The sequence below is a fragment of the Manis pentadactyla genome, chromosome 1 (genome assembly GCF_030020395.1).
Source record: "Manis pentadactyla isolate mManPen7 chromosome 1, mManPen7.hap1, whole genome shotgun sequence".
In the NCBI taxonomy this organism is placed as follows: Eukaryota; Metazoa; Chordata; class Mammalia; order Pholidota; family Manidae; genus Manis; species Manis pentadactyla.
The window spans coordinates 178,945,036-179,017,124 of record NC_080019.1 but is presented as its reverse complement, the minus strand read 5'-3'; the positions used below and the strand labels follow the sequence as shown (position 1 = coordinate 179,017,124).

At 40.5% G+C, this 72,089-nt stretch overlaps 1 protein-coding gene across 1 annotated transcript; it reads left to right on the top strand.

Annotated features, from left to right (window-relative positions):
- Window positions 1-28,178: 28,178 nt before the first annotated feature.
- ROPN1 (rhophilin associated tail protein 1) lies at window positions 28,179-68,284 on the top strand. The gene is made up of 6 exons (XM_036905553.2): window positions 28,179-28,337; window positions 48,210-48,334; window positions 51,950-52,067; window positions 53,371-53,532; window positions 66,937-67,112; window positions 67,605-68,284. The coding sequence occupies exons 2-6, from the start codon at window positions 48,222-48,224 to the stop codon at window positions 67,669-67,671; spliced, it is 636 nt and encodes a 211-aa protein (XP_036761448.2). The 5' UTR covers window positions 28,179-28,337; window positions 48,210-48,221; the 3' UTR covers window positions 67,672-68,284.
- Window positions 68,285-72,089: the final 3,805 nt, after the last annotated feature.

The following is a 72,089-nucleotide window of genomic DNA, read 5'->3' as shown; positions in this document are numbered from 1 at the left end:
AGAGAAATTAAAGAGCCAAGTAAAAGCCTCAAGTCTCCTGCATTTGGCTCATAGTTTTCCAGCAATCCCTGCCTGTCCTCATCCCTAGGCTTCTGCTCAAAGGTACACAAACTGCTGGTTACTTACCCACAATCCACTCTCCATGCCTCCTTACTGAGAGAACTACATTAATTCTCAGGAGGGCAATGCATCCAGCTAAAATTCTCACCTTCCCTAACTCCTTTGCAGGTGGGGGTGGCCATGTAAACTGTTTCTTGTCATGAGACATGCCTCAGAGAAAAGCAGAGGGAGCTGGGGAAAGCATGTGCCCTCTTCCTATGGGACCTGCCTTTCCCTCCTACACACCCTGGTCCTTTCTCTCTTCTCCTTTTCTTCCTTTCTTTCTTTCTTTCCTCGCTGGTCCACAAACAGGAGGCTTGAGGCGGAGCAGCCGTCTTGGGGGCAGAACATCCTCAGCCACAAGCTAAGCGTGGTGGAGCAGAGAAGACAAGGAGTCTGGAATACTAACGGTGCCTCAGAGCTGCTGTATCACCTTGGACTTACTGTTACGTGAGAATAATATGTTCTCCATTTAGTTAAGGCCCTATGGTCAGGTTGGTGTAATGTGTACCTACTGCAACTGTCACACACATACTCTTCCTTTTACCTGGAAAGTCACTCTCTCCCCACCCCATAACCAATTTTGAAGTCCGTTGCTTCTTTCAAAGCCCAGCTTAAATCCACCTCCTTCTAGCAGGCATTCTATAATATCGCAAAATTGATCTTCCTCTCTCCCATAGTCACATAGAGCACAATTAAAATCATTAAGGCAGCATGCATGTATCAAGCCTGCTTCATGTCATAAATATTTATGTGTTTATTCACACATACCCCTGGTAGACAGAGAGCCATGAAGAGCGAGGCTTCTATTTCACTCATTTTGAATGCCCTGCAGCACTCGGCATGCTGCCCGGAGCAGTCACTCAGTACAGGGTCGTGGGATTTCTTTGACTGGAGGAATGCTCCTCCCTTCCCAAGAGTACATTATAGATCACAGGAAGATACCTGGCTTCTTGGTGGATAGGGAGGGAAAGTCACCAAATGGGAAAATAGACCGTAGAAATCCTAGTCGAGTTTTGACGATGTTTTGACAGTTTTGAAACTCGGCGGCCTATTTCTGACTCATGGTCCAGATGTATAAACTATGGTCAAAAAAAGAGACAGAAAGAAGACAATATTTAAAGTTCAAGACTGAACTTACATACCATCAAAATAGTATGCTGGTTTCACCAAACTCAACCTCAAATCTGCTGAACCAGAATCTATCCACAGCAATTAATCCAACCTATTGCATTATAATTCCAGTTACATTACTATTGCTTATTTATTTCTTTTGTTTGACTAAAATTTTTTGAGCACCTACTATGTGCCCAACCTAGTGTGACCAGTCATCCCAGTTTGCCTATGATTGAGGGGTTTCCTGAGGTGCCAGAGATTTTAGTGCTAAAACCAGAGTCTCAGGCAAACCAAGATGGCTGGTTAGCATCCTTTAACTAACTATATTTTCAAGTCTTTCATGTTAGATTGTATCGCAGAATAATCAAGTCCATCCAACATTTCCAGGTGCTAACATGACAAATCTCTCAGCACAGCTGGCCGACCACGTGGAGGGAAGATGAAGGACTTTGGAACAGGAGAGTAAGCAGAGGTTCAGTTCATGAATATGGTCATTGTTCTACTGGCTGTGACTTCCAACCAACTTTAATCACAACCTGAGCCAGTTGTCTGTTGTTCTTGGAACAGCAGGCACAGTCTATCTTCTGGTTCTCAGCCCTCTTTGTGACACTGATTTTGACCTGTTGGGTGGAACAGTGCCTTCTTTGGAAAAGGCTGGGAGATGTCAACTTTTCCTGGGGGAATGTGGAGTAATCTGACTGTGACATCTGCTGATGTAGCCATCACAGCTAGCTGGTGCCTGACTTTTTCTCCAACATTGCTCCATATGCATTCCTCTTACAGCTGGATATTGGGTTAAAGTGAAAAAACCTCCCATTCTTGGGTCAAGGGCACACGGATGAATTATCAACCCTTCTCCCAGACAGATAATATGTGCTCCTGAGCTTAATAATCTAATGGTTCTATCCCATGACAGTGGCCACCAACTCAACAAAGGCTGAAGGTCCAGGTTTCTCCATTCCAAGAATCAGTGGAATACTTCTTACTCTGTGGTGAATTTTTTCTCTTCAATCCCCAGTCTTGATTTCTTCTAGGCTTTGGTAACCACCAATTGGTTTTCTATGACTGACTAGACATTATGCTAGGCAGTGTTATATCTTCTATCTTATTTAAACTGCATAAAAACTCAAAGTAGATACTATTATTCCCACATCCAGATGAAGAAATGGAGGCACAGAAAGGTTAGGGAACTTTCCCTGGGTCACATATTATTAATGGACAGAGTAGAACTTGAATGCAACTCTATCAGACTCTTCTGAGAGTTGGTTTGATGCTCTAAAAGGGAACAGATCTTCTATGCTTGAAGATAATAAGAGAGCTCAAGAGGAGCAGCAATTCTGTCTGTTGACTTCTGAGTATTCCTTAGGGAAGGGGTGGGCATGATAGGAAACACTGCAAATCAGGCTGAAAGCCTAGACAAAAGTCTTGGTCCACTGCCCTGCACTAGATCAAACGTTAATGTATAACTATATGTGTGTTTGCCTTTGAAGCAATAAGGAATTAATTTGAAAACTGCCTTAGAAGGTTTTTTTAAGGGTATTTTTTTCAACAAACAAAGCTAAACTGCTTAATTTCATTTCCATGGAATTTTTATGGCAAAGATGCTTCAAGAGGCCTAGAATTACCCTTTAGAAAAACACAGACAAGAGAAGTTAGGGAGTCCTATCTTTGTTAAACCTTTTAGGCAACTCTATCATGGAGTTAGAGCACCGAGGGTCTCAGAGCCTGAGCACACCACAGCCCGTGCCATCCACTGGCACAGAGTGGGACAGTGCAGGCTCCCAGAGCAGGCATTCACAGGTGAGGAAAGCAAACCCGGGTGCCATGTGTTCCCAGCGTCTTGCACACTCCCTGATTTGTGGAAGGTGCTCAATAATTTTATTGAATAAATGAATAAGTGAACAAATAAACTCAGTGATTTTTTTCAGAAGGTCACACAGCAGGGACAAAAATCCAGTGTCCTAAATCTTAACTCCATCCTTGATCTATTTACATCATCCTCTGGGTGAGCCCAGCCAACTTTAAAGTGGATATTTGGATATCAGAATAAATTAGGCACTGTGCCTGACTTAAGCAATATCAAAAATTTAATTAGAGATGTGGAAAAGATGGAATTGATGAAGAGTTCCTATTATCCAGATACCAGGACCATTCAGTGTGGTTGGTTTGATTTCTAATGAGCATCTGCTCCATCTCACCAATCCCCTTACACTTTTACACAATGCACAGTTCACATTACAAAGTCAACAATTCGTTATCATCTGTGTGGTCATTCACCCTTTTGTTGTCTCTCCCTGGTAATTGTTTCATCTGGCTTTCCCCACCACATTTCTTGGCCACCTGCTCCCTCCCAGCCCTGTCAGTCAGGTTGTACTCAGGGAATGCAAAGGTGCAGAAAGCATTCCAGAGTCATTATAACTTATTAAGTGTTTATCTCCTGCCTTGGGTTATCCCCATGCCCTGAATGATACACAGCACAGGCTGGTTGAACACTCATCCATGGATTGGGGAGCATTCTAAGATTTATACTCAGCTCTCCATTGTCTGTGCTAATAGAAAGAATAAGGGGTATGGATTTACAGCAGATACTTTTTAAAAATCAAGGTTAATTTACACCCATTTTAACTGCACATGTTAACGAATATTTACAGTTTTATGTACCTGTGCAACCATCACCATAATCAAGACAAAACACATTTCCAAGATCCCAGAAAATTCCCTTGTGCCCCATCTCAGTCAACCTTGCCCTACCTTGGGTCCCAGGCAACCACCAATCTGCTCTGTCACTACAGATTAGATCTGTCTTTTCTAGGATTTCATATAAATGGAATGATAGACTATGTATTCACAAAAGTTATTTTTACTTGACTTTGGAATAGCTTCTCTGATTTCTTCCCAGCAATGTCTGGTTTAGGCTGATATTAAAATGAGTTCATGTTCCCTACACCCACACTGATCTGACAGGATGGATAGAGCTAGGACTTGGAAGCAACCTGAAAGGTAGAAGCAAAGGCTGATGAGAATAATTATTGGTAATGAAAAGAATGTTGGCTCTTCCCACCAATGGTAAAGTATGACAAAGAGTTTGTGCCCACTTTGTGCCCTGAACCATTTTTCAATGTCGCTCAACACAGCTTCTCTTGAACCTAATCGCCTAGGGATTTTGTGTGCTTTGCCTTGAATGGGCACTTTATTTGCAAACTCCGGACTTCAGCCAGCCCCTCTCAGCCACAGAGCCATTGCACCCTCTGGTGTAAACGCGGGGATCTGTCACCCACGTAGCAGGGGGAAATCCCACCTACACAGCCCTCGGCCCACTGCAGTCCTCCCCTGCCAGCAGGTTGCCTCAGCTCCGCTAAGCAAGAAAAGCCAAGGGCAGGGGAGTGTCAGGTTCTCCCCAGCTGCCTTTAGGATCATGGGTCAGACGCTGAGCCTATGAATGCATGAACACAGACGACTCCCAAGAGATCAACCATTGGCGAGGAGACAGGAGAGAGAAGGGAAACCCCAGAGAAGACAGAGCAAGCTAGACATGGAAGAGGAAGAAGTGAGGGGCAGAGGCACAGCCCGAAAAACAAAGCAGGAAGAAACAGAGGAAGAGATTTTTTTCCATCTAAGAAAACCTAAAAATTCACTCCTCTGTCAAAAATAAATAGATTCAGACCCAGGCTGTGAGACTCCTTCAAAATGAATTTTTAACATGGAAATGCTGATTAAATCCCCTAAACAACCTCTACACCCCCAGGTGCTGTTGGACCCGCTTAATCCCTTTAAAATTCCAATAATTTCAACTAAGGTATTTAAAGTCTCATAAATCTGCACTAGCTTAAAATAGGGAAATATAAATCCTGTTCAGGAGCTATGGGTAGGGACAGAGATGGGCATCCCAATGCCATTTTAAACCACAGCACAGGTTTTCATCAAATGGTTCCAAGAAAAGCTGAAATGGAAAATGCTCAAGTTGCTGAGTTATGGTTCTCAATTTGTTCTTTTTCCTTTTTTTTTTTCAGGGGGTGGGATAGAATAGAGATGGAGGGTCGATGGGCTATTCAGTTGGAGAGAGAGAGAGAAATTGCAAAGACCTATCTCACTTAGTCTTTTTTTTTTTACACAAAATTAATTTAAAAGCAAACACAACAGTTTTTATAAACTACTGCCAGAAGTTACTAGAAAACAGCACTGTTTCTAATATGGCAACCACAAAAATGTCTTGTTTTATTAGGTGATTAATTCATGCCAGAAAGTGAAAATTATGGATACCATCCTACTAATAAGAGCTACCTTTTCTTTTGCATTCCTACTCTAGGCCAGGCGCCTCCTGTGTGAAAAAATTTAGGTACATTATCTGACTTCATGCTTACAGAAGCCCCATGAGAATTATTATTCTTTATGTTTTACAGATGAGGAAACTGAGGTTCAGATTAAGTAACTCTCCCAAAGTCATACAGCTAGTAAATGATGGAGCAAAAATTCAAACCCAAAGTTTGCTTTGGAAGTCCTGATCTTATCCAGGATGCCAGCTACCTTCTGTGATGCAAAGGACTCAGCCCACAGACCACCCGGATGAATCCCAAATTTAAGAGAATTTATGTTTTCATCTTTCTTGCCCTTGGCCTGGTCCAATGACCTTTTCAAACCCCAAAGTCTTAGAAAAGTCTGCCACATAAACTGAATCTTTATTCAAAGTTCAGGCCATGTACAAAAAATAAGAGTCCCTTGCTCATGTTGCTTGCTTCATATCCCAATTTTCCTGCACTGATGTCCTACCAAGTGATCTGGGAAACCTCTGAATTTGATTCTCCTCATCTATTAAATAAGGATGTATAAGACCTACCTTGAGGGCTGTTGTGAGGATAAATGTGTGGGAACACAGTCAGGAGACTGCAGAGGCCAGGCAATTGTTGGCTCTTATGGTGCCTTAAATACCATTCTCTCCACAGAGGAGAAGGGAGAAGATATTTCAACAACAGGAGAGAGGCGGGAACTCATTTCAAAAACACTCACGATTGAAAGACCTGCATTGGAAGAGGGAAAATACACATCTCTGTATTATCACTTCCCAAAATATTTTCCATGGGGTATTAATAGATGTTTCTTCAAAAGTTCTATGGTCAGAAAGACTTGGAGAACACCAGATGTGTGATGCCTAAGAGAATCTCAGTGCACTTTCTTACCAAAGGTCCTGAGAAGTGCTACCATAGAATAGCCTCTGTTTAATTCAGCAAATCCAAATACATGACCATAAGAACTTGAGCTGTGGCTTTCCATCCACTGAGCATCTCCCAGAACACCAGGGAACACCGTTTAGGAGAAACCACTCTCAAAAAAAGATAGCTTCTCTCACCCACCATCAGTACACTGTCTGATCTACTCTCTTCCCATTCTGACCAATGTTCCTTCACTTAACAATTTACATTGCCATGAGGAGACTCCCCAGTGTGTATGAGCATGTTTTTACAATGCTACACAGAGGACAGGACATGCCATACAACCAAAATTCTCTGGCTATAGGCCCCACTACCTCGGATGAGAACAGAGCAATAAGAGGAGAAAGGGAGATCCTTCCTTGGAGCCCCTCTTGGGTGGCAGGAGCTTTCTCTCTTCATTCATTAAAAGAGGTTTGCTGGTTGCTCTAAAAAAAAAAAAGGAGGAGAAAGAGAGATGTGTCTCTCATTTAGAGCTCCCCAGAAATGTTTTCCCCAGCTTTCCAGAAGTGTTTAGTGATGCTGATTTATACTGGAGAATTGTCTTAGCTCGCGGTCCTCCAGAAGCCGACCTTGAAACAAGGATTTGAGAGCAAGTAGTTTATTTGGGAGTTAATCCAAAGAAATACCAGCAAGAGAGTGAGGAAATGAGTCAGGGAGGGGAAGACAGCCAATAAAAAATGAATTATTAAGCCAACTGCACAGTGGACAACTATAGCTTAATCCTGTTGGGAAACAGTGTAAAACACACACCTCAGAATTATTTCACCCAAGGGATGAAGTTGCTGGGATATTTATACATCATCGTCCATCACTCATTTGTTGAAGGATGCTTGGGGCAGGCGGGGGGTGGGGGTCAGGGGGGGAAATCAGTTAATCTTTCAGAACTTCTAAACTTCCATGTACATTGGGCCTTGTGACCTTCCAGGGCTCCAGATAAAGTCCTCAAGCACCAAGATGCAGATAAATGGCAGTTGAAAGATGTCTGAAGCACCCTGAAATAGTAAGGCCTGAGGAATATAGGTCTGCTTCAGTGTCTCTCATACTTGCTCCAAATCTCCAGATTGGAAAATTAAGTTGGAAGGAAATTCAGTATATCCCTATTCCCTGAGCAACTGCTCCAGGTATTTTTGAGGTGCAGGGCTGTGCTGAATATGAACTTGAGTTTATAGTCCCAGGCCAACAAGATAACACCGCCTTCTCTTCCCCCAGATGCAGTGGCTGCCAGATTTTCCGGCTCCACATCAGTAATATTTCTTGTTACAAGTAGTGATTCTCAACAGCTGAAGGTGAGGGGGAAACCACATTCCCCCAGACGTGGTACATGAGAATCCAGGGGAGCACAGAGCCTGTGTTTAAAATACTTATTTACAACTGCCTCACTCCCTCACCATGCCAAGTTCCTGGAGGCCAGGTCATTCAGAGAAGTGGTGACAGGGATTTAGGATGAACTAGTTCCTGATCAGACAAACTAAGTCAATGTGCCTCTGAAACAAACAACCATTTCAGCAAAAGGCATTGCCTTTTTTCTAACCATTTAAGAAAAGATACAGTGAGGCATCAAAGGAAGATGTTTTCACTGTGAGTTAAAGATAGTTTGAGTGTTTCAGAAAGTTGACAAAAGACCAGAGTTTGGGGGAAGCAGCAAGAATGTTGTAATTAACTAAACTTGTGGTGGTTCAACCTGAGACCATCATTCAATGCCCAGTTAAGTTGGAGGTCAGAGGTTCCCTGTTTTGCTTCAAAGGATTACTACCTTCTTTTCCCTTTTCCCCAAATCTCACCTGCTACCCTTCCTCTTTCTCCTCTTTCCCTGAACTCATCTCTATTATAAAATGTTTACAAATGTGGATAAATTGAGCAATAATGGCAATAATTTGTACCAAAGAGAACCCAATTACTTTGTCTCCACAGTGTTCCAAATTAGAAGACCTGAATTATACTTATGGTCTGAACCTCTGTTTTGTGAGGTTATGGAGAATAAGTTGAAGAGAAGGAAAGGTAGCATTTTATGAAGGGTTGGGAGATGATTCCTCCAGGTAAGTTGTGTTTCTTTTACATCATATGATTCTTTGGCCTTTAATAAAAGTCATCATTGGTACTTTCAATTTTTTATACAGGCTCCTAAGAATTTTAACTCAAGGTACCTTCTCTTCTGGTTGACATCCTTGTTGCTGGACACACCTTCAGGGAAGGTGACAACAATACCACTTCGGCTCATTCTGACCTCACCAAGCTGGAACTTCCCAGTGTCGGAACTGCTTTCAAGACAATGACCTGCACACCATTCATGCTGCTAGAGATATTTATGGGGTGGGAGGATGGCCTTCAGATATTGACTGTCTAAGGACATCCTTTGCCTGTGGAAAGAAGAACTCAAGCCACCTTCACTTCCTCTCAGTCCCTCACCTCTGTACTCCGAGAAGAGGTCACGTCAAAGTGATGGAGAGATCCTAGCACACTGAGTGGGCACCACTCCGTAAAGGATGGGGTCTTTGTCTCTGCCACACTCCTTTCTTCCTCTTCTCTTTCTATTGCTGAAGAGAGCATTTGGCTCCTGGTTTTCTTTTATGCTGCAATATGATCACCTCTTTGAGGTTATGACCCATGAAGAAGGTCCACAAACTTGGGTTTATGTTTAGAGGAAGAAGAGGCAGAGGTAAGCCTCTGGTCTAGACCACGTGCTCTAGGCTACCTAACAAAGAGAGAGGCACTTTGCTTCCAAACACAAGCTCAGTGAAGAGCTACCTTCCTTTGTCATTGTTCCCTGTATAAACATTTTCCTTAGGGACTTTATGGAGAAGAGAAAAGATTATGTCCCTTGTTTGAGGATAAGATTTGGGCATTTCCTGAGGTCTCCTGGCCAACTTCTCCCTCCTGCCCCCATGTTTACTAGAAACATTTTCAAACATACAGAAAAATTGTGAGAATAAAACAATGTACTTACTTGTATACCCTCCTTCTAATTCACCAATTAACATTTTGCCACATTTGCCTTATGTGTGTGGTGTATGTGTATGTGTATGTGTATGTTTTGGGGTTATTGTTTTTTTTCTTAACCATTTGAAAGTAAGTCATAGATATCATGACACTTTATCCCAAAATAATTCAGAATGCATCTCCTAGGAATAAGGACATTGTCCTATATAACCACAATACCATTATTACACCTAAGAAAATTAATAATAATTCCATAATATCAAATATCCCCAGTTGCAAGAATGTCATTTATAGCCTTTTATTACTGTGGTACATAGACACAACATAAAGTTCACCATATTAACTATTTTTACGTGAGCAGTTCAGTGGCATTAAGTATATTCACGTTGTGCAGCTATCACCACTATCCATCTCTAGACCTCTTTCATCTTTCCAAATTGAAACATTGTACCCATTAAACAATTAAATTCCCATTTCATCCCCACACTCAGAATGGCAATCACCATTCTGCTTTCTGTTTCTATTAATTTGACTACTCATATATGTGGAATCATACAATATTTGTCCTTTTGTGTCTGGCTTATTGTCTTCACTTAGCATAAATGTCTTCAAGGTTCTTTCATCAAGGATATGTCAAGATTTCCTATCTTTTTAAGGCTGAATAATATTCCATTGTATGTATATATCAGATTTTGCTTACCCATTCATCCACTGATGACCACTTGAAGTATTTTCACCTTTTGGCTATTGTGAATAATGCAACTACAAACAGGGATGTACAAATATCTGTTCAGACCCCTTCTTTCAATTCTTTGGGGCATATACCTAGAAAGGGGATTGCTGAATCATATGGTAATTCTCTTTTTAATTTTTTGAAGAAGCACTATACTGTTTTCCACAGTAGGAGCCCCATTTTCCATTTGTACCAGAGTGCCCAGGAATTCCAATTTCTCCACATCCTCACTAACATTTATTTTCTGTTTTTTTTAACAACAGCCATCCAAATTGGTGTGATATCACTGTGGTTTTGACTTTCATTTCCCTAATGACTAGTGATGCTGAACATCTTTTCATGAGCATTTATTAACTATTTGTATAACTTCTTTAGAGAAATGTCTATTGAGCTCTTCTGCCCATTTTTTATCTAGTTGTGTTTTTTTGATGTTGATTTGTAGGAATCTTTAAATATTCTGGATACCAATCCTTTATCAGATATATGATTTGCAAATATATTTTCCCATCCCATCAGTTGCCTTTTCAGCCTATCAATTTGTGTCCTTTGATTCATAATTTTTAACTTCAATGTAGTCCAATTTATCTATTTTTTTCTTTTGCCATTTGTGCTTTTGGTGGCTACTAGAAAATTTTAAATTACATGTGGTTCACATTATATTTCTGCTAGACAGTGCTGGCCTGCAAGCTTAATTAAAATCACTTTTTGCAAGAATACTTCATAAGTGATGCTACATTCATAATGTATCCCAGCAGGAGGTATATAATATCACACTAGTAGGAATGCTGAGTTTGATCACCTGGTTAAGGTGACAACTGCCAGATACCCAGATTGTAAAGTACATTTTTCTCTTTGCAAATTATAAATACTTTGTGAGGTGATACTTCAACACAAAAATACCTTTTTAAAGATCATCAGACCAATTAGCCCTCCCAGAGAAACCAACCCTCAGAGCAGCACTCAGGAAAACAACCAGAGGCAGAGCCTACCTGCAGGGCCCCCCCACGGAGGGCAGTTCAGATGGTACCCTCGACTCTTTGGTGGCTGCAGCAGGCAGGAAACATGCCGTGCCTGCCCTCGCCCACCCCACCCTTGCACTCACCTCTGATTCTCCTTTCTAATGGTTGTAAGTAGCATTCACATGGCCCAGTCATTTCCATTGAAACTGTATCTAAAGCTTACCCAGGTCTCATTTCCAGTCTAGTTACTGGCAAAACTCCTCTACTGAATTTTTTTTAAGTTCCCAAGGGAAGTCTTTCATGCACCGCCAGAGCCTCTCTCTTGTTTCTCATCTCTGTCCCTACTTCTTTTTTCTGTGACCATACTGGTATCTGTGCCAAGGTTGGTAGCTCTTGGAGATCCCAGAGCTGCAGCCCCATGGGGCAAATGGCCCTATACTCCCCAGAGTCTTCCCTGGTTAAAACCATACTGAATCTATGTGAGGTGGAGAAAAGGGTCTTCTTTTCCTCCATAGGGCACTTCTCCCCCTGGTGCCAAGGTAGCACTTCTGTTTGTGCTCCTCTGCTCAGAATGCCAGTTGTGAAATCATGCCCTTCAGTTTTCTGCTTGAGCTGCTAGAGCCTGACTTACCATAAATATCCAGGATAGACACATTGCTCTCTCCTGATCCCCCTTTCCCCCACATACCTGAACAAAACACCTTCCCTCTTCCTTTAGCCAAATCAGCTCCTGGCACCCATCCCACTTTACCTCAGAGGGATTTGAATCTCATTTAGGCCCCAGATGGGACAACTAGTCATAGTCTACGTTATAGCACTTAAGTAGGTAAGAATTACTCAGTGGAATTTTTTAACTTTCTTCTATTTGTTGATGTGCCCATGAGCTCAGATGACTGATGATGTAATCAAGGAATTAGAGGAATGTCTTAAAGTTTATTCCCATTATGGATAAAAAGAGTTATTACTGATCCTTCCAGGAAAAAACTCATGGACTCAAAGATCTCAGAGATCAAAGGAGAAAGTTAAAATTATCACAAGTGGTATAAAATCTAAAACTATACAATTTCTAGAATAAAACATAGAAAAATTTCAACCTTATGGTAAGCAAAAATTTCTTAGTATACAAATAACATGAATAACAAAAAATTGATAAATTGGACCTAACCAAAATGTCGCTCTTTGAAAGATGCTGTTTAAAAAATGAAAGTCATGTCACAGAATGGAAGAATTCTTTGCAATACAAAAATCTGACAAAGGACTTATATCTAATATATATAAAGAACTCTTAAAGCTCAAAAATAAAAATACAAGCAATGCAATCTTAAAATGGGCAAAACATTTGAATTGACAGTTCACCAAAGACAAATGAATGGCCAATAAGCACATTAGAAAAGCTCAATATCGTTAGTTGGAGTTGAGCACTAGCCATTATGCTAATTAAAACCACTCTGAAACACCATTACACACCTACTAGAATAACAAAAAATTAAAAAGGCTTACCACATTGGCAACTGCTCGCAAGCATGAGGATCAACTGGAACACTCCAACAATGTTGTTGAGAATGTAAGATGGTATAGCCACTTTGCAAAAGAGTGTGCCAGTTATTTTTAAGTGTTAAACTTATACCTGTCATTAGGTCCAGTCATTGAACTCCTATTTATTCAAAAGAATTAAAGCAAACACAAAAGTTCATACATAATATTCATAGCAGCTTTAATCATAATAGCCCAAAACAGAAAACAACTAGAATGTTCCTCCAAAAGTGAATAGACAAAATGTTGTATGTTCATACAATGAAATACTATTCAACCATAAAAAAGAATAAATTATTGATACACTGACAAGGCAAATGCATCTCAAAATAATTATGCTAAATGAAAAAAGCTAGGTGCAAAAGAGCATGCACTATAAAGTTGTATTCATGCAGAATTCAATAGTGACAGAAAGCAGATCAGTGGTTCCATGAGGCTGGGAGCAGAGGGAAAGATGGACTACAAACATGGAAAAGGAAAATTTGGGGTACAATGGAAAATGCTTCATGTGTTGATTGTGGTAGTGGTTTCCCAAAGGTGTGCATCAGTCAAAACTCATCAATTTAAAATATTTCATAAAATTAGTTAATTTGCACAATGGCAAAGAAAGAGTTAATGAAAAGAGAACTGGAAACTGAGAGCCCCTCCTATCTCCAGGAAGTTCAGGAAAGACCTCTTTCCTTGGGTTGTAGGGTAAGTGGGAGGCTGGAAACAGAGCAGACTGAGAGCCAGATAGCTCTAATCAGAAGAAGAGAGATCTCCCCTGCCCATAAAGATTACTCAACAGTGATCCCTCTGGGCCCCCATGAGCCCTGCACCATCTTGCCTGGAAGACTTTCCCCTTCCCAGCCACATCTCTCACTTCTTGTAAGAGTCTCCTTCACCAAGAATTATTTCTTATTTATCCCTACCCATTGTGCATTCACAGCATGGTTTCCACTAAGTCATTCTGTACTTCTTTTCACAGCTAGTTGTTGCCCACAGCTATATGCACCTTCTGGGTTAGATATCACCAAGCATTGGCAAGGAGATGGGGAAATAGCACCCTCATCCATGCTGGTGCAGCCTTCTGAAGGATAACCAAGTATCTTAAAATCCAGCAAGCCAACCTCTGGGTATACACCCAAGGAAATCCTTCCTAGGGAACACAAGGAGATGTATCTAAGGAAGTTCACTGACATGCTGTTGTGGGCAACCAAGGTGTCCATCTCTAAAGAATGGACATCATATATGTGATATCATATATGCATATCTCAACTTGATATATATATTTATAAATAGAATAATGAACTAGATTTCCACACAGCAATCTGGATCGATCTCAAGCACAGACTTGAGAGAAAAAAGTAAAAACAGAATGAGATATGTAGCACAATTCCATTTATGTATTATACACACACACACACACACACACACACACATGAAACAGCCATGTAAATTTTTGTAAGGGTGTTCATATACCTAAATAAACACCTGTCAGATGGATTGAAAGGATTGTATTAAATATATTATAGTGGATGCCTATGGGAGGAGGGCAGTGGAATTGGGAATGCTGGATGAAGGGAAAAAACAATAAAATATAAAATTTTCTTACAGAGAGAAGGTCCTTCCATGGAAAAATGATGATACTCCATGAACTGAGAATGGGATTAACTCAAGCATGTACATCTGAATTTCAAAGATAGAAAACAAAAACAATTATAGATAGGTGATACATATATACACACTTACATAGTTTTTATGTTTGTCTGTTTTTCACATTCAGATGAATTAACTAACTGTTTCCTGGCATATTGTATTAATTTCCTATTGATGCTATAACAAAGCACCACACAATTTTTGCCTACAACAACACAGATTTTTTGCCAGACACTTCTGTAGGTAAGAAGTCCAACATGGGTCTCCCTGAGCAAAACCTAAGCATCAGGAGGGCTGCACTCCTTTCTGGAGGCTCTGGGTGGACTCCATTTCCGTGCCTTTCCCCCTCCTGGAGACCACTCAGTCTCCACTCAGGGCCCCCTTCCTCATCTTCGCAGCCAACAAGGACAGGTCTAGTTCTTCTCACATCTCCTCCGACTGGTCTTCCCTTCTGCCTCCCTCTTCCCCTTTTAAGGACCCTTGTAATTACATTGGTCCCACCCGGATGATCCAGGATAACCCCCCTATGTTAAAATCAGTTCCTTCCTTCCCCTTGGCCATGTATGGTAATATAGGCACAGGTTGCGGAATTCATACACGAACATTTTGGGGTCATTATTCTACCCACCATACCTGGGTATATGGTAAAGAGTGACAAACACAAAACCACATATTCTTTCTTATTGTGAATCAGTTAATCAGCCAATAACAAAAAACATGTTGAGTCCCACTATGTGACAGATCCCTGTGATAAGAGCTGAGGTTACCACAGGGGTCAAGGATTGGGGAGTTGGTAATTTTTCCCTCCCTTTCAGACAAAATTCTCATTCTGAGTTATTTTAACTATAAGATAAATGACAAGTAATCTGATTAAACTGTTCTCATTACATGAAATGATTGGCCTATGAGAACATTCTAGAAGAGACATCTGCATTCCTTTTTAAAGAACCACCATAACCCAGTGTACCTTAGCCTTTAATGGGCATACAAATCACCTGGGAATCTTGTCAAATGCAATTTTGATCTAGTAATTCTGGTGTGGGGCCTGACTCTGCTTTTCTGACAAGCTCTAGCTGTCGCAAATGCCGCCTGTCCTGGATCCCTGCTGGAGGAGCACGGCCCTAACTCAAAGTCTGAGTCCTAAGCAGCGCTCAGTCTGACCCTGCCACCAGTCCATTATAGGAAGGCTTTGCCTCCTTCTAAGAGGTTATGGTGTTCAATCAGTTTGCCAAAACAACACACTTTGTCACTGGGACAAAACACCTGTAACCGGGAGGACACTCTGCCTACTGGTGATAGTTTCCTACCAGGACAGTTTCTGACTAATACCCACATTCATTCCCACATAGAGAGTGTATTTTTTATAATCCTTCCTATAATAATGTGTCTCCTGTCTCCTAGGCAAGGACTCCTAGTCTAGCGTCCAAGGCTTACATCCCCCGGACAGTGACTCGGTGGCCCAGAACCTGGATTCATACCTATTGTTGGCAATCTGTAAGGTTTGAGCTATTTGAGGATTCCCCTACTAGACAAGGTAATAAAGGCTAGTAAGGCTCAACCTCATCTCTTGAATGGGTATGGGGTTTTACATACAAACTTCTTTATGGGGTGAAGGGTTGAGATGAGCAGATGGGCAGAGCAAAAGCAACAGAATCTCTATAGGTAATTCAGATCATCTTTATATAAGGACCTCTGGCCAGTGAAACACCTTAGTGAAGCACAGGGACCAATGGGAGGACTCATTCCGGCATCAAGGTGGATTGATTACATAATTTGTAAGGTAAAAGAAGGCAAGTTCATATATATATATATATATATATATATATATATATATATATATATACCACATGCTGTTCCTGATTAGTGAGTTTGGGCAAAGCCACTTCATAGTGTACTTCTGAACACTGATGTACTTGGGTGTAGTCTGACCTATGACTTCCCCAAATCAGGAAAAGAAATGAAGAGGGAAATGAAGTAGAACATAACCACAGTTTCATACCTTCCTTCTACTTGTAAGGTTCCATACCTTCTATTTGCAAGATAACTAGGTAAATCTTCCCTCCATGGCAGAGTGCTGTTACACTGTTTCCCTTAAGGCCTCCTTAAGGAGCCTCTATTTTATGTTGTCTACAACCTCCTTCCCACCTTTTCCTGGGTGGATGGTTGCTAAAAACTCTCTTACATGGCCTACCATTGCTGGAGTCCCTGGCTCAAACAGCAAAGACCCAAACTTGGTGCTTCTCCAATAGAGATATGGCAGAAGGCACGGATCTCTGCAATACAAAAAGGAGACCTACACTGGCTACACCAGGACTTAAGGCTACCCATTCATCCAGCATTGAAGCTAGGTATTCTCTAGGAGGGCTGCTCCATTGCAGGGCAAATTAAATTAGGGGTCACTGTTCTCTCCCTCCCTAAGCATTCATCCAAATTGAGAATTTTACACCTGGCAGCAGCTTTTAAGACACATCGAACATCCATCACTGCATGGATAAAGAAAAGGAAGTCTAAGTAAGGGAAGTGAATAGGTCAAGATCAAATGGGCTGTTCATGACACAGAGTCTATACTCAAACCCAGCTCACAGAGGTCAGGTGACTTGCTCAAGGTCATATGTCTAGTTGATAGCAACGCTGGAACTAGAACACACCTCTAACGCCAAGACTTTTTCCCACTACAGCTTCCCTCTACCATAGCTAAAGCACCCAGGGAAAAGAGCACCTCACTATGGACTCACTAATACCTTGAAGATGTTCACCTCAAGGGCCGAAAGTCAAGGTATGGCTGAGGGAAAGGGTTAAGGGAGCTACTGATGAGGTCTGGACATTCATCTCACAGTCATATCAGCCTCCCCACCTAATTCTATTTTTATGGCAAAAACCTTTTAATTCTTTTCCTACCTAATCCCTCTTTCTGGCCTTGTGCGATGGCTGTCTTGCTAATTCAAGTTCCTTTCCTGTGGGGTAAATCTTCACTCTTCGTCCTAGCACTGGGTCTTTCTCTTGGATTTTGTCTCATCTGCCTGGGAGGCCAGCTAACCTTCCCACCCGTCTGTTCACATCTCACTCAGTTCCTCCTACCTCTCCACTTTACACCACTTGCATACTGCCCCCTTCCTCTCTCCCTTCCACTTCTCGTGGAATAGTGGCTCCTGGATTTTTTGCCCCCAGCAGAACTAGATGGCTTTTCTCCCTCTGCTTAAGGGGGAAGAGCCGTGAAAGCCCCAAATGCCATCTTTTATCTCATTTCCTATTTCCAGCACGTATCCTATTTATAGCTCTGCCTCCTTCTTAGCAGATTGACACAGCACTCTGCTTGGTTCCCAGAATAAATTCAACTCAAGAATGAGAGGCAAGTCCAGGCTCCCAGGATTCTTCTGCAGTCAAGCATTTGTTAGGAGTTTTTCTACCAGCATTTGAGAGGTGTATCTGCTGGCAGCTGTGCTTCTCTGAGCCCATTGTCTGCTGTCCTGGAAACTCCTTCCACGTAGGATTTTCTTCCTGTAGATTTCCCTTTCTGATCATGTCTGGACCAAGCTTATATTAAAGGTGGTTTTTATTCTCCTAGAGTACATTGACTATTCAAAAAATGATACTTAAGAAATACTTGTTAGGTAGATGAATGTTGGTATATCAGTTATAGGTATTAACTGAGTTTGTAGGAAGCCAATTTGGAGTCATAGCTGATCCACAATGTGAACAATAGATATAAAAATTCACATTTTAAAAATAAAATCCATTTCGTATTATCTAATATCTCTGATGTTCCCATCACCAAATCATTATAAACCCTGAATGGAGGAGCAACATTTACAGAGCACCTTCCACTATTAGGAATTGTGCTTTCTTAAATGATTTCACTTACTCTATAACCTCTGAAATAAGTATTATTATTCCCATTTGACAGGTAACAAAACTGAGATTCAGGTCAGAGAGTAGTTGCCCTAGGTAACAGAAAGAATAAGTGGATCTGACCCAAGTCTAGATGTCTTTGAAGCTCACTTTAGAAATCAAAAGAGGACTTGGGACCTTTGAACACAGCATCTGAGGTAGTGCATGCTGATGGCCTCTGGTTCAGTCTGTGTTCCCTTGCCTATTTCTTTCCTATTTGGCACATTGTAGGTGCCCAAAGAAATATGTGTTGAATTAAATTGTAAATGTACCATTTAGACTCAGTTTCTTATCATGACTATTATTCTAACTTTCCAGGCTTGATGTAGACACTTCAGAAGAAACCCAGCAACCAACCTCAGAAAGTTATCCAATGGGGACGCATGAGCCAATGTTCTCTCTTTTCCTCAAGGAAAACAGACATGGGATGAAGCAGGATTAGGTTAGAACTAAGGGAAACACTGGAAGACACCAGGCCAGGCCACTGAGAAGGCATACTTTGTATGCAGATCCTCCTCTCTTTGGGATGAGTCCAGTTCCTGCCTGCTGGGGAGGCGCTGCTTCTGACGGTCTGCAGAGGCACCAGGAGCTGTTCTTCTGCGTTTGCGGTAACAGTAAGAAAAGGCTGCTGCAGAAACCACTCTGTGCAATGGCATCCTCTTTACAGTAATGCGGAGTTGTTAGTTCCCTTGATTGCTCTCTGATGTGTAGCTTTAATTGTATTCTTGCTTTTATGCAGAGAACAGAATCTGTTCCCAAGAGAATAGCTGGGAAAACCCACTGCTGGACTTGAATACAAATAGGACCCTGTGGAAACTGCTGCTTCATAGTGGGCACAGGGAAAAGGGGGTGGGCAGCTACTTTTGAAGGTTTGGGGTTTATGCATAGAGGGATCACCAGCAATGTTGTTCAAAGCAAACTGCCTAGAAATTGCACAGGAAATTCCCTATGCCCAGGAAATTGTCTTCAGTGGAGGGTTTATGTGACACTGAAAAGCTGCCATTTCCCCAAAAAGCTGTCCCTCACCCATACAGGAGCTTCCATGAACTAATACCATTGTTGACATAATTATCTGTTGCTTTCCTTGATTTTTATGCATATTTCTATGCAATTGAGTTCATCCTGTATATAAATTTTGCAATCTGTCCTTTTCAGTTAAAACAGTAGCTTATAAACCTTGGAGTAGGGCAGGGAGAGGTTGGTAAGATCCAGCCATTTTGCCACTGAGGGTGACATCAGGCAGAAACAGCAGCAACAAGCAGCACTGCTGGGTCAGCTCCTGGGAGCTCGATAGTCCTGGCCCACCAGTGGTATGGTTCACCCATTTAAGGGGCAGTAGGCAGTGATTAGCTCCAGGATTAGGATTACAGGAATTTTTTAAAGGCCTTCTTTCATTTTATTTTCTAAATTTCATAATAAACCAGTTTCACTTTTATAGTCAGAAAAATTATTTTAAATGTTTCCTCTTTCTGCTGCCAGGGAAGTAGCAAGGCATTAGAATCAGAACTGACAGAATTGACTGCAGAAAGGCAAGCCATCCAGGCTCATCTCACAGTACATGAGGTGCCTAATCTGTGAAATGGGACAATCACATCGGCACCTCCCAGAGTAGAGACCATAACACTATCTATATCCTATAGAGAAGGTGACATCACCCCAGACAAGATGAAGAGATACACAGCCCCTATCTGGGAGGTAGCTGAGCTCATGACCCACAGATGCTCAGCCCTCCAAAGACACTCAAGCCTCTGAGAAGAACATTAATTCACCTTATTTAGGATGAAAACCTCCCAACTTAGGCATCATTGAGAACAGACTGGAACTCGGTATCTTTAGACCCTGAAAGAAGGAGTCAAGCTACCTTCTTTTCCCGTTGCTAATCTGCAGGACTAACTTATTCAGTAGGCATAAGAGACACAGTGCCTAGGAATCAAAGTACTTTTGGAAGTCCGCAAAAGTGCCTTAATATATAATGTTAATGTTTTTGTCATTATGCCAACACAGTTGTAAAATATGTTTTCATATTTTTAATGGAGGAAGGGCCCATGAGGGCAAAACATACCTAAGACCCATTTAAGTCATAATGTGGCCTCTGCTCAGCCCGGGTCAGCTTCATATTTTCCAAGCCCTACTGTGAAATCATCCAAGTGGATTGTGGATCAAAATGCCTACCAACCCTGTCTGTTCATCTTCTTCATCCTTCTTGCACAGAGGAAACAGAACTTGGGTGTGGATTTTTGGCATGAGAATAACCAGAGCCATGAGATCACACTGAGACCCCGCAGCAGAATTCGGCAGATGGAGACGTATTTAGCAGAGAACAGAAGAAATAGCTTTTTTAATTGCCCGCACAAACAACCATTACAACACAGGAAGGATAAGAAGCAATAACTCTAGGAAATGACTTGGCATTTCCCCCTTTTCTTGACTGATGACCCCTCATTCTTTAATATAAGGTTTCTGTGAAATGTGGACATCCTTTTTAATAACTGTGGTCCTTCTTTTCAAATTAGAATTATAAATAAATAAATGCAATTTGCAAACCATTTGATTACATCCCTGTACTTTCCCAAGATTCCCAAAGGAGGCACTTACACCAATTTTTGCATCATTAAATATTTAAATAAAACTTCGAGGTGAATTGTGAGACAAAAAGGCATTTATGAAGCACATGTTTGGGTACAACACAGCACCAAACTTCAGACTTAGGGAGCAAGTAGAACATTTGGTCTCTACAGACCAGCAATAGAATAACCCAGCAAAGAGTTTTGAAAAGAGAGAATATTGGTTTCAAGGGAGGAAGCCAGTACAGAAACCTCAACTTTACTTTGTGTCCCTTATTCAGCAGCCACAAATCCACAGAATGCCACCAGGAACAGGGAAGCAAGCAGAACAAAGCCGCTGAGCAGCCAGCCTCAGGTCAGAAAACCCATGCCTCAGTCAATTTTAAAACATTGTGGAAAAGTTACTGAGTTCAAGTCACCCCAAAAACCTCTGGTCCAAAAGAGAATATGTAATTTAAATTCAGAACATTTTGTTTCTAAAATCAGATGAATTTTCATTTAATCTTAAACTAAGACAAATACATTTTATCACAGTTGACATTAGTAAACATTCATGGAGCAAAGCACTACATCAAGAGAGTACACAAGGCATCAAATAGCCCTAACCTGCAGGAGTTTACAATGCATTTGGAAACGTGGAAAGTACTAGGTGTAAATGGATCACAACTATTTACATACACAGTATCATGGTGTCTAGCCCGAAGGACATGGGAATGGCCTCGAATGTATGTTCCATGTGGAGCCACGGGAAAGGCACATCCTCATGTGACACATGTGTCACTGAGGATCCAGCAGGAAGCAGAAGGCACACTCAAAGGATTTAACCAAAGAGAGTTTAAGGAAATACTGACTGAGACATGGGTGGAGTTAAGCCAACTGAACACAGCGGTGAACTCGGGGACTAGCACAGATGGGAAGCCCTCAGCAAATACTCAACCTCTGGTCACCTGCTGATGTCTCCCAGGCCAAACACCCAGAAACGGGAGGCACAGGCCTGGGGCACAGATCAGGAAGAGAAGAGTGGAGAGTGAACTATGGGGACAAATGGAGGCTAGCCCAGCACACAGGTTGAACACCTTGCTATGGGCTTTAAGCATAAAAATGGAAGGAGGGAAGGCATCTTGGGCAAAGGTAGACATGCATATATACAGGAAATGGGAAATAATTTTTCTCCAGCCAGGAGGTAATGTGTACAATGTACATTTTCTTAAGAAGAGTCAGACTGTGACATTTAGGAAGCTTGGCAGAAGAGAGACAGAACAGGGTTTCTCGGTCTCAGCACTATTTCTGGATCATTCTTTGTTTTGGGGACTGTCCTGTGCATTGCAGGATATTTCGCTGCATGCCTGGCCTCTACACAATAGATGCATCCCACTCCCAGTTGTGATAACTCAGCGTTTCAGACATTGCCAAATGTCCTCTGGGGGGCACAAAATTGCTCCCAATTGAGAACCACTGGGGGAGGAAAGGAAAGAGACCTTAAGCAGAAACCTGTTGAAACACAGTACAGATGGGAGATGCCCAGGGCTCAGACCAGAGTGGAACAGGGAGACGGACAAGAAAAGAATGACTGACACAGACCCTGCAAATGAGCAGCAGGCAGGCTGTGCGAGGAGGGGCAGAGGGAGTGGTGGAGCTTGATATCTGGGTCTGTAGGCTGCATAAAAAGGAGAATGTTCTCTCCACTGACAGGTCTAGAATGTCTGAGGCTGGCCTTGGGGAAAGAGGATGTGTCTTTTGTGATCTTGTTTGAAGGAAGCCTAGGATGTTTAGACAAGGGACTGAGTTAAGGAGGGAGGTGGGGCTAGAGGTTTAGATGTGAGTCATCCATACAGACAGACAGACCCCTATACTTCTATGGAGAGAAGTTTTCATGCAGGGAAGGTGGAGAAAACCAAGGGCTCAAGTTCTTTTTTTTTTTTTTTTTTTCGGTGGGGTGGGGAGAAGGTGAGAGCTTGGGGAATAGCGTGCATGTTTAGAAGAAGAACAATGTGAGGTGGAAATAGAAGGCCCTGGAGCAGGAGAACCAGGCAGTTTTCTGAGGGGGCAGTAGGCTGAACCCTCGCTCCTGCCCCACTTGCCAGTCCATGTGCCCAAGGGGCTATGTCTGTTATGGGAGACCACCTTATTCTAATGTATACAAAGGGGTCATGTAGGCCAGAGGCAGCCCTGCAGAGAATCAAAACCACCACAGAAGCCAAGAACGTCAAGAAGGGAGGAGCCTTGTCTGTCCCCCACCCTACTGTGGTTAATGATCCTTTTTTTAAAAAAAATCACACAAATCTTTAAAGTAGACTTTGCTTAGGTGGACATTTTGACTTATGTGGAATAAACAGTTTGTTCTTTATAAGTGAGTGGTTATAGGAGTTCTGCTCCCCTAGAGCTCCGAAGACGAGGTTACACAGAGGTAGCAGGAGGAGGAGGGGATCCCGAACCACAACGGGTAGCTTGTCTGTCTCTGTGGTTCTTTCTAAAAAAAGATGATAGATCTTCTTGTTTTCTTCCCTCACAAAGATGCATTTTGAGATAGGCAATTTGAGAATTCTAAGATGGCCCCCAAGATTCTGGAAACTTTGTGTATATGCACTGTATGATCTCATCTCTTTGAGTGCAGGTGGGACCTCTCAATGTGATGGGATGTCACTTCCATGACTAACATTATGCGGCCAAAGGGAATTTTCAGATGTAATTAATGTCCCTAATTGGTTGACTCTGAGTTCATCAAAAAGGAGACTGTCCTGGGTGGGCCCAACATAAGCAGGCAAGTACTTAGACCAGACAGGCAACAGCAGACGCCCTCTGCTGGCCAGAAGAAAGCAAACACCATGTTGCAAACTGCTATGCGAGAGCCGCATCGCTGGGACGGGAGGGTGGCTTGGAACTGAGAGCAATCCCTGGCCAACAGCCAGCAAGAAAACAGGAACCTCAACCCTACACAGCAAGGAACTGAATTCTGCCCACAACCAGTGAGCACAGGAAAGGACGCCAAGCCTCGTACAAGATTGCAGTCCCAGCTGACTTCTAGATTTTAGCCTGGAGAGACCCTTAGTGGAGGATCCTGCCCATGGACACTAAGATGATAAATAGTGCTGTTTTTAGCTGCCAAGTTTGTGATAATTTCTTATGCAGTAAAATAAAACTAATGCATATTCGAAGAGAGATTGTGTTCACAGGGTGAATTGGCTCCTGAGGGAACTGACGACCGCACCACCCAGCTGAGCCCCAGAAGTGTGCAGGGTCTGGGCCCCAGCTGTAGTGGGACTGTCGGCTCCTCCATCACAGCCTCACCATGACCAAGCAGCCCCTAGGATGGGGTCATGTCCCATTTCTTCCTCTGAAATGGCAAATGAGATTTGGGAAAGCAAATCACAATATAAGTCGCACAGGATAGGTAGAAGTTACTTTCTGAGCTGTGATGGTGGTGGAACTAAGACTGGTCAGGATTCCTAATCCTGGTGTCATACCTGTCCTTACCTGACCAAATGCAGCTTTAGCCCCTAAGATACTGAGCTAGTAAAGCTGAATGGACATGGAAGTATCACTTCTCAGGAGGGCCTCGTGGAAGCAGGAAGGAGGAGGAAGGAAGGTGGATAGGGAGAGAAAAAAGGAGAATTTTATTCAGTAAACAAATGTTTATGATGCCCATTATGTGTGCAGCCCTGTCCTAGATCCCAGCAATACACACTAAAGAAAATACAAGCCCGTGCGTGCCAGTGTGAGAATATAGACAAATTAATATAACCAATTTTTTAAAATACATAGTATGTAGGGATAGTAAAGCAAAGGAGGAGTTGGAAGGGAAGCTGATGTTCAATTTCAAATAGAGGGGTCAGTGAAGTCTCTCTCAAAACGTAACTTGAACATAGATCGGAAGGAGTTGAGGACTGAGTCATGTGGCTATCAGAGGAAATCATGTTACAGGCAAAAAGGAAATGTAAGTGCAAAGGTCCTGGGGCAGGAAGAGGACCTTGCCTTTCTAGAGAATAGCAAGACAGCCAATATGACTGGAGGAAAGTGAGGAAGGAGGAAAGAGAAAAATGGTAAGTTCAGAGACTTTAAGGGCCTTGCAGATCACTTTGTCTTTTACTCTGAGCAAAGTGGGAGCCCTGAAGATTCTGAACAGAGGAGTGACATAATCAGTCAGGTTTTAGAGGACTGCTCTGGTAGCTGTATTGAGAATAGACTTTAGGAGGGCAAGTGCAGAAACAGAGATGAGTTAGGATGCCGTTGCAGGGCTCCAGGTGAGAGATGAGGTTCACTCAAACCAGGGTAGTAGAGGTGGAGGTGGACAGAAGTGCTCAGATTCTGGATCCCTTTTGAGGACAGAGCCAGCAGTATTTGCTCTGATTGGATGTAAGTAAGGTGTGAGGGGAAAAGCAGTCGGGGTAATGCCAAGGTTTTTACCATGAGCAACTGAAAGGATGCAGTTGCCATTTGCTGATCTGGGGATGCCTAGAGAAGCTGGTTAGAAAAGGAGTATCAGGAGCTCAGTTTGGGGCATGTGAAGTTTGAGAAGCCTATGGGACACCCAAAGGTGCTATCAAGTAAATAGATGGATATTCTAGTGTGGCGTTTGGGGAAGGACTGGGGCTGGAGATCTAAAACATGAGACCAGATGAGCTAAAAAGGGGGAGTGAATGTAGACAGAGGAAAGTCCAGTGGTAAATCCTGTGACAACACGAACGTTAAAGTACCAGGGAGAAAAGGAAGGACAAGTGTCTCAGGGCAGGTGACTCTAACAAAATACCGGACTGGGCGACTTAAGCAACAGAAAATATTTTTCTCACAATTCTGGAAGCTGGGAAATCCAAGATCAAAATGCTGGCAGGCCTGATTTCTGTGAGGGCCCTCAGCAAGGTCTTGCTGTACCCTCACACAGCAGAGAAAGCGAGCTCTGATCTCTCCCTCTTCTAAGGGCACAAATCCCATGGTGGAGACTCTGGCCACATGATCTCATCCAAATCTAATCAACTCCCAAAGGCCCTACCTCCAAATATGATCACACTGGGATTTAAGGCTTCAACATATACATTTGGGAGGGACACAAACATTCAGAACACAGCAACCAGAAAAAAAGACTGAGGAGGAGGAGCCAGTGAGGAAGGAGAAAACCCAAAGGCATGTCCTGTCCTGGAAGCCAAGGACAGAGTTTCAAGGCTGAGAGACTGATCAGCAGGGCCGAAGGTTGCAGAATGGTTGAGTTGAGTCTCAGAGATAACCTTTGATTTAGCACCATATCAGTCCGGATCTTGACAAAGAGGAGTTTCAGTGGAGTGATGAGAATCAAAGCCTGATTCAAGTGGATTCAACAGAGCCTGGGAGGAGAGAAACTAGAGGTGGCAGGCACAAGCAACCCTTTTTAAAGAGTTAAAGAGCTTTGCAGTAAAGGGCAGCAGAGAAGTGGGGTAAAGTTGGAGAGAAATATGATAGGAAAAATCAGAGCATGTTTGTATGTTTATGGGAATGAGAGGAAAATGAAGGGATGAAAACATAGTATCAATTCTTAATTACACACAAAAATAGAAATAGTGGGACCAACTGGATGAATTAAAAAGATTTTGTGTAACATGTAAAACATATAAGAATATACAGAAGCTCTGAACATAACAAACACCCACAAAACCACCATACACACCAAGAGCTGGACCACTGCCAGTCACATCTATCCCTGTGGCCCTGCTTTTCCCAGCCCTCTGCCTCTCAGAAGAAAGCAACTTTCCTGAATTTTGTGGTTACCACTTCCTTGTAAAGTCATATTCCCTTCACTATGTTCTGTTGTATTTATTGACTGATAGGTCAAGGATAACCTCACCTCTGGCCCTCAACCCGGCCTCCTGCAGACAGACATCAGACCACTTCAGGCTGATAGTATCAGGCGATTCCTATCTTGCTGTTAACCTGCCACATTCTTCATCTTCCATCTCCAGCCAGTTACTGCTTGGCCAGAAACACCCCATCTTCTATCTGAAGATCATTATCATTCATTTATCTCTCTCTCTTTTACTCCTCCTGAAAACAAGGAGAGACCAGCACACTTGCTCGCTCACGCACACACAGAACAGACCTCAGTGGCCATAGCATTCTTTTTCTCCTGGAAGATACACCTATAGCCCTCAAATCTCCAGCCTCCCCAAGCCCCCCAGTCCTAAGGGTCACCTTCCTGGGCAAGTTACCTATACCAATAGCTGGTGGCCCCTCCACAGAGAGCTCAGGAAGGCAGGTGATAGCCAGTGGTTAGGTATCTTTTATTCCCAAACCGCCTGTGGGGAAGTGGCCATCCCCAGATCAGCCAGAATTCTCCAGGTATGCAAGGATCTGCGAAACTTTGACAAATACCAAAAGACTGGGCCCTTTACAATGGATGACAGCAGGCTCTGAATAACCCTATGCATACTTAAACCAAAACCCACTTGCTCACTGATGCTTGAAATTGCTCTAAGGAGAGACAACAGCTTTCATTTTACAGCGACAGCAACTTCTGAAGGCCCTGGACAAACTAAATCGTTGATTTAGACTAGCATACTCTACTGTATAAATGTACTGAAAGGCTGGATGATGCAATGAGTGAGAAGAAATGGGTGTGAAAAGTCACAAGGGGTGTAGCAAAGAAAGATGAGGCTTTTCTTGCCTCCCTTGTAGTTTAAAAAAGAAAAATCTTGAAATCAGAAGACCTGAAGTGAAATTTGGCCCTACTTCCAGCTGTTTGACCATAGTGTAAGTTCTGAGCCTATTTCTTATTTCTAAAAGGAGGGTAATACCTACCTCCAGGGTTAATGTGAGACTTTGATTCCATTCTACATAGTGAATGTTGTTCTTTCCCTGTTGCCTTGGGTATCTCGGTTTCTGTCCCAATCCACATGAACTCAGTCCCCCTTTCTTAGCATTATAAAGATTAGGAGTGAGAAATCTGAACCACGTAAGGTGGGTTCAAATACTAACTCTACCACTTGCTGTGTTCTTGGGCAAGTTACTTGACCCCTCTGTGCTGTTTCCTCAGCAGTAAAAAGGAGATAATAGTACTTGCCTCGTGGGGCGGCTGTAAGGATTAAGTGAGTTAATATATATCATGCGTTTAGGAATCTTTCTGGCATGAAGCAAGCACAGCAAGGGGCGCTGACACTGTTACTCCAAGGGCTCCCCTCACCTGCCCACTTTCCACCAGTCGAAAGGCCATTTTAAGTTTCTCCACTTCCGCTCGCTAATACACAAAAGCCCACTGTACACTGCCACACGTTCCGCCAGGTTTTTGGCGCCCCCAACCCCATCCTTAAACAACCAGGCCATCTGGCGCTCCCCGGACACGCAAACCCTGCAGCAGCTCTGTCTCTCCCAGCGCCTCCCTGCGGGCACTTTGGGAACCCAGCCTCGGCAGGAGGGCGCGGCCCAACGCGGCGGGGCGGGGCGCGGGGGAGGGCGGCTCTGTGACGTCAGGCCCCGCCCCTCCGCCGCGGTTGCCGGGTAGCGCGGCCGGCGTCCGCGTTGCCAGGCGAAGGAGAAGCGCTAACAAAGCCAAGTCGCGCGCCACTTAGTCTGTCCCTCCTGGCCGACCGAGGCCCGTCCCGCCCTTCCCACCAGGTTCTGCTCCTTTCTTCCAGCTGAGGGTGCGAGGCCCTGGATCTCCCCCCGCACCTCCCGCCTGAGGCCAGGCGCGAGGTGTCACCTGGTGAGCAAGCTTCAGGTAGCAAACCCGGGGGGCAAGTGCAGGGAGGGCAGCATCACACGGCTGCGCAGGTCTGAGGGGAGAGTCGTGGATGGGCCACCTGGCTTCTGAACTCCATGTTCACAGAGCAAGAGGAGGGGGCTGTGATCTTTAAAAGAATAAGATCATGGGTGATTATTGTACTCTGCCCAAACTATGTGTATTTTGCACCTATTTTATGATTCCTTACACAGAGGACAGTGATTTGGAAACACAACAGAACCTGGGATCAGAGGCCCCCCACCGGCTAGCCAAACCTCTGCCTTTTCATCTCTCATCCCTACTGGGGGATTGTCATGAGGACAAATGGGCATGACTAGCACTTTATAAACTGCTGTCAGTCATTCATTTTCCTAATTGAGGATTCTTAATGAACTAATTAGGATTTTCTAATTAATTAAATCATTTTCCTAATCATCTGAGCTCTGACTGTATTTCAGGCATCTGGCTAGGCACTGGGGATTCTCTAATGAGCAAAAACTGACTGTCCCCACCCTCAACTTAACATTCTGTTGGGGGAGGCAGGTGTTAATCAAAAAAAATCACACAATACTGTAAAATCAGATCTGAGAAAAGTGCTGCCAAGGAGAGGTGGGTAAGTGGTGATCTGAGAAGATGTAATGGAACAGAGAGATCAGGGAAAGCTGAGCTGAGATCTGAAGAACCTGTGAAAAGGTGGGGCATACAATCCAAGCAAGGGTAATCACATGCCCAAAACCCACCACCTCCGATTCCAAACCCAAGCAAGTACATACAGTTGCCTGGTCCTTGGTTTCAAGAGCTATTTATGGAAACTGCCTCTGAGATTCTGGTGTCTGGAGTGTTTCATTCATGTAACTGGGGCCTTTCATTTATATAATGAAACACTATTTAGCCCACACTAATAAAACCAAATGAGAAATTCCAGAAATAAATATTCCATGTTTGATAAGATCTATATTCTTCAGCACTCAGTACATAGGTGCTTCTACACTGGGAGGCACGGAGGTTTCAATCTGTTGAATTTTAGGAGTTGTGCAGAGCTGGAGTGGATAACTGAGGGGGACCTACCATACTGAGAGCTTTAAGAATGGAAAAGAACTTTACAAAACACTGGAATCATGGAGTATTAGGATCAAATGAACCTTCCCCCACTTCTTTCATCTGATGTGAACAAATGGACCATATTCCTCAAAGGCAGAAAAAAATTGGGCTTTGCTGCCTCTCCAACCTAAGGAGTCTATGATTCTAAGTTCCTGTGACTCAGAAGTACTTGGAACTCCTGAGAGTAAATGAGAAACATGAGAGAAGAATATGACCTTCCCCTCCTTTGGTGTTTTCCATTTCGACTATGATGCCATCTACCCAGTCATCCAAGCTTGAAAAATGGGGAATCACCGTAAACTCTTCTCTCCTCTCCTCCCCCTCCCCCAGTGGTTGCCAAGTCCTGGAGCTCCTGTGTCTCCCATCTCTCCCCATTGCAACCACTTTTCAAGGCAATGAGAGTTGTGGCCAAAGGTGCTACCATACTCTCCTAATCAGGCTCTTTTCCTGAAGCTTCACTCCACTCACTTCATCCCATTCACACGGCTGTCAGTCAATGCATGTTTCAGAATCCAACAAGTGAAAGAAATGATATAATAAATTTAACAAAGAAAGTCAATATAAAGAACTTTTAACCATAATGGGATTGGAGTAATTGAAGATTGACTAGTAAGATATAAAAAGAGATCTAAACTTTACAGAAATCACAGATAGAAGGAGCAACCATTACCCTTGAGATAGATCACCCAAGAAAGAGCTGACCTCCCAAAAGCTTGGGGCAAAGGGTGCAGCCACAGCTCATTGGATGGCAGAGAAATCGTTGAGATGCCAGGCAGGCAGAAATCCACAGACTGGGATGCCAAAGAAGACCTCATGAAAAAGTAACCTCCTGGCAGCACTCTGCTACAAAGTTTCCCAGGAGAGGTGCCAGGGGAAGCTGCTAGCCAGGGGCACTGCTGGCTGCCATACACTGCAGCAGTTGGGCACTCAGAGCTGACACGCTGCAGGAGCCAGATGCTGGAGAATCTGCGCGCTGCAGGATTCCCGGCACCTCAGAAGCTGCAGGCTCCTGGAGCCTAGCAAGTGGAGCATACCGAACCTACTGGAGAACCCCTTTCCTCCTTCAATATCCCTTCATTGTCCTCTACTGACAAAGTTTAACATCATGCCAGCTGACAATGGAGAACTATTTAAAGGACCTAGTTCCATATTTGCAGCATGAACTTGGAGCTGAGAGGCAATAAATTGATCATTGGCACATTAAGCTAACAGAAAAATATGATTGTGTGACTCCAGTGCTTAAATTCTCTAGTGGGTCCCTGTTGCCTTCAAGATAAAGTTCAAAAGCCTTAGAACAGCATTGCAGGCCTTTTATATTCTGGTCCTGGGCTATAATTCCAAGCTTAGGCCCAACTGCTCCCCCTTTGTCCACTGTAACCCTCCATAATTACTCTAAGTCCCCTGAATCCATCATGTTCTCTGATACAGCCACACCTTTGTCTAAATTATCCTAACCACAAAAGAAAAAAAGAAAGGAAAGAGAAAAAAAATCCCTCCTTGCTTTCATGAGTAAACAGATGCTTATTAATTACCTACTTTATACCCGGCACTGTTCTGAGGGCTGGGAATACAGCAGCAATGAACAAGCCAGGCTTCCCCAAGTCTGTTCAAATTTCACCACTCTTTGAGAAGTATTTTCTGAGCTCTTTCTCCAACCTCCATATGAGTTAGATGCCTCATTTAGGAGATTCTGTTCTCCTATATCTAGTGCAGACTTCTTGACACGTATCATACCCCATTTTAATCACTGATTTTCCTATCAGTCTCTTCCACTAGCCTAACAGCTCTCTGAGGGCAGGATGTGTGATTCATTTATTTCTGTATCCCAGTATTCAGCATTATTCCTGATACATAAGGCTTTATTGGATTAATCATTTGCCCAGGACTACCTCATTAGTCAAAGATAATCTGAGGCCCAGAATCCTGGTCTCCTGTCTCATAGTCAGGAGTAGCGCTATCCCAGAGCTTGCTCTGCCCTGTAGGTGCTGAGCCAGAGCTATGAAAGACAGCAGCCCTGGGTTTTGTGTTGGAATAGACAAGTGCAATGTTGAATATCATTAGGAATGGTAATGGAAACAGGAAAGGAACAGAGCCCTGATTTTATATTGAAAACTATGGTGCATTCATCCCCCAGGGCTCTTATATAATTGAGTCCTTTGAATCACAGGAATGCTATAATGAAATCAGAAGTAGGGAGGACAAGTGAAAAGATGGAAATGATGTGGGGGTATTCTGACACTTCATTCTGAAAAAATGAAGACTAATAAACTTATGAAAGACAAGGTTGAGGTGACCACAGGTTTGTCCCCCTGACCCCAAAATCAGGGGACACTTTGCACTTCACCACAGTTAATGTTACAGTCTGTCCCTGGGCTTATGGACCATGATAAGGAAAACATTTGAAATATGAGCATGGCTAAGATAAATCAAGCTTCCAAGAGGTAGTACCAGCATGATATATAAGCAATTTTGGGAAATTTGCTAATAACATAGCCAAAAACTACTGCTCAAAAAAAAAAGCACAAGGTCAGATAGGACTTCTTTTAACAATATTGTTGTTGGCATCCAAATGCTGCATTGGCTTGACCCAGGATAGAAAAAGATCCAGACCTCTGTGAAATTAAGTTGGTGAGACAAAGCTAACATGAATAAGACAAATTTTAAAGAGCTTGAAAGTCAGACAGGGTATCATTTTAATGGTGAATGAAATGAAGATTCACTAAAGGTTTTTGAGAATGACAATAATATGAGTGGATAAGACATGTTATCTAGGAAACCAAGTCTCAGTTTCCTGCTATGGAAAAATGATTGTAATATTAGAACTTACCTACCCCCAGCTTGTTATAAAGATTCAATGAAATAATGAATGTGCAGTGACTATTTTGAAACCTGCCTTATGCTGGGCATCCTTCCATTCTTTGCAACTGTATAGAATATGGTTAAAGAGACAATTACCATATTTTCAGGACAAAAAATTAGTACATACTCTGACAAATAATTTTTGCTCCACTTAAAAGTGCTGAAAATATATATACTTTTCATAATGCAAATGAAAATCCAAGATATTTCAATGATTTAGGGGGACAGTTTTTAGGACATAACATTTGTGACTGGGGTTGTCCTAGAGAAAATCCATGAAGTGTAATCACATTAGAGAGAGAGGGAAGTAGTCGACTGTGGAAAGAGCAATGACATAGACCTGGGTCCTTGATTCAACTCCAATATAAACTGCTACCTTGTGCCAATCATTTCACCTCTCTGTACATCAATTCTCTCATAGGTAAATTGAAAATATTGCTGCATTGTAAGTCAAAGTAAACTCCTTCCACTTTTTGAAAAGGTAATCTTTTTTATTTTCCTAACTGACAAATTAAAAGGAAAAAACCCATAAGGGACTGAAGTGAGGACTGAAAGAGAAGGATAAATTAAAAATGACCATGATATCTCAGACAAGGCAACTGAAAGAATAAGAGAAGTTTGTTTTGGATGCTTTTAAGGGAAAGGGGAACTATACAGTAGGCAGCTGGTGTATATGCTATAGCATGGTGATAGCTTACAGCTGGAGATTTGGGAGACATTAACACAGAGCCCAGGTTAAAGCTGAAGATGGGACTCTACTTTCAACTACAATATAATAGGTTGCAGCAGCTCAGGATTCCTATTGCAACAACTTTTTTAAAATGTAGAAAAAAAATATTTTAAAAAACATTTTAAGACAACAAGATCTTTAGAAACAATGAGGACTAGATTAATTAAAATTTCTGGATTAATTAAAATTAATTAAAGTCTCTTCCAAGGTAAGCTGATGATGGTCAAAAGGCAATTTTTTTCACAGGGGATATATGCCAACTTTGGAGATAGACTAAGGATTGTGTTAGGCCCTTGCAGAGAAACTGGGCAAAATAGAAACCCACAAGGCTTTGGGTAGACAAACATCACTGGCATGACAGGTTAAAAATTTGAGGCACTTCAAACACACTTTAATTTTTACACAATGGCTGACATACAATTTAAAAAATACTAGGCATGCAAAGAAGCATGAAAATGTGTCTAATAATCAAGCAGAAAAATAGGTATTAGAGATCCATGGGTAGAGTCAGCCATTGGGGTTATCAGATATTGACTCTAAACTATAAATATTACATTCAGGAAAAATCAGGGGGAAAATGCTTAAGTGGATGAAAATGGAGAATTTCAACACAGAAATTGCATCTATATAAACACCAAATATTCTGGAACACAAAATATAATCTCTGTGATTAATAATTCATTGAATGGGTTTAATAGCAGCCTGGACAGCAAAAAATACAGTTAGTGAACTCAAAGACATGTCTAGAAAACATCCAAACTGAATCAAAGGTAGTAAAAAACAGTGTATGGCCCAAATAGATATGGTTAGAGTTCCAGAAGGTAGGGAGAGAGAGAATACATCCTAGAAGGCAATTTTCTGGATTAATTAAAACTAATTAAAATCTCTTCCAAGGTAAGCTGATGATGGTCAAAAGGCAATTTTTTTCACAGGGGACATATGTCAACTTTGGAGATAGACTAAGGATTGTGTTAGGCAATATTTAGAGAGGTAATGCTCAAGACCTCTTCAAAACAGATGAAAGACATAAACCCGCAGATCCAAGAATCTCATCAAACCCCAAGCAAGATACATGAAAGAATATTACACCTGGGCATATCATAATTAATTAAACTACTGAGAATCAAAGATAATGAGAAAAATCATAAAACAGCCAGAAGGGGAAATTCAGAGAGGTAATAAGTTTTACATTATCTCCAAAGGAGCAACAAAAAGACATTTGGCTTATTCTTTAGCAAACTATGGAGATCAAAAGACAATGGGATTTCCAAAATATATAAAGAACTTACATGCCTCAACACCCAAAAAGCAAATAACCCAATTAACAATTGGGCAGAGGATATGAAGAGACAGTTCTCCAAAGAAGAAATTCAGATGGTCAACGACACATGAAAAGATGCTCCACATCACTAATCATCAGGGAAATACAAATTAAAACCACAATGAAATATCACCTCACACCAGTAAGAATGGCCAGTATCAAAAAGACTAAGAACAACAAGTGCTGGCAAGGATGTGGAGAAAGGGGAACCCTCCTACACAGCTGGTGGGAATGTAAGCTAGTTCAGCCATTGTGGAAAGCAATACGGAGGTTCCTCAAAAAACTAAAAATAGAAATACCATTTGACCCAGGAATCCCACTTCTTGGAATTTACCCAAAGAATACAACTTCTCAGATTCAAAAAGACATATGCACCCCTGTTTATCACAGCACTTTTTATAACAGTCAAGCTATGGAAGCAACCTAAGTGTCCATCAGTAGAAGAATGGATAAAGAAGAGGTGGTACATATACACAATGGAATACTATTCAGCCATAAGAAAGAAACAAATCCTACCATTTGCAACAATGTGGATGGAGCTGGAGGACATTATGCTCAGTGAAATAAGCCAGGTGGAGAAAGACAAATGCCAAATGATTTCCCTCATTTGTAGAGTATAACAATGAAGCAAAATTGAAGGAACAAAATGGCAGCAGACTCAGAGACTCCAAAAAGGAACTAGTGGTTACCAAAGGGGAGGATTGTGGGAGGAAGGAAGAAGGGGATTGAGGGGTATTATGTTTAGTACACATGGTGTGGGGGATCATGGGGAAAACAGTGTAGCACAAAGAGGGCAAACAATGAATCTGTGGCATCTTATTACACTGATGGGCAGTGACTGCATTGGGGTATGGGTGGGAACTCGATAATATGGGTAAATATAGTAACCATATTGTTTTTTCATGTGAAACCTTCATAAGAGTGTATATACCTTAATAAAAATTTTAAAAAGGGCAATGGGATTTCATACTTAAAGTGCTAAAAGGAAAAAGTTGCTAACCTAGAAATTGTATAATCAGTAAATATGTCCTTAAAAAAAGAAGTCAAAATAAGTTCATTTCAGACAAACCAAAAATGATAGACTTCTTCCTCAGCAAACCTACACAATAGAAAACAGAGTTCTTCAGACTGAAAGAAAATGATCCCAGAGAGAAGCAGGGTATTGAACACATGGGCTTAAATAAATGGATAAAATAATTGAATATTGACTATTTAAAAGTAATAATTTCATATGTCAACAATAATAAAATATATATAGAAATAAAATAAATGATAATAGTACAAAGGATGGGAGAAGGATATAAATTAAATTGTTACAAGGTGATTTCATTATTCACAAAGTAAAAGTATTAGGGTAGACAATAAATTAAGGATACACATTGTTTTAGAATAAACAGTAAAGGAATAATAAAAGAATATATAACTAAAAAAGCTAGTAGAGGAGAAAAATTAAAATCCTAAAATATATTTGATTGCTTTAAAAGGGCAAGAAAAAATAGACAAATAACAAAACAAAATGGTGAAAATAATTATATCAGTAATTTTATTAATGTAAATTGACTAAATGATCAAATTGATAAAATTTTCAGAGTATTTTTTAAGCTGTTTACAAAATACACGCTTTGAACAAAAGGACACCAAAAAATTGAAAGGAAAAGTTTGGGAAAATGTGTATCGTACAAATATTAGACAGAAAAAAGCTGGCAGACAGTTGACTTTAAGACAAGTAAAACTATACATAAAGAAGGGCATTTCATAATGATAAAAAGATCAATAGAAAGTTTGAAATATTAATATGTATTCAACTAATAAAAGAACTTGAAAATTTATCAAGCAAAAATTGACAGAACTAAAAGAAAAAGTAGACAAAACCACTCCATAGATGCAGATTTTAACATGCCTTTCTCAGCAACTGAGAGAAAAAGCAGACAAAGGAGTAAAGAATACAGAAGATTTGAAATACATGATCAAATGTATTAACACAATAGACTATTATACCCAACAACTGCAGGATATTCTTTTCAGGTTCATATGGAATATTTACCAAAATTTATAAAAACAAATAAGCTATTTGACCAAAAAAAAGTACAGCATACCTCAGAGATATTGCAGGTTTGGTTCCAGATAACCACAATAAAGCCAATATTGCAATAAAGTGAGTCAAATGAATTTTTTCATTTCCCAGTGCGTATAAAACTTATGTAGACTATTAAGTGTGCAATGGCATTATGTCTTAAAAAAACAAGGTATATATCTTAATATTTTATTGCTAAAAAATGCTAACAATTATCTGAGCTTTCAGAAAGATGTAATCCTTCTGCTCTTGGAGAGTCCTGCCTTGATGTTGATGGCTACAGACTGATCAAGGTGGTGGTAACTGAAGGCTGGAGTAGCTGTGGCAATTTCTTAAAGTAAGACAAAAGTGAAGGTTGCTGCGTCAATTGACTCTTCCTTCCACAAATGATTTCCCTGTAGCATACAATGCTATTTGATAGCATTTTACCCACAGTAGGGCTTCTTTCAGACTTGGAGTCAATCCTCCCAGACTCTGCCACTAGTTTATTAACCAAGGATATGCATGGATATGCATATGTAATATTCTAAATCCTTTGTTGTCATTTCAACAATCTTCACAACATCTTCACCAAGAGTAGATTCCACGTCAAGAAACTACTTTCTTTGCTCATCCATAAAAGGCAACTCCTCATCCATTCAAGTTTTATCAAGAGATTGGAGCAATTCAGCCACGTCTTTGGGCTCCCTTTCTATTTCTAGTTTTCTTGTTATTTTTACCATATCTGCAGTTATTTCCTTCACTGAAGTCTTGAACTCCCCTCAAAGTCATCCATGATGGTGGAATCAACTTCTTCCAAACTCCTTTTTATGTTGATATTTTGACCTATTCCTATGAATCATGAAAGTTCTTAATAGCATCTAAAATAGTGAATCCTTCCCAGAAGGTTTTCAACTTACTTTACCCACATCCATCAGAGGAATAACTATATATGGCAGCTATAGCCTTATGAAATACATTTCTTAATAAGACTTGAAAGTCAAAATTACTCCTTGAACCATGGGCAGCAGAATAGATGTGTTAGCAGGCATGAAAATGACTTTAATCTCTTTGTATGTCTCCACCAGAGCTCTTGGGTGACCAAGTGCATTGTCAATGAGCAGTCAGTCATATTTTGAAAAGAAGCTTTTATTCCTGAGCTATAGGTCTCAACAGTGAGCTTAGAATATTCATTAAACCATGTTGTAAATAGATGTGCTGTCATCCAGCCTTTGTTGTTCCACTTACAGAGCACAGGCAGAGTAGCTAAGGGCCCTGTGATTTTCATGATGGCCAATGAGCATTGACTTCAACTTAAGATCACCAGCTGCATTAGCCCCTAACAAGATAGTCAGCCTGTCCTTTGAACCTTTGAAGCCAGGCATTGACTTCTCATCTCTAGTTATGAAAATCCCAGATGGCATCTTCTTCCAATCTAAGGCTGTTTTGTTTGCATTGAAAATACATTGCTTAGTGTAGCCACCTTCATTAATTATCTGAGCTAGATGTTCTGGATAACTTGTAGCTTCTACATCAGCACTTCCTGTTTCACCTTGCACTTTCATGTTATGGAGACAGCTTCTTTCCTTAAACCTCATGAGCCAACCTCTGCTATCTTCCAACTTTTCCTCTGCAGCCTCCTTACCGCTCTCAGCCTTCATAGGATTAACAAGAGCTAGGACCTAACTCTGGGTTATGCTTTGGTTTAAGGGAATGTTTTGCCTAGTTTGATCTCTTCAGACCATGAAAATTTTCTCCATATCAGCAAAAAGTCTATATTGCTTTCTTATCATTGTATGTTCACTGGAGTAGCACTTTAATTTCCTTCAAGAATTTTTCCTTTACATTCACAACTTGGCTGTTTGACACAATAAGCCTGGCTTTCAGACTGTCTTGGCTTTCAATATGCCTTCCTAACTACACTTAATCATTTCTAGCTTTTTGTTTAAAGTGAGAGATGTGTGACCCTTCCTTTCACTTGAACACTTAGAGGTCATTGTGGGGGTATTAACGGGCCTAATTTCAATATTGCTGTATGTTAGGAAATAGAGAGGCCCAAGGAAGGGAAGAGAGGTTGGGGATAGCTGGTCAGTGGAGCAGTGTGGTCAGAACACACAACGTTTATCAATGAAGTTTCTATCTTATATGGGCACAGTTTGTGGTACCCCAAAAGAATTACAATAGTACCATCAAAGATCACTTATTCCAGATCACCATAACAAATATAATAATAATGAAAAAGTTTGAAATACTGCAAGAACTACCAAAATGTGACACAGAGACAAGAAGTAAGCCAACACTGTTGAGAAAATGGTTCCAGTAGACATGCTTGACAGGTTTTCCACAAACCTTCAATTTGTGAAAAACACGGTATCTGCAAAGCACAATAAAATGAAGCCTAATGAAATGAGGTGTGCCTGTATAGATTATATAAGACAAAAACAGCCAGGGATTAGGTCTTAGGAAATACTTCTAAAAACTGATGGTAGAGACAAAAGTGAGAAATGAAAAAAAAAAAGAAAAACAAATGAAAAGGAAAGAGCAGAGGTAGAAAAGCAAGACTGTAACCATTACCCAATGGAGCAAGATGTTCCATGAGAGAGTGATCAGTTTTTCAAACGCAATACAGAAGCCACAAAGAATAAGTGTTGTGAGAAAAATCACTAGATTTAGAAGCCAGGGAGACTTTGGTGACATTTATATTGGTGAAAGCAATTTTGGGACAATTAATTATAATCAAGATTGAAGCCTTATAAGAAGAGAGGAGGGGCCATGTGGAAAGGAAAGGGGTCAGTCCTTAGGGTGCTTACAAGTTTGACAGTAAAAAAGAGACTTATCTGGTCACTGAAAAGATAGCAAGGTAAAAAAATTTCTTTTTTAAAGAAAAAGCCAGAATATATTTACTTGATAGAAAAGGTGCCAGGGAGGTGGAAAAGATTAAATTTTCTGGAAAATGTAGGGGGGGTAAAGGTCAAATGCTGGTTCTTCAGGTCTTCGAGAAGGTAAAAAGAGCTCAAGTGGTAGAGGAAAGAATATGAGATCAGTGAGGTGGATCTGGGTAGGCAAAGGATGGCAGTGTGAATTAATTCTGGCATCCTTGATCTCAAGCAGGTGCAAAACGACTTCATCTACTGCAAGTGAGGAGAATAGTTGGGTGGGATGCAGGCTTGAGGGGAAAGTGATTCACTGGAGATTAAGTAAATAGAATTGTGTTGCTGTGGAATGTCAAAGATGAGTGCAGAAGCAGGAGTGAAGGAGCTAAAGAGTAGAGATGGCACATGGTTAGAGTGTGGGGCACTGGATGGTATTGTAAAGATTATTAGTATGCTATTATTTGACAATAAAAATAGAGTGAGGCCTAAAATATAATGTAATGATTTAGAATGATTAGAATAAGCCTAACTTCATAAAAGCCTGCTTTTCTGGTCCTTTCAAACTTAGTTTACCTCAATCTTCGAATAACATGACCATCTTAAAATTTGTTCATGCTATGGTATTTTATAGGTGTTGTAAATCTTAAAGACCCCCCCAACCCAACCCCAGCAAGTAACTCTAATTCTCATGAGGGAGTCCCAGCTGCCTCTTTTAAACTAGTGCAAAGTTACACTGCCTTAGAATGCTGTCTTAGGAGGTTTCTGCCCATAGTTAGTTAGATGTTCCTATTTTTTCTCTTGGCTCCTATTTTCTTTAGAAAGTATCAAATGTCTTTGGCCTGTGTGATATTCTATGAGTGCTATTTCACTGCAGTCAAAGGAAGTTTCTCTGCTTTGCTAATTTGTCTCAAACTCTCTTGCTGACTCTAATTAATACTTCAGTTGAATAAATTAGAAACTAATTGTTCCCAACAGTATTTTTACTGTGTATTTTCTAAAGAATATTCTTTTTAAGTTACATAAAGCTCAGCTTTTACCGGAAATTGGTTTCGATCACCACCAGAATCTCCTCTGTAACATATAATCTTAAAACATTGAAATAAAATTTAAAAGTTTGTCAACAGAAGTACTTGACACTTAACTCACAGCAGAGCTTCCCCAAACTTTCTCATGGCATGGCACACACACACATTTACACTATTTGTAAAGCATACTGGGATAAACTGTAGGATACTGGAAAGTTTATATGGCACTTATTAAAAAATGCAATATATTTTTAAGACGTAATAATAAAAAGTAAAATATAGAGCAAGAGTGAGGATATTAATTTGAATAAGGCTTCCAAATGAACATTTTAAAACTTTTTAAAAAGAAATCAAGCTTGATGGACAGAGACTGTAATGCAGTATGTGGGGGAGGACTTGGTGATGGGGGGAGTCTAGTAAACATAATGTTCCTTATGTAATTGTAGATTAATGATACCAAAATAAAAATAATAAAAAGAAAAAAAATCAAGCTTGCTTTCTTATCATGGATTTGCTTATATGAAGTTTTGTGTTTGAAATAACTACTTGGAGTTCCTGATGAAAAAATTTTAATGACATTCTCTTCAGATTCTTACAATCACCACCAGTGAGAAAGCTTGCCTCACAGATGGGTCGTAGCAAACTGTAGCAGGGTATGTATTGCTTTTTCTCCAACTGACAGAAACCTCTTTCTGATGATTAACCAGAATTTGAATCACTTAATTTCCTCTTTCTTTCACTGAAATTCTAAGTAATAAAATGCAATTGCATGTTTCTATGTCATGTATTTCCGAATAATGTGACACTTATCGCATGTTTTGCTACTAGTCCTTAGGATTGAAGTTATAACATCAAACTCCCAACTTAGTCACTTCTAACCTCACACTTCCTTTGAATCCATAAGCATCATTGGTCTACTTCATTATATTTTCACACATTCCTTGCAATTTTGATTAAATTCATGCTGGTGCTCAAAAATGTCAAGTAAGCCAATTTTCTAAAGACAATAAACTCTCCTCAACAACTCTGCAATAAGGATCATTGACTTTTTTTTTTCAATTTCTCTTTTAGCTCCTAACATTCAGAAAAATACTTTTCCTTTGATAGTTAACCTTGGTAGGAAACAGCAGACTGTTTCTTCACGTAAAACTGAAAACAGACAGAACCATAGTGGCTTGGGTTTTATTAGTAACATCCTTTAATGTGGAATTCACATCTACAGGAGGACATACAGACAGGAGCTCATTGTGAGCAAAACCGTGTCTTACTTGCGTTTCATGTGTTCAAAACATGGAGAACAGGTATGGCACCAAGCCTTCCCACTTTCCTAACAGCTTTCCAACTGGTACAGACTATTCTGCTTGCATAATCTAGAAAATTCTATTTAACCTATTTACTTACTATCCAAATATGTCATCCTGAATAGCAAAAAAATTAATATTCTTGTAAGCATTCCTCCCCAGGAATTCTAAGTGGTGTTATTAACTGAACACTGTTACTCACATTTATAGGTTCACCACTCTGCAAGAGAATGCTTTGCTTAATTAGTCTGGTGAAGAGACTTCAGTATTACTATAGTATTACTATACTATATATTACTGATAGTATTACTCCAGAGTAGCACTTCTTATACTTTCTTTGTTTCATTTGGTCCCAAACATATGGTCATTTCCCAGGCAGGTTAGTAAAATGAGTGGAGTGATCTGTATCTGTGGGAGACATTTGGGCCTTAGTTATTAATTATGTGAACTTTTAACTAGTTTCTTGAAGAAAATCAGATGTAAACTGTTGCAGTTGTAAATACTGTTCTAAACAGTTTCATAAAATAGTCGTTTTCAAAGTATGGTTTTGGGGACATCTGAGAAGCTTTGAGACTTTGGTGCAAGGAGTCTTGAAGTTTAAACTATTTTTGTACTAATACTAGGACAGTAGAGCTTTCCAGAAACTCATGAAGTATGATATCACAAAAGATTGAATGCAAAGTAGGTATTAAAATCTAGCTATCTTCTATTAAATCAAACATTAAGGGATATGCAAAATACATAAAACAATGCCACTCTTCTCACTAAGGGTTCTTTTGTTTCTGGAAACTATACTTGTTCTTCACATAAATATGTTAATATGTATTTTTATTTTGAAATAAATATTTAAAAATTGTTTTAATTTCTAATGATAAATATTGACAGATATAACCCACATAAACAAAACTTCTTTGGGGTCTTCAATAACTTTTAAGTGGTCATAGGATCAGAAACTTTAAGAATTACTCTCTTAAGAGACTATCTGTATAGTATAGATATTTTCTATTAAGGTCCTGGCATAATTTACATCATTTCTATTAAAGTCCTGACATCATTTTTTTCATCTGATCACTGTTTCATGTAAATAAGATATTTAGGTAGAAAAAGAAAGAAAAAGTATCAGGGCAAACAAATCCAAATTTAAAATAATCCTTACTATGTCTCCTAATAAATGTTTCATTTATATTTTTGGCTACTGAATGTCTTGGAACTCTGTGTAAGAAGTATTAAATTATATTAATAAAAATGATTAATATTTAATTTTAAATTGTATTTTATAGTGATAAATAAATATTTAAAGAATTAAGGAGACTATAGGCCTTTTTTGCGTAAAAGTCAGTTTTCAAACAAAAAAGGTTGTCCATTTTCTTAGGAATATCTTAAAATCACATAAGCTTTTTGAAAAATTAAGTATTTGATAAGTAAAGCAGGAATTTCATAAAATCATTTAATTTAATAATTAAAGAGTTAGATTTTCTAAAACATAAATAGAACTTATAATTAAGTAAAAATATTTTGACACATTTTTCATAAGGTATTAAAGGCCTTCAGTCCCCTTTACTAAACCAATTAAATTATTTTCCATTATTTGTTTTTTAGAAGCATTGTTTTATTTCTGTAAACAAATAGTGTCATTAATAAATTCCATTAAGAATCGGATTTTGAATATTTTACATCAAAACCAAGAATAAAAACTATGTAAATCAAGTCACAATTTTTAAAAGTGGGCAAAATCAATTATGTTTTATTAGGAACAAGTGATGATGATGATGAAACATACATGCCTTCTTTGTTGGGAGAAAATGTGAAAAATAAAATCAAATTAAGTCAAAGGAAGAACCAAGTATTTGAAACACATATGCACAAACGATCATCACTGATAATAAATACATTGCAATGAAAGCAGTATTAATAAGATTTATGGAATTGGTTTTAACATGATGGTGAAAAGGGAACACCCTATGCAGCCATGCCTGCAGGCAGGTGCTAAGCAACAAACCTTAAGCGCTAAATCTGGAAGTGTACTGACAGAGACAGACAGTTTCCAAATATAATTTCAACTGTTATAAATTTGTGAATGGTTGTAAAATGGCTATAAATTGTGAATCACTATAAAAAGTTTATAGCTGTCAATCTCAGGCGGCACACCTATAACCCATTCTGCTGTGACCACTTGTGGAAAGCTCAGTTTTAGAGATCTATTAAAGGCAGAATGTGATGAAATGGTAAAATGTGCCTTATAAATAATATTTGATGGTACCTAAGTTTTTGAGGAAGGCCTATGGCATAGCAGAATTCAAGATGAACCTTAGGGATGTGTGGGCTTTGAACAGATGAAAAGGAAGAGGGAGGTAAACCATCAAGAATTAGCAACATATTGAGGGAAGGAGAAAAGCAGGGTAGAGTTCTGTTAACAATAGGTGAGAAAGTGTTAGCCTTTGGGTATACCATGACTTGAAAAGGGGCCAGGGTAGACCATATTAAAAATTTGTGTTGGTAAATACTGGCAGAAGATTTATAACTGTGTGCATAAATCATGGAAAAAGTTGCAAGTCAGAATTTGACTGCCATTCTGTGAGCAGGGCTCACTGACCTATTAACATCAGGGTAGTAGATCTAGACACACTGCACAGAATAGGCCAGAGAATGACCCGAGACAGGGACCCTAGCTAGGAGGCTGCACACAGATGGTGAGGGGCTGAACCACTAGTGGAAAAAGAGAGGAAGGGATGAACTGGAGACATATTTCAAAAGAAATAGTGGGATTTAGTGACAGATTCAATAGATTAAAGAGTGTAGATGGTTTTGAGCCTAAATGACTGAGAAAATGGTGGCATAATGTTCAGAAACAAACCTGGGAAAGGGACTTAGCTGGGACGTGGAGAATGAATTTTAGTGGAGATGTGTCCTGGCAGCAGTAGGAAGTGTGGAATAGAAGCACAGATGAGAGGTCAGGGGTGGACAAGGAGCACAGTTCTGGGGCAGGTGCAGCCATGAGAGGACGTGAGCTCTCAAGAGCGGCCAAAAGACAGCTTGGATCCTGAAGACTGAGCTTTGGGAAGACTGCAAACTCTTTCTTTGCGGGGAGGAAGAGTTATTGTAACAGAAAAGTGCTGAGGAAAACAGAAAAAACAAGAAGGTCGTTTGCCACCAAAGGAAGAGAAAGCCTCAAGAAGTAAAGATAGTCACATTCAGCACACCACCTCCTGCATCAGACTCGCTGTGCTCGAATCCTGCCTCTGTCATTTATTATTTACATGTCATTTCAAAGCTTTATTCCCTCAGTCTCATCATCTGTAAATGGTGATAATACAATCTACCTCATAGGGCTATTTTGAGGATTGAGAAAATGTATACAGAATATTTACCATGGTATCTGGCACAGATAATACATTATTAAGTGTAATTGATGACTTTGAAGGGAGCAATAGGACGGTGAGAGAAGAAAACGTTGCAAGAGGGTAAAGAAGGACTGAGCACTGAGAAAAGACAGTAGGTATAGAGAACTTACTAGGGATTCTTTAGCCAAAAATGGAGATGACAGAACAGGTGTTAGATGAGGCAGTGGGGTCAAATAAAGGCTTTGCTTAAGTTTGTTCAATACTGACCAAGGCTTACCACCGTTATTGTCACTGGAAGCCTATTTAATTAAGGTTGGGCCATCTCTTCATTTACATGAGGCCATTTAGGCCTTCAGAATAGAAGTCAAACAATTGAACAACTAACATATCCTATCAAATATACATAAATAGCAAAATGGTGCAGCATCTATGGAAAACAGTATGGTGGTCCCTCAAAAAATTAAACTTAGAATTACCAACTAATCCAGCAATCCCCCTCTGGGTATATACCCAAAAGAATGGAAATCAGGGACTTAAACAGATACTGGTACACCTATTTCATAGCAGCACTATTAACAATAGCCAAAGATGGAAACAACCCAAATGTTCAGCAGATGAATGGATAAAGAAAATATAATATAGACATACAATGGAATATTATTCAGCCTTAAAAAGGAAGGAAATTCTGACACATACTACAAAATGGATGAAACTTGAGGAAATTATGCCAAGTGAAATAAGCCAGATACAAAAGGATGGATATTTCAGGATTCACTTATATGAGGTACCTTGAGTAGTCAAATTCATGAAGACAAAAAGCAGAATGGTGGTTGCCAGGAGCTCAGGGGAGGGGGAAATGATGAGTTATTGTTTAATAGGTATAGAGTGTCAGTTTCAAAAGACAAAGTTCTGGAGATGGATGGATTCACAACAATGTGAAGGTACTTAGTGCCACTGAACTATGCACTTAAAAGTGGTTAAGATGGTGAATTTTATGTCTTCGGTTTTTACCACAATAAGAAATATATATATGCTTTAGATATACAGACAATATGAGTAAAATAAGGCACTGCCCTTTGCTAGATAAAATGGATTGAATAGTTATCAGAAACAATCAGCTTGTAACAATGACTTGTTAAATTATGAAATATTTCATACATACAAAATGAAATGCATAATGAAACTATAGGCATAAAAATAATGCAACAAACATCTAGGCAACCACTATCCAGCTGAAAACACACAGAATATCACTATTTGTGTTGGGTCCCCATTGCACCTCCCTGATGACAGTCCCCTCCCTCCCCAGCAGAGGATAACTGCCATTCTGAAGTTTCATCATCCCTTGCTCTTTATTATAATGTTATGATATATTATATATATTGCCATTCCACCCAGTATCATGAGATTCATCCATGGTGATAGCTATAGCCTACTCATTGAGAACTGTGATATCTTCTTGATGAATGAAAGCTTTTATCATTATATAGTGACCTTCTTTATTCCTATTAATGCATTTTGCCTTAAAGTCTCTTTTATCTGATATTAACATGTCTACATCAACTTTCTTTCAGTTATTATTTGCCTGTTTACCCATATGTCCTTCAGTCTTTCTTGCCCTTATACCTATAAGATGTACCTACAGTTGGATTTTTTATTTAAATCTGGTCTGATAATTTCTGTGTTTTAACTGGCATAGTCAAGATCATTTCTTTTTATTGTGACAACTGATGTAAATGGATTCTTTTTCTATCCTGTTATTTATCCATTTTTCCTGTGCTTCCTTCCCCCCCTTCTTTCTTGTCTATTTGTGGATTGATCAAGTTGGTTTGCTGTTTTTAATTCTTTTTCTCCTCTCTACTGGTTTGGTGGTTATATTACTTTTATAGTAATTACCCTTGAAATTTTACCATACATACTTGCATAATCAACTATTACAAAGTCTAAAAATAACCATTTATTTATCCTCTTCTTCCTCCAGATAAAAGGACATAAAGTAAAAGATAATGGAGTACCACCAATGAGACCGTTTTAATTGTTTGGGTATTTCCCAACAAGGCTGGTGGTAAAAATTTTAAACTTAGACCTAGTACACGCTACAAACTTACAGAAGACTATCTTGCCTTGACCAGAACAACAGGAAGCTGTGTGGTTCTCCAAGCCAGTAGGCAGACACTTTTAGTCTCATCCTTTCAAGGTATCGGTGTGAAACCCATGGAGGGTCCCAGATTTAGGGGGCTAAGTGAGTCCTTCAATTCAGCTGTTGACTTTTTGCGGGCCCCACACCCAGTCTGTTTGCAACTTGCCTGGCCATTCATCTGAAAGGTTCAAATTCCTGGCATCTACATTTGTCCCCTAATTTATTCATTTGCTTACCACTCTGGTTTCTTCTTTATTCACTTTATTTAGGACTTGAGGATTTCTCCCACTTTCTCAAAACTTTAGCAAGGCAATTTGAAAGGTATGTTTGCTGGGATTTGTCTAACATCTAAGTGTTTGAAGAGGGAGGGCTTTTCAAAGTGTCTAGGCCTTCTCTACTGAAAGCAGACAAAATCTGTTTTTAATCTGTTGTTTGTGCACAGAGTTGTATACCATTTATGGATTTTCATATTTTTTTCAATTTGTCCTGGAAATTTTTGAGTGAAATATACAAATGTTCTCTTTTACAATTAGAGTAGGTAAGTGCATACAGATATAAAGAGAGGTGTTCATCAAATGGCTGTTTATGATGAATTTTATTTGGAAGGAACCTAATGTCAATTAATAGAGGATTCACAGAGTCAATTTTGCTCTTAGTAAGAGCTGTGTGACTGGAAGATGTTCATGATATGCAATTGAGTAAATAAGCTGTTTTGTATGACACCATTTTTATTTATATAGCTATATATAGTTACATTGAAAAAAGTATGGCAGGAGACATCCAATATTTTGGGGTGACATCATTAGGGGTTATTTTAGCTTACTTGTTGATTTCTACTTTTTGAATGAGTAAGTATTCTGGGTTTTTGTTTGTTTTTATTAAAAGACAGAATTATTTAAAACAACAAAAAGCCAGGATTAGTAAACCTAACTTTGTAACCACACCTACTATAACCTTGGAGTTGTGTAACAGTAGAATGCATCTATCTTGTGGGAGAGTGAACTCCCCAATAGTAAGAGTATCAGACAGAGGCTGGGCGAAGACCTGTCCAGGATTCCTATCATTTTATGATTCAAAGATTTACATTTCCTTACTTTCCCCTGCTAATAGGTCAACCAATCAATGCCGACAGATAAGCAAATATGCATCCCCTCGGAACTGCCAGAACTGCTGAAGCAATTTACCAAGGCCGCCATTCGAACTCAGCCTCCGGATCTCATCCCGTGGGCTGCGGAGTACGTACTCCTTGCCCTCCTCCAGCCCCTGGTTCCCACGGGAGGTGGAGGACACGGGTGGAGAAGGGAAGGTCTTGGAAAACCGTGGGGAGGTTGTCAGGCGCTGCAGCCTGGGAGTCGGACTAATTAGCATAATCTTTGCGCGGTGCAGCTCTCCAATTGCTTTGGTGCCGTCAAATCCACACAAATAGATCAAATTGGGAGAGGATGGGTTGCAGTCCCCTGTGCGAACTAGACTGAGGAATAGGACGCCAGGGCAATAAGCAAATGTCCCGGGGCAATCAACAAGAGTTAGAGTACTACATCACAACAGCACACTCCACCCTGTCCCTGCACCCCCTTTCCAGGTCCCAGTGGAAAGAAAGGTTTGGAATCCCGCAGTGTTAGCCTGCCTTTCACTGGTGTAAACCAGGGCCTCGCCGCTAGAGGGGAGCGATGCACTGAGCCCGCGGGGTGGGTTCTATGGGATGGGTCCAAGCTGGTTCACTCCTGAGTTTCCTCCCTCAATGAGCCCCCATCCTCCGCTGCTGTTCAAACTCATTCTTGAGACCAACCAAAGACACTTTGTATCTTGTCTTTGGGGAAATTGTTATTTGCTTTGGTGTTTCTTTGAGCTAATGTGTCCGGCAACATAAAGCTGTCCACATGTCCACATTGTATTCCAGAGAAACGAGGCAAAACAGTGGTGAGGGCAGGAGGAGTATCTGCCTGGCTGAAAACACTGTGCTTCAAACACAGGTGCCTCTTTCAGGAGAGACCTCCAAAGGCTGCTCAGTGGAAGTTTGTACAAGAGCTGCTGGCCCAGATTGAAACAGCTTTTCACAGAAAGCCTCTCAACTGCGAAATTGCTTCTAAGACAAATGTGTCCGTATGAAACTGGGGAACCGAGGCTTCGGGCAGGAGTCAGGAGCTAACTAGACCTCCAGGACCATTTTCAGGCTATTTTTACTGTTTGATGATGACCTCCTTAGTAGAGTTTCAGTGGGATAGGGGGATTCAGAGAGGCTGTTGAGTAAGCTGATGGGTTGGGGGAAGGGAGAATGTCCTCAGCAGAAGGATGAGGAGGTATATTGAGCCGGGGTAGGAAGAAGGTGACACCTTGGAGACACAACATGTAATCAAAGATGAGTGTTACAGAGTCTATGAGTCCATGAGTTCATGCTCCTAGGTTGGGTCAGGATGAAGCTTTTACAAAAGAAGGAAAATAAGCCAATGGTGCTCATAAAAAGAGACACAAATGGGATTGCTTTGCTAGTAATGAGCCTGTTTAGTTTTCCATTCTCAATTTTATATATTACCTCTAAGATTGAACTTTAGCATCAGAAGGCTAATTTCCTTTGGCATACTCAGGCAGACTTTGTTTTATACAATAGTTTAAAACTCCATTTTATTGTTTTTGCGCTACTGCTTTATAGTAAGAAAAATGACATTTCTTGGTATTGTCCCTGACATTTTTATGTGAGAGAACATTCCACTGTTGTAGGCTGCTTGTTCCCATATTGTATCATGTGCTATAAATTTTTTAGATATCTGTGAAGAAAAAATTGATAGTTTAACTACAAGGGAAGAGGAGAGCATGACCTAAGAGCTGTCTATTCAGATATGAAAAGCACCTAACAGATGGTTTTATGTGACCTACAAACCTGTAGTATTTTAGAAGATAAAACTCCATGAAGTATTTCCAAGATAAAATATGTATTTAATTCATTGCAAGCAAGAATTTTCCTGCATATATGCTGTCAATGAAGAAACTACTTACCAGACATCAGCAGGACATAAACTTGTCTTGTGGTTTGTATGATAACATGGGTTTGTAATATACGTGACTAGCCATGGAATTGCTCACTGCAAATGAAGCTAAATAACCCAAAGAGGACTAAATCCACGTCTGCAGACTCATTTCCACATTCTCTAACCAACGAGCTGAAAAGTCCAAAGATGGGGCTGCTGAGTGTCACACTCTAGCTGGGCAGGAACTTCTGTCAAATGAGGTGCTGTGTCTCTGCCTCTCCCGTTTATGTCACCTAAGGCTGGTTCTATAGCCTGAGGCCACATCCCACTCCTGTTGTCACCCTGAACTCACATGTACCCCACACTGATCTGTCTGCAGAGACTGACCAAGCACATTCCAAAAAATAGCCTGAAGGTATTTTTTCTGCCTTCCTGTTGATGACCCCAAGGGGTGCCTGAAAACTGTTGTTCTAATCCTTCCTTACAGCTTTAGCTCTGCTTAGAGACAGCTTAGCTCTATGGCTTAGAGACAGGCAGTGGTTCACCCTATCATTGTATGGCTTGACCCTAAAATGGGATTTTACAAAATTATCTCTGTATTGTTTTTATACTACCTGGATCTGGAGAAAACTAAGAAAAATAAAGTAGAGAGGGTATGTGATCCAGGGATAGCAAATAACAAGACTTCTGATGGAGACAGACCCTTCCATATAGCATCGGTGACCACGTATCAACTACTCATGTTCATTCATCCTATGCCAATTCTGAAACAGGACTCACATTTTTTCCACATTGCACCAAAACAGAGTCCACTCCACAAAGTATTGATGAACAGGCAGACTTGGCTGAAATTCCTGAGGGAAGATAGTAGAGAGTTTTACTTCGCACACCCCACATATGGTGGTTTCAAACCCTTCTTTGGTTTGTCTTCTCATCTGATCACCTTGCCAACCTTCTTTCCCTTCACTCCTTGAAGCCAAGCCTCATGCCACCTCCAGCTGGCAACCTTTCCTGGCTCACCCTAGAGCACCTCCACCTCTCCCCCTTTCTTAAAGAAGGCGCTTTAGTTCTCTTCTGACTTCTCTTTCCAAGATTACATACCCCTACCCTCTACCTAATCCCAACTTACTGTCAATAGCCATTGAACTGAACACAAAGATTTTATGTTTGAAAAACAGGCCCTCTAGGTACTAAGATCCTTCCCCAAAACAGAGAGTGGGGGATATAATATAACAATCTCTCCAATTATATATTATATAAATTATATATTTATATATATGAATTGTTTATATGTGTGTACAATGCATAATATGTATACACGGATGCATACGTATCTATTATATATAGTATACATATTATATAATATATATAATAGGACAGAGAAAAACAAATTGTTTTATTATGTACCATATATTATATGGTACACAAATAAATATAATATATACAATATATTATATATAATGTGTAATACATATATATTTACTATAATATACATCTATGTATGTGTGTGTGCACACATGTGTTATGTGTATGTGTGCATGTGCATATATAAAACACTTAGGAGGGGTGACTGGAAAAAAACCCAGACCCAATATGCTTCAAGGAATTCCATGCCAAAATTTTTATTGGTTATTCCTCATCCTTAAAGAGAAACAAGTCTTGTTATTCCCTAGTGTTCTCTACACCTAAAGTGGAAAGTAACATATTAAGACCTTTCCTGTACATAAATGAACAAAACAGTGTCTGGCATATAGAGGTCACTCAACAAATGTTATTTTCTCCACCCCCTTCCCTTTAAAGAAAGTGGGGAGGGGATGCCCAAAGCAGCCAGAGGGCACTGGAATATAGGATGCTCCCTTCACTCTCCAACTCTTTTTCTTGTAGTTATTTTGGGGCTGTGTCCCATGGAGAAATCCCTCCAGTGAGAGAGGAGTCTGAGCGAGTTGCTTTGTCCAACTGGGCAGAGCTTACACCTGAGCTGTTAAAGATCCTGCATTTTCGGGTAAGGGCCACACTGCGGCATCAAGGGAGAATGTGGGGACAGCGTCCAGGCCGGGTGTGGACAAACAAAAGCCCACCATCCCCCTGCCAGTCACCTGCCCATTCAGCATCATCTTAAAATTCACTAAACCATGCACTGAAAGTACATCTTCTCCTGGGAAAATAGGGATGATGTTGAAATAGGCTGTAAGCTGACTTGTCAGTGGGGTCATCCCAGATTTTCCTGAAGCTGGCAGAATATCCAGAGGCTCAGTGCAATACTAATCCCTTTTTCCCATGAAAGTGCAGGGCCACAGTCCCTTGACAATAAATATCTCCCATACTAATAAGCAAGGCTGCAATATGATGCCAGTCACAGTGTAGGCAAAGGCATAATTTTGTTCCCCAGTTATCCCTGGTGCAGACATAACCTAGCTTTTAGGAAAAACCCTAGCTCTTTTCACAGCCCTATCATTCTGAGATCCAGTGAATGGATGAGAAAGGTCTGGCTTGAAAAAGCTCGCAATTTGGCCAGTTCCCAGGAAATGTGGTTTAGTACCACCATACTTTGCTTTAGGATCCAGGATAGAGAAGTTTCGGGTGTTTCAGGACTGAATTAGCCAACTACCTTGCTCCCAGAGGCTTAGCATTTCACTAGAATCAGAGGGCCGGAGAAAGTGTAGCAGTGCTTCACTGGGGCATCTGTACCCTTATTGCATTGTTATTTTGGTTATTCATTCCCTTTCTCCTCCTAACCACCAACCATCTTGTACAGCGGACATGGCAGAGATCTGAGGTATCTGGGACCAAGTAACATTAGGCAACCAGACCACAGATCCCATATTATTCCTTGGAAAGCATGAGGGATGCATGTGAGGTCCAATGCAAAGAATTCCATGGAATCTAGAAGCAAGAGACTTAACATCCAGTTCTAGTTTCACCACTCATTAGTGGTTTCAGACAAGTCCTGTGCCTTTTGGTTTCATTTTCAGGCTGCCCTAACTGCCTAATAGGGACAACTTAGGGATACCATAACAGATAACAAAAGCATCAGAAAAACATTACAATGCAATATAAATGTATTATTTCCCCATAATTCTGACAGCTGAAGTTAAAATTATTAAATTATATCTCACCATGCTTTTCACTAAGCTGAATATTTCTCTACCCTTGCAAAGATAGCTGCCAGTGTCCTCCCCTAACATCCACTCTGTCCACACCCTTGCTGTGTTTTGGGAGAACATGGGGCCTTGCTTGGGCAGGTGTCTCTCAGGGCATTCTCTCACCCCTCGTTCTCTGTCTTGTGTCTCTCCTCTGCCCTGCAGGTTGCCGGCAGACTGATCATCCATGTAGACGAACTGGCCCACATGTGGAAGGTGCTGAGTCTCCCAACAGATCTGTTTAATAGTATGATGAATGTGGGCCGCTTCACAGAGGAGATCGAGTGGCTTAAGTTTTTAACCCTTGCTTGCAGCTCTCTCGGAGTTGTAAGTTAGCTTTAATGCTTTTTCTTCCTTAAGGGAAAAACTCTCTGGGCCTGGAAGGGCAGTACATCTATAGACATGGTCAATAGTCAGTCTCCAGGGCTGATGATGAGTATGCCTCTTCTTGTCTACTCTTTCTCTTCTCTGAATTAGGTAATTTATCTGGCTCATTGGCCAGAAGCAGAAGCTAGGAGGTAAAGAGAGGGGAAAACTGTCATCAGGCTCTGGGGAGAGGCTCACTAAAATGTGGCTTTTGATAATTTTTTAATTTCAGTCATTGCACTCAGATTTATTTCTATCACCACTGCACTCCCCCCATTCATATTCCCAAAGATAACCAAGAGCCAGCTGTAAAATAAGATTTGCTTATACTTGAGTTCCAGATACCTAGAAGATATACCAACAGAGACTTTTAAAAAGAGATGCAGCCTTACAGGAAACTACTGTTTGATATGCATAATTGGATGCAAAAATCAGAGATGAGAGAGCAAGAAAGGGGAGATGAGGCTATTTCTAGATTTATAGTCATGACATTACCATGGAGGTGCAGGATGCTCATACAAATTCATGCATTTTTCCAATTTTGACTTGATTTACAATTGGAAAAGCCGTTTTCCTGTTTTAAAGTATGATACTGCAGCCAGTTCATATGCATATTTAAAAGCTTTAGTTATCATCATATGTGTAGACTCCCTTTTGCAACTTAAATGAAAATGAATCTGAAGCATGGTTTTTTAAAAATCCCTGAAATAGACAAGTTTAAAAACTAATGAGAAAATTATTGCTTCTGCTGAAACCAAATGGGTACAAAAAGGTAATCAGAATAATTTGTCATACCTAAACATGATCTTATTCTTCCTTCCTGAATATGCTTGGAATGTATATTTGATATATTGTTTCTGAGGAAAGTTACCAGACATATTGTAGGTCAATTTTCCTATGAGCTTTCCCTGCAATTTTCATCATAATCATGCAATTACCTCTGAAGAAAGGAGAAGAGAGGCCAGTTGTGTTTTTTGCTTTTTTGTCTTGGTTGTCCTTATCACAACATTATACAATGAATAAATTACTAGAACTCCAATGATGAAAGAAAAATGCATCAGGGGAAGGTGAGCTGCCTATCCCCACCATCACACTTCTATGAAAATAACCCCAAGGACTGGGGAAAATCACAAGAAGGAAAATAAAATATTGACACATTTTATTAAGTTCTCATAGGGTCTTTTATTAAGGTCTCACTCCCCCTTATTTTTTATTTTCTCTGTAGTTAATTCTGATCTTCCTGATCTACTCCACCCACAAAAGGTAGAGTAAGAAAATAGATACAATCCAGTCCAGGAGTTTTAGACTGATAACATCACTGAAACACTTTAAGGTAGCTTGCCTAGTCTCAGACTTCTCCACACCACTCCTCTCTTCAAGATGGCAGCTGAGTGTACAGGGGAAGGGGTGACTATGGACCTCCGAGCAGCCAAGGGAAGGGCTTCCCACGTCACTTGGTGCTCAGTGGCACAGCTGATCTCCATGGAAAAAAGTACTCATCCAATGGCCAGTTGCTTGCAGCTTAGGTCCCTGGTCTCTTCCCTTTTACAGCACAGTAGTTCCCCGCCAGCTCATCCCCACTCTCCCTAGTGCTGAGAGCCTCCTGGGGCTCGCCCTCGTCTGCCCCCTGGTTTATGGTCCAATATGAAACAAATGGGTATAATTGGTCTGGTTCTACCTCTTTTAACCCCTGTTTAACAACCCCTCACTACCTTGTGAGATGTGAGTCCACATCGCTCACAGTCACCAAGAGTGACTTAGGAAGGCCAAACCCCAACCCTCCCTCTGCTTGGCTCCCTGTGCAGCTGCGAGGCTTACTTTGGTGTGGCTGTCTTCCAAATTGTAGGGGAAACCATGAGGTGAATTGTATCTTTCTACCTCCCTCCTAAAATGAGGAGGTTGGATTAGGTGTTCCATGAGGTTCCTTCCTCTCTAACATTCTGTGATCCTGTTCCCCTTCTCTGCTTCCACTGAGACACCCTCAGTCCTGGCTCTGCATAACAATGTGCCCCTCCAATTCCAAGAGGTCCTGAGGTGTCTGACTGACCTTCATGATCCCTATGTCAAAGAACACCTAGAGGTAGAATCAGCCTGGAGGGCTAGTCCATAAATAAAGGGTGTCCTGTGAATCCAGGAACCAGACCAATTATACCCATTTGTTTCATACTGGACTATTGCTAGGAACTTAAATGTGAAAGTGTCAGGGGGTCACCATCTGGTGGAGGCTTTGCATTCTAGTTGCAGCCTTAGAGGAGAGCCCAGGGATTTCCTCCTTTCTTTGCCAATACAATACAGCTAGCCATGGTCTCTGTGCCATTTCAAAAAACACATTCGCTCCTTGAGGAGAAGTCTAACGGCAGGAATTTGAGGTAGCAGGTACATTTACTCCAGTCCTGAGCTTCCTGGGTCTGCCCGCATGATTGAAAATGCTGTGGCCTGCAGACATCTCCGTATTCCTTCCCCTAGACTAGTCCGTCCCACCTCCTGTTCCACTGAGGCTGACAATATGAAAGGAAGGGATGATGGTCGCTGGAAGGAATGACATCTTTGTTAGAAATCATTCACTTTCTGAGCCTTTCCCCTCTGAGTTTGAAAATGAGACTCATACGATGCTTAAAAGCTCAGTTGGGGACCCATCTGACCAGAAAGGTTTATGCGACAGAATGCAGAGCTCTGTTTACTTTTGACGTAAGTTTTACAAAAAGCTACAGTCCAGTCCAGAGAGTTCTTTATCCATCCTTTATTAAATCTTTTTAAATCTTTTAAAATATTTTTAAGTTTTATGAGGACAATAGAATCTGAAGGTTTGTGTTTAGATGATCAATAAAAGACGATGTTTGGAGTAGGAAGCACCTGTATTAGTCAGCTAGGACTAGGGCTGCACAACACAGTACCACAAGCTGAGGGGCTTACACGACAGAATTTATTTTCTTACAGTTTTGAATGCTGGATGTCTAAGATCAAGGTGTCTGAGGCCTCTCTCCTTGGCATGTAAATGGCCCTGTTTCTTCGCATGGTTGTCCCTGGGAGCATGTATAGGTCTGGTCTCTCTCTCTCTCTGTCCTCATCTCCTCATTTTAGAAGGACAGAAATCCTATTGGATTAGGGCCCACTCTAATGACCTCATTTTAATTAACTACTTCTTTAATGGCCCTATCTTAAAAAATAGTCACATTGTGAGGTATGAGGGATTAGGGCTTCAGTTTAGGAATTCTGGGCAAGCACCATTCAGTCCATAACGGCACCCCAACTGGGATGAGACTGCAAGAACAGGACAACAGAACAAAGGCAGTAGAGGAGTAGGGTTTTGTGTTGTTTTTTTAAAGGCAGAGATGATGACCTATGGATATTATTAAGTTCACACATGCTTGCAAATCTACCCCAAACCATTGTCATGCTGACCTCATCTCACACAAATGCCGTTCCATCCTCACTGTCAGCCTCTTACCAGCGTCCTGTCTGCCTGCTCTACCATCCTCCTTGCTGGAAGTGTCTGGAACACCACGTTATGCAGTGCTTCCTTCACAGCAATTTCCAGGAGAGGGCTCCCAAGGGCCCGGGAGAATAAATTTAAGTGGCCTGCTGCAAACCCAAAATTTCTTTGACACATAATGTGGTTTGTCATTTTAAAATTCATGTATACTGATGATTTCATTTCATAAAATAGTAGTGTTTGCAAAGAAACAAAATTGAAATATTAAACCACTTAAAATCAATAATTAACAAGCAGTGATTCTACAACATTTTGCTATGCTGATGGACAGTGACAGTAAAGGGGTTTATAGGGGGGACCTGGTATAGGGGAGAGCCTAGTAAACATAATATTCTTAATGTAAGTGTAGATTAATGATAACAAAAAGAAAGAAAGAAAGAAAGAAAGAAGAAAGAAAGAAAGAAAGAAAGAAAGAAAGAAAGAAAGAAAGAAAGAAAGAAAGAAAGAAAGAAAGAAAGAAAGAAAGAAAGAAAGAAAGAAAGAAAGAAAGAAAGAAAGAAAGAAAGAAAGAAAGAAAGAAAGAAAGAAAGAAAGAAAGAAAGAAAGAAAGAAAGAAAGAAAGAAAGAAAAAGGGGATTACTCCCTGATAGGATAAAACTAACTGTAAATCAACGATTAATGCATGCTTTACATATCCTTAATTTTGATCACTTAAAGGGTGTCAGATGATCGGCTATGGAGGTACATGTTTCTGATTATATTCCTTTCTCTTAAAAAAAAAAAAAAGCAGTTCCTGTGTGGTGACCTCCAATGAGTTCTACACAATGGTATAAAGGGCATATCAAAGTGTGGGCAAAGGGTCCGTTTGTGTTTATACAGAAGATCAAAGCCTAATTTGGCTACCCAGAAAATGAACTAAGATACAATATGAAGAAGAACTTCCAACATCAGCACTCTCTGGAAGAGTCATACCAGAAGATGATCATCAAAAAACCTCAACAAAGATCCAGGTGATGCTGCAGTTGTAGCTTCATTCATCCCACCAGTTCCTGGACTTGCCATTAGAATGAAGAAGGAGATATCTAAGCTGGCCTGTGCATACAGTAAAACAACAAATTTGACTGGATTTATACTGTTGGAACTCAACCAAGAATTAGGAGAAGTGCAAGTTGTAGCGCTCCAAAATCTTACGACTACAGGCTATCTACTGTTAAAAGAACATATGGGATGTGAACAGTTCCCAGGAATGGGTTGTTTTAATTTGTCTGCTTTCTCTCAGACTGTTCAAGTTCAGTTGGACAATATCCACCATATCATAGATAAGTCTTCACAAATGCCTAGGGTGCCTAACTGGTTTTCTTGGTTTCACTGGAGATGGCTGGTAATTATAGATCTGCTTTGGTTATGTAACTGTATTCCTATTATGTTAATGTGTGTGTGCAATTTAATTAGTAGTTTAAAACCTATACATGCTTAAGTTACTCTACAAGAAGATATGTCAAAGAAATAATCAATCTTCCCATGTTTTCTTCCGTCTGCTACTCCTATAGCTTTTCTTCTTCCTTCCTAATTACAACCCTTAAATAGAATTTGTGCCTCATATCAAAATTACCGAGTATCATAATTCTTCCAAGTGGTAAAGATACCTCAAGACAAATGCTGGGCATAAAAACCACAGGGCATAAATCTGCAAAGAAGTAAAAAGCTAACCTTTTCAAACAATATTGCCTCTCTCTCACTTACCAACTTTACATTTCCCTGTATTTATATACCCGGAAGATATCTGGTTAGCCAGAGATGGGTAAGATTCCTCAAGGGAGGAACAACCTAAGACAGGCACAGTCGCAGGGGGGCCATCAGGTGAGAAATTGGGGATCAACAGAGCTGAGGCTTAGAACCTCACCCTCCCTGTTCTGAGAGAAATCTTCTGCATACATGGATGTTTTGTTGCCCTTGTCTAGCTTGGATTAACACATAGTCTACAGGCACACACCTGATCATCTACATTTGCTCTCTTACAACACTAAACTATGTTTTCTACCTTTATCTTGTATCTACCTACCACTTCAGCATTTTATTAAAAATAATAATAATAAAGAGAGAAATGTGGTATCCACATATAAATCAAGTATAAAAATCAAATGAGTATTCATATTTGAACTGTTTATAGTTCATAATGCATGAGCAAAACTGAAAGTTTCTGTGATGACTGCCCTTGTACTGTTCACCATGTAACTTATTCACTATGTAAGAATTTGTTGTCCATGTAAGAACTTGTTCGTTATGCTTCAGAAGATTGGAGACTGTCGAGAATTAGGATTGGGGTGGATTAATGATTGTGCTTTGAGCATTGAGTCCCCTATACAGAATTTTATTGTTGTTAACAACCATTTGATCAATAAATATGAGAGATGCCCTCTCAAAAAAGAAATAATTAATTAATGCAAATGTTTAAATCACTTGCCATCAGGTAAAACTGTCACTCCAGGAAGATGAGCCAAGTTTATTCAGAATCCTCGTTAACTCCTGACATACAGATTTATGCCCCTGGGCAACACACACCACAGTTAAAGAAGCACCATATAGACACCCAGCCCACTCTAGGACAGGAAGGGAGCAGAGCCGCAAGAATCAACTGCAAAGGGAGAACACTGCTGGCCAGCCAGTTGGGGAGGTAGGGCAGCTGCTTGGCTCTTCACCCAGGCACACCCAGGTCACCACTCATGACAGTTTTTCACTGATCCCTGGGAAGTGTTGGAAAATCTGCACATCACCTGTTTCAGTAAACAAACAAAAATATATGCTGACCTCTCTTTGCTAATTCAAAGCTAAGCAATCCTTTCTTTTTTTTATTCTTTTTTATTTTTATTGAGGTATTATTGATATACACTCTTATGAAGGTTTCACATGAAAACCAATGTGCTTACTACATTCACCCACACCACTGAGTTACCCAGCACAACCCACTGTAGTCACCGTCCATCAGTGCAGTAAGATTCCACAGTCACTATTTGCCTTCTCTGTGCTACACTGTCTTACCCATGATCCCCCACACACCATGTGTGCCAATCATACCACCTCTGAATCCTCTTCTCCTTCCATCCACACCCACCCTCCCTATCCCTCCCCTTTGGTAACTGCTAGTTCCTTCTTGGAGTCTAAGTCTGCTGCTGTTTTGTTCCTTCAGTTTTGCTTCCTTGTTATACTCCACAAATGAGGGAAATCATTTAGTACTTGTCTTTCTCCACCTGGATTATTTCACTGAACATAATGTCCTCCAGCTCCATCTGTTGTTGCAAATGGTAGGATTTGTTTCTTTCTTATGACTGAATATTATTCCATTGTGTATATGTACCACCTCTTCTTTATCCATTCTTCTACTGATGGACACTTAGGTTGCTTCCATAGCTTGACTGTTGTAAAAAGTGCTGTGATAAACAGGGGTGCATATGTCTTTTTGAATCTGAGAAGTTGTATTCTTTGGGTAAATTCCAAGAAATGGGATTCCTGGGTCAAATGGTATTTCTATTTTTAGTTTTTTGAGGAACCTCCATATTGCTTTCCACAATGGCTGAACTAGCTTACATTCCCACCAGCAGTGTAGGAGGGTTCCCCTTTCTCTGCATTCTCGCCAGCATTTGTTGTTCTTAGTCTTTTCGATGCTGGCCATCCTTACTGGTGTGAGGTGATATTTCATTGTGGTTTTTATTTGCATTTCCCTGATGATTAGTGATGTGGAGCATATTTCCTGTTGGCCATCTGAATTTCTTCTTTGGAGAACTGTTCATATCCTCCACCCATTGTTTAATTGGGTTATTTGCTTTTTGGGTGTTGAGGCATGTGAGTTCTTTATATATTTTGGATGTTAACCCCTTGTCAGATATGTTGTTTACAAATATATTCTTCTATCCTGTAGGATGCCTTTTGTTCTGTTGATAGTGTCCTTTGTCATACAGAAACTTTTTAGTTTGATGTAGTCCCATGTGTTCATTTTTGCTTTTGTTTCCCTTGGTTGAGATGAGTTCAGGAAAAAGTTGCTCATGTTTATATTCAGGAGATTTTTGCCTATATTGTCTTCCAAGAGTTTTATGGTTTCATGACTTACATTCAGATCTTTGATCTATTTCAAGTTTACTTTTGTGTATGGGGTTAAACAATAATCCAGTTTTGTTCTCTTGCATGTAGCTGTCAGTTTTGCCAATACCAGTTTTTGAAGAGGCTGTCATTTCCCCATTGTATATCCATGGCTCCTTTATCATATATTAATTGACTATATATGGTTGGGTTTATATCTGGTCTCTCTAGTCTATTCCATTGGTCTATGGGTCTGTTCTTGTGCCAGTACTAAATTGTCTTGATTACTGTGGCTTTGGTAGAGCTTGAAGTTGGGGAGTGTAATCCCCCCAGCTTTATTCTTCCTTCTTAGGATTGCTTTGGCTATTCAGGGTCTTTGGTGGTTCCATATGAATTTTAGAAGTATTTGTTCCAGTTCGTTGAAGAATTCTGTTGGTAATTTGATAGGGATTGCATTGAATCTGTATATTGCTTTGGGCAGGATGGCCATTTTGATGATATTAATTCTCCCTATCCATGAGCATGGGATGTGTTTCCATTTATTGGTATCTTCTTTAATTTCTCTCATGAAGGTCTTGTAGTTTTCAGAGTATAGGTCTTTCACTTACTTGGTTAGGTTTATTCCTAGGTATTTTTTTCTTTTTGATGCAATTGTGAATGGAATTGTTTTCCTGATTTCTCTTTCTGCTAGTTCATCATTAGTGTATAGGAATGCAACAGATTTCTCTGTATTAATTTTGTATCCTGCAACTTTGATGAATTCAGATATTAGATCTAGTAGTTTTGAACTGGATTCTTTAGGGTTTTTTTATGTACAACATCATGTCATCTGCAAGCAGTGACACTTTAACTTCTTCTTTACCAATCTGGATGCCTTTTATTTCTTTGTGTTGTCTGATTGCCATGGCGAGGACATCCAGTACTATGTTTTATAAAAGTGGAGTGAGTGAGCATCCTTGTCTTGTTCCTAATCTTAAAGGAAACTCAGCTTCTCACTGTTAAATATGATGTTGACTGTGGGTTTGTCATATATGGCCTTTATTATGTTGAGGTACTTGTCCTCTATACCCATTTTGTTGAGAGTTTTTATCATGAATGGATGTTGAATTTTGTCAAATGCTTTTTCAGTATCTATGGAGATGATTATATGGTTTTTGTTCTTTTTGTTGATGTGGTGGATGATGTTGATGGATTTTCGTATGTTGTACCATCCTTGCATCCCTGGAATAAATTCTACTTGATCATAATGGATGATCTTTTCGATGTATTTTTGAATTCGGTTTGCTGATATTTTGTTGAGTTTTTGCATGTATGTTCATCAGAGATATTGGTCTGTAATTTGCTTTTTTGTGGTGTCTTTGCCTGGTTTTGCTATTGGAGTGATGCTGGCCTCATAGAATGAGTTTGGAAGTATTCCCTCCTCTTCTACTTTTTGGAAAACTTTAAGGAGGATGGGTATTAGGTCTTCATTAAATGTTTGATAATATTTAGTGGTGGAGCCATCTGGTCCAGGAGTTTTTTTCTTAGGTAATTTTTTTATTACCCATTCAATTTCATTGCTAGTAATGGGTCTGTTCAGATTTTCTGTTTCTTTCTGGGTCAGCCTTGGAAGGTTGTATCTTTCTAGAAAGTTGTCCATTTCTTCTAGGTTATTCAGTTTGTTAGCATATAATTTTTCATAGTATTCTCTTATAATTCTTTGTATTTCTATGGCGTCCATAGTGATTTTTCCTTTCTCATTTCTGATTCTGTTTACATGTGTAGACACTCTTTTTTTCTTGATAAGTCTGGCTAGGTGCTTATCTATTTTGTTAATTTTCTTAAAGAACCAGCTCCTGCTTTCATTGATTCTTTCTATTGCTTTATTCTTCTCAGTTTTATTTATTTCTGCTCTAATCTTTATTATGTCCCTACTTCTACTGACTTTGGGCCTCATTTGTTGTTCTTTTTCTAGTTTTGTTATTTTTAAGTTTGGACTGTTCATATGGGATTGCTCTTCTTTCCTGTGGTAGGCTTGTATTGCAATATACTTCCCTGTTAGCATGGCCTTCACTGTGTCCCACAGATTTTGTGGTGTTGAATTATTGTTGTCATTTGTCTTCATATATTGTTTGATCTGTGTTTTTATTTGGTTATTGATCCATTGGTTATTTAGGAGCATGTTGTTAAGCCCCCATGTGTTCATGAGATTGTTTGCTTTCTTTGCATTATTTATTTCCAGTTTCATACCTTTGTGGTCTAAGAAGCTGGTTGGTACAATTTCAGTCTTTTTTAATTTACTGAGGCTGTTTTGTTGGCCTAGTATATGATCTATTCTTGAAAATGTTCCATGTGCACTTGAGAAGAATGTGTATCCTGCTACTTTTGTGTGAAGAGTTCTGTAGATGTCTGTTAAATCCATCTGCTCTAATGTGTTGTTCAATGCTTCTGTCTCCTTACTCATTTTCTTTCTAGTTGATCTGTCCTTTGAAGTGAGTGGAGTGTTGAAGTCTCCTAAAATTAATGCATTGCATTCTATTTCCCCTTTTAATTCTGTTAATATTTGTTTCACATATGTAGGTGTCCTGTGTTGGATGCATAGATATTTATAATGGTTATATCCTCTTTTTGGATTGACCCCTTTATCATTATGTAATGTTCTTTTTTGTCTCTTGTGACTGTCTTTGTTTTGAAGTTTATTTGGTCTGATTCAAGTACTGCAACTCCTACTTTTATCTCCCTATTAGTTGCATGCAATATCTTTTTCCATCCCTTCACTTTTAGTCTGTATATGTCTTTGGGTTTGAAGTGAGTCTCTTATAGGCAGCATATAGATGGGTCTTGTTTTTTTATCCATTCAGTGACTCTGTCTTTTGATTGGTGCATTCAGACCATTTACATTTAGGGTGATTATCAACAGGTATGTACTTATTGCCATTGCAGGCTTTAGATTCGTGGTTACCAAAGGTTCAAGGGTAACTTCCTTACTATCTAATAGTCTAACTTAACTCACTTAGTATATATGCTATTACAAACACAATCTAAAGGTTCTTTTTTCTCCTTCTTTTTCTTCCTCCTCCATTCTTCATATATTAGGTATCATATTCTGTACTCTTTGTCTATCCCTTGACTGACTTTGGGGGTAGTTGATTTAATTTTGCATTTGCTTCATAATTAATTGTTCTTTCTTTACTGTGGTCTTATTTCCTCTGGTGACAGCTATTAAACCTTAGGAATACTTCCATCTATAGCAAGCAGTCCCTCCAAAATACACTGTAGAGATGGTTTGTTGGAGGTAAATTCTCTCAGCTATTGCTTATCTGGAAATAGTTTAATCCCTCCTTCAAATTTAAATGATAATCTTTCTGAGTAGAGTATTCTTTGTTTGAGGTCCTTCTGCTTCACTGCATTAAATATATCATGCCACTCCCTTCTGGCCTACAAGGTTTCTGCTGAGAAGTCTGATGATAGCCTGATGGGATTTGCTTTGTATGTAATTTTGTTTTTCTCTCTGGCTGCTTTTAATAGTCTGTCCTTATCCTTGATCTTTGCTATTTTAATTATTATATGTCTTGTTGTTGTCTTCCTTGGGTCCCTTGTGTTTGGAGATCTGTGCACCTCCATGGCCTGAGAGACTATCTCCTTCCCCAGATTGGGAAAGTTTTCAGCAATTACTTTCTCAAAGACACTTTCTATCCCCTTTTCTCTCTCTTCTTCTTCTGGTGCCCCTATAATATGAATATTCTTCTGTTTGGACTGCTCACACAGTTCTCTAAACATTCTTTCATTCCTAGAGATCCTATTTGCTCTCTGTGCCTCAGCTTCTTTATATTCCTCTTCTCTAATTTCTTTTTCATTCATTTTCTCCTCCACCATATCTAATCTGCTTTTAAATCCCTCCATTGTATTCCATAATGATTGGATCTCCACCCTGAATTCGTTCCTGAGTTCTTGAATATTTTTCTGTACCTCCATGAGCATGTTTATGATTTTTATTTTGAAATCTCTTTCAGGAAGATTGAGGAATTCCATTTTATTTGACCCTTTTTCTGGTGTTTGTCGGATTTGGGTTTGATCCAGATTTCTTTGATGTTTCATATTTGTATATGGCACCCTCTAGTGCCCTGAAAGTCTACTCTCTGGAGCTGCTTAGCCCCTGGATCGATGTGTGAGGTTGCAGGGGAGCAGTTCTGGTGCCTGTGGGGAGGAAAGAACTGTTTCCTGCTTCCCAGCTGCTATGCCTGTCTCCACTGCCAGAACCAGTGGGTTGAACACACAGGTGTAAGCCTCTATGCTTTTCATTTGTAGCCTCTGTAGGCAGGGCTTCCCTCTGGCTGGCCTGACACTGGGGCAGGGGCTGCCAGTTTGTGAGCCAGATGTAGGCTAGCTAAGAGGAAGGTGCAGGAGGCTGTGTATCATGATGGGAAGCCTTGGAGTTGCATAGCCAGCCGGTGGGATGGAGTGCCTGAAGCTCCTGAAAGTTCCTAACCTGCTGGGGAGAGTGCACCCAAACAATTTTGTCTACCTATCCTTTCTCCTGAGCAGTAAGTTCTGTGCAATCCTTGCCCCTTTAAGAGCCCTCTCGCTGTTAGGAAGTCTCTCAGACTGCCCACCCAGGTCAACCAGATATGAGTCTGTTTTCCACAAGCAGCTGGAATCTCCATCTCTCCTGGTATTCCACCTGTCTTAGCTTTCCAACCCCACTAATCACCAGAGCACCATGCAATATAGGTTTGTGCTCCCAGAGCAGATCTCCAGGATAGGTGTTCAGCAGTCCCAGGCCTCCACTCCCTCCCTGCTCCATTTCTCTGCCTCCCACCAGTGAGTGGGGGTAGGGAAAGGCTCGGGTCCTGCCGGATCATGGCTTTGGTACCTTACCCTGTTCCATGAGGTCTGTTCTTTTTTCCAGGTGTATGCAGTCTGTCCCAGCCTTCTTTCCTGTTGCTCTTTCAGGATTAGTTGTATTAATTATATTTTCATATTATATGTGGTTTTGGGAGGAGGCCTCTGTCTCACCTCTCATGCCACCATCTTTAATCCCTCTCAGCAGTCCTTTCTTTGAATAATTTCTTTCCTTTATCCCACCATTACACTTCTCTTTTACTTGTGAAATTTATTCCAAAGGTAGATTTATTTAAAGGCAGGTAAATGAAACCTGTTCTGAACATAATCCTTTAAAACCCAATTTTCATTGTTAGGGAGTGTTTGCTTCTGTAGCAACCCTCCCATTAAAACATGTGGTGTTCATCATCCACTTATTTTTCCACAGTGACAATGAGGTTAGTGTTACATCATATAAAGTACTGGGTGGTTTTGATCAGATTGATCCATATGTTGTAAAAGAACTGGATTTCATCTGAATGTTCACTGTCACTTTTCCTGCACCTGGGACCCCATCTTCCTGGGCACATTACCCTTGCCTTACCTCCTCCCCCCTACCGTGGCATTGCTCCAAGTTCCTGCTGGAGGATATAAGCTAGACTAATCACCTCAACCCTTTGGAGGTAAGACTAGAGAGCAATAAGAATAAGAAATAATTTTAATTTTATAGAATGTAAAATCACATTCTCCTTTGATTTTAATGAGGTTATTCTGATTAAAATATCTTAAAGTATTCAACTGTTTATAAACCTAATTCCCTGACTATATCCCTCCAACAAAGACAGGAATGGGAAAAAGACACACAGTACATCAATATTTTTTTAGATTGAATTAAATTACCTTTGGGTGTAAAAAAATTCAAGATTTCCAGAACATTTCATCATTCCCACTTCATTTTATAAGGGCAATATTTTTATCTTCTTTCTTGTACTTAACTGGTCTTAGGACTCTAGTGTAGAATAATGAGTTTCTCCTCATTTGATCATATTGCTTTACAGACCATTGCCAAAACTCTCAAGATAGTGTGTGAAGTTTTATCATCTGACCACAGTGGTGGACCTGCCCGGATCCCTTTTAGCACCTTCCAGTTTCTCTACACATATCTTGCTGAAATGGATGGGGAGATCTCTGCATCACACGTCAGCCGAATGCTGAACTACATTGAACAGGAAGTGTAAGTAAACTTTTACCAGTTGGAAGGGAAAGAATATTGGGAAAACAAATCTAGCGGGCCATGATATAGCAAGGCTGCTATATTATACTGCTCTGGGAACAGAGAAATGCTACAAGGAACAAGGAATAAGGATCTGAAAGAGAAGGGAGAAGGGAAGGGAAGAGTGGTATAAGACAGTAATTCCTAGAGTGCTACTGAGACGCCCGGGGGCCACAGCACCTGGGGAAATGTTGGAGATGCCACTTCTTAGGCTGTCGCCTGAACCTACCAATCAGAAACTCTGGGGGCCAAGCCCAGGCATCAGTGTTTCAGCAAGCCCACCAGGCAACTCAGGTTCAGCTCAGGGCCAGTCTGAAAGGGTGGAGAAAAGAAGATGGTGAGGGCAGGAGCCACAGCAGAATTCATTTGGAGTGAGAGAGCTGTTTAAATATTGTCATTCTTAAGTTTGATTGTTAAACGAACTAACCTCAGACATACATTCTTCACAAACAGAATTGGTCCTGATGGTTTAATCAAGGTGGACGACTTTACCCAAAATCCCAAGGTTCGGCTGGAGTAAAAGCACAAGTTTTGGCAATTTTACAGGAAGATAGAGAGATGATCATGCTTCATAATAACTGAACACCATACACCAGCCAGTATCAATTTCCTTGTACAACTGGTACACACTAATAAACAATTAACCAAATATATGGAATCAGAAATGTGTGGAGTTAAGATGTAAAACTGTTGGAATGAAACACCTACATCAACAGAAGATTAGTATTTTTCCCACATGGACACTGAGTAAAAGTAGCTGATGAAGCATGTCAGATTTTCAGAGGTAGAATGCTAATACCAGGCAGTTTCAATGTTTTGTGATTGTTGGGCATAACTTAGAAGAGTATCTTTTACATGTCAATCTACATTTTTACTAATTCATTTCTCCATTTGTCTGTACGATGCTAGACATTCATTCATTTACTCACTCACCAATGTTTATTATGTTAGCTATATGCCAGGTGTAGGATTGCCAGATAAAATACAAGACACCCAGCTAAATTCGAATTTTGTGTAAAAAGATACTTTTTTAGTGTTTTTTGTTTGTTTTGCTAAACCTGCCAAGAACTAGATTGGCTTCTGGACATATAGAAATAAATTATATCTGAATTCTACCCTCAAGGAGCTCACAGCCCAACACTTTATTGCAAGTGGCCCCAAGAGGCACTAATAAAGTCTTGCAGAGATCAGTATTAAAGTGTCAATGTCAACAGATTTTTCTGATTCCACATATAGATTAGATAAATGGGACACTCTTGGAAGGGTCCCCTGCATGAGCTTAAAATCTTCTGACAAGGTCACCAAAAGATTTTTCTTTCTCCCAGAAAGCAGATGAAATTATTGTTGCTAGTGGTTATTGTTCTTGAAGCCAGGTGTGCCAAGGTGGCTGGAACCTGTCTGTCTGTTATATGATCTTAAAAGTTGTTTTTGTATAAAAACGTTGGTTTGCTTTTTTGATATACATATATCTCCCTACTGAATTGGGGAGAAATTTGTCTATTAGTGTTGAAATAAATAAAAGATTGTGATGGGAGGTCACCATAGGTCCTTGATTTTCACCCAAAGTGAAACAGTAAAAAGAGCTGAAACAAATTGTACCCCCCAGTGACCCAGCTCCATCTTCAGGGGCTGTGCAACAACTCATGATCCCTGCTGTCCACCAGCTTCGCCCACGTGGCCCCTCACTCAGAGCCACTCTGGGATCTTGCGCAGTTTGAAGAGGCTGAGGCACTGCAGTTGAAACCTGACACTGTAATTAATCAGAAGTAGAGAATGAGTGAAGCCTTTCACCTGCCTCAGTCTCCAGGTTTCTGTTTCACTGTGATCAAAGGATTTAAATCTGATCCCGCCTGGAAGTGGGGAGTGAAGGGGAACAGAGGGAACAGCTCCAGTTTGAAAGCCCCTAAGACAACAAAGTTAAGTTCATAAACATAATGAAAGCAAAAGGGTCCTTTGTACCTTTGAGAAAACAGTGAAATTTGAAACTAAACTTCAGAACCCCTGAGCATAATCCTTCAAGAGTGAGGCCAGTGAAACCCCAGCCATCAGAGTGAATACTGGACACAGAATGAAGTCATTGATGGCACTGTTAGCCATGGCTGGCACCAAGCACAATTGGCAAGACCACTGTGGCACGGCCATTTGCTCATCTTCCAAGCTGCCACATGGTGTCTGCCATTTTCCTCCCCTTCTGCTCTGGCTCTCTGTGGCAGTGCTTCCTCTAAGCCATGGATACTGCCAAGTCACAGATACGCATCAGAGACGCAGCCTGTACCACACATCTGCCCTAACCAACAGTCACCCCAAGGGTGCAAAACAGCTTTGCCCTCCAGCTGCATGATGCTGTATTAACAACATTATAAATACTATACTGACAATAATAGCCAACATGTATTAAGCCCTTACTACATGCAAGCCACTATACATAGTTCTTTACACATATTTTCAAACCTTATGAAGTCAGTACTGTTTTCACCATTTATAGATGAAGAAACACTCTTAGAGAAATTAAGGCAGTAAGTCACTATAACTGATGAGGAGTTTGAATCCAGGTCTGTCTGACTCCAAACTTGTGCCGCCTCACATACTTAATTCCTGTCTTACTGTGGAGCATCCCCTCCTCTGAGACAAGGATGTCAGCGCAAGTAGTTTATTTGGGCAGCAACTCCAGGACCAGTGGAGAGGGGGAAGGGAAAGGGATTCAAAGAAAGCCAGAGAAGGGTGTGTCATCAAGCCAGTCAGGCTGCAGGCCTCTGGGAGACAGTACAGAACACACCTCAGAGCTGCTCCGGCCTGAGGTTTGAGGAAGCTCTTCACACTCATCAGCTGAAGGCTGTGTCCTCACTAAAGTCCCATTTGTCCCTGACTGAGGGCTGCCTCCAAGTCATTAACCTTCTCCCTTCAGCTTGCCCGCTTCAGACCCTGAGCTTGTCCTTTTGCTCCAGGGAAAAAAAAATCTCTCAGCTAGGAAGTCACAGGTCTTCACAATAAGCAGCCTTTGAAGGCATGGGAGTGGGGCATGCCAACATGTGCCAAAATGCCTTACAGGGATTTCAGTAAAGAAACCCTTGGCATTTCAGTCACTATGGTTTCTCTCCTTTGGTCAGGCACAGTCCATAGGGGCTGGAAGGCCATCAGCTGACATCAAGTAAGTGACTGACGCTGTGTGGTATTAAAATCCCTCTTGACCCCCAAACCCGGAATATTGTCCCAAAATCAACTGTTTCTTCCTTGTCATGAGATTGTTGCAAAGGGACAATGCTTGGTCCTTGCTGCTAACAGACCCTTGCCAGATTCATCCCACTGGTCTTCTTATCATGACCAGAAATATCTGAATCCTAGCATGACCCCAGTTAGGCTGTCAAACTAAGATCCCTGTAACATATGGTTTGTGTTTCTCCTTTAAAAAGAAAAACATTCAGGAAGCAATAAAATCAGGATTTTATAAAGAAAAAGAAGTGGGCTCTTTCTTTCCTAAATTAAGCTATTTGGATTAAAGTGAAGGATGCAAATACATTTAAAGCTTCAGTGGAAAATGCAAAGATTACGGCTCAGTTTCATTTTCTTTGTGCTCCATGCCTTCTCTCTCCTTGATGCTGTTCAATCAGGCACCTTACTACCCTTAGTTAAGCAACTTCCTAGACCACAGGGGCTCTGCAACAGGAGGAGCTGAACACTCAAGTGTGGAAAGCTGGTTTTAAACTAGGTAAGAACAGGATTCTTAGCTGGAATCCTTGGAAAGACTCTTGAATGCCTCTGATAACACTGTGTATATAAATATTTCCAAAACGTGCACATTAGCATTTTTCCAATGAAAAAAATACAAAGCTTTTGACAAGTTCTTAAAATTGTATATGACCATAAAAATTTAAGAGCCCTTGGATTTTGATTGAAACATGAGTGTATATGTATGTCAAAATTCATCAAGCTGTACACTAAGATTTGTGCATTTTATTGTGTGTACCTCAATATAAAAAAAGTATTTTAAAAAGAAAAAGAAAAAGAATGACTTTGGGTTAGAAATAATTCCACAGGGCATAAAATGGCTTGAGGAAAAGCAACAAGGCAGCCTCATACCTTCCCAGGATTTATTATCTAATCCACAGCTTCTTACTTTTTAAATCTTGTATCCTAGCTATAAATCCTAACTGTGTTTTTAGTTTATAGTTTCATATACTTTGCAACTTCAGTTGTTTCCTATGAGTTGGAACACGAGTGAACATGAACAGAGATTTTTCACACTTTGGAGGTGAGCCAATTGGAAAAGCCATTGGTCCAAAGCACTAAACTATAAAACACACTGCCTAGACCAAGTAGAGTCATTAATCATGATACCAGAGGGATCCAAACTTCCTGGCTGAGTCCTGTACAATCCTGAGTCTCAAAGTTCTCAAGTCAGCGTCAGTGTACCAGAGCAGTCCAAACACTGGTTGGTTCATTTATTTGCTCAACAATTTAAAAATCCCTACTATGTTCAAGGCATTGAGCTCAGTACTGAGGATGCTACACTGAATAAAATAACGGTCTTGCTTTCATAGAGATTAAATTCTACTTGGGAAGACAGACATTAAATAACTAATCAGACAAGTGAAAAGTGGGGCTATGCCATCACAGTATAGGGGCCCACAATTTGGTTTGCAGAAGTGGGATAGAGAGATGAAGGAAAGGCTTTCTTGAGTAAGTAACTCAAAAGCAAACTCAGAAACCTACTGCTTCAGACACCACAGACGACTCAGAAATGTGAATCTTGTAGCCCATATCTCTTCACCGAGCTCCAGACTCAAACATCCAGTAGCCTACTTAACATCACCTCTTGGATGACTCCAAAGCACTCCTAATAAACATGCCCAGAAACTAGTTCCTAGTTCACATTTTTTCCATAGTAAAATTAGGGGAAAATAAGTTCATAAATTTCCCTCCTAAATATGGATTGCTCCC

Excerpts from the sequence above, each read along its gene's own strand:
- ROPN1 (XM_036905553.2), top strand. The coding sequence starts at position 48,222 with ATGCCGACAGATAAGCAAATATGCATCCCCTCGGAACTGCCAGAACTG. Across the intron at positions 48,335-51,949 it reads CTCATCCCGTGGGCTGCGGA|TTATTTTGGGGCTGTGTCCC; the intron begins GTACGTACTCCT and ends TTTTTCTTGTAG. Across the intron at positions 67,113-67,604 it reads AACTACATTGAACAGGAAGT|AATTGGTCCTGATGGTTTAA; the intron begins GTAAGTAAACTT and ends CTTCACAAACAG.